This window comes from Erinaceus europaeus, chromosome 3, assembly GCF_950295315.1.
Source record: "Erinaceus europaeus chromosome 3, mEriEur2.1, whole genome shotgun sequence".
In the NCBI taxonomy this organism is placed as follows: domain Eukaryota; kingdom Metazoa; phylum Chordata; class Mammalia; order Eulipotyphla; family Erinaceidae; genus Erinaceus; species Erinaceus europaeus.
In genome coordinates, this window is record NC_080164.1 from 182,804,285 (window position 1) to 182,875,203 (window position 70,919).

At 53.1% G+C, this 70,919-nt stretch overlaps 1 protein-coding gene across 1 annotated transcript; it reads left to right on the forward strand.

Annotated features, from left to right (window-relative positions):
* Nucleotides 1–32,532: 32,532 nt before the first annotated feature.
* Nucleotides 32,533–57,105, forward strand: WDR1 (WD repeat domain 1). The gene is made up of 15 exons (XM_060188335.1): nucleotides 32,533–32,688; nucleotides 33,618–33,739; nucleotides 38,610–38,700; nucleotides 40,669–40,816; nucleotides 42,138–42,318; nucleotides 45,747–45,824; nucleotides 46,397–46,477; nucleotides 46,701–46,934; nucleotides 48,108–48,200; nucleotides 48,788–48,939; nucleotides 50,717–50,804; nucleotides 52,578–52,688; nucleotides 53,365–53,538; nucleotides 54,155–54,299; nucleotides 56,125–57,105. Exons 1-15 carry the CDS (start codon nucleotides 32,673–32,675, stop codon nucleotides 56,229–56,231), a joined length of 1,821 nt encoding a protein of 606 aa, XP_060044318.1. The 5' UTR covers nucleotides 32,533–32,672; the 3' UTR covers nucleotides 56,232–57,105.
* Nucleotides 57,106–70,919: the final 13,814 nt, after the last annotated feature.

Sequence of the window (70,919 nt, forward strand, 5' to 3'; positions counted from 1 at the left end):
GTGTTTCCCTTCAAACTTCCAGGGTTTGGAGGTGTTTTTGGGGGGAGGCAGGCACTTCAGGAGATATACAAAGCAGACAGGCAGCCATGAAAAAGATCTCTCAACGGCAGCTGACCATTATGGCCTTTTTTTTTTTTTTTTTTTTACATAATGGCCAGGAAAATGGCTGGCCATGAAGTAGAGCCCTTGATGTCTTTCCTCACCACCATACTGTTTAATAAAAACAGGTCCCTGGATATTGCCCCACTCATTTTCTGTGCACAGAATGCAAGTTTATGTCCACTGTATGGCTTTCCCTGAAAACATGCATGTTTTCCCTGAGAGACCAAGTGTGTATAGATTGCTGAGTCGCCCAAACTCTGCAAAGCTCCCCCAATGTCTCCCCCACCCTCCCAATGCTTATTACACATCTAGTGCCATCCAGACTAGCTTCCCATCTTTTCCTCCAAGAAAGTTCCTTTCTACTCACAGGGTTTTGACACTTCAGGGGTCGACCCAATTCCTGATGTCTTGGTGACAATGAGGCAGTAGCCTTGATGGACTTTCCTGATCAACATGGACAAAGATCCCTACACTCAGAGGCAGAGACACCACCCTCCCACCATGAATTGAGTATTAGTCAAACTAAATGCTCTTTTCATGTCTGACAAGGTCAGAGATATGTTTATGTGTCCTGGAGCTTAAAATGTTTTCACAGCTTCCAACCTTTCCTTAACTATAAAGCAACTATTAACATTAAAGAATAAAAGGGAAAAAAGTCTAACTTTTAACACTAAAAGACTTAGGACATGAGGCAAGATTCTGAAACACTGTCTTGTTCCTTGAGAACCGCTATGATGTGTTTAGAACGCCTTTAGATTGTGTTTTATAGAGCTCCCATGCAAAATGCCAGAATAAGGGTCCTAAGAAAATGGAGGATATAAACAAGTCATCTAAGGAAAGCCTGGCCTGATTAGGAACCAGAAATAGGCTCAGTCTTTCAAGAACAAACACCTTCTGACCCAGCATAAAGACAATAGGGTGGGGGTGGGGGATCCACACGTTATATTCAACCCTTCTACATTAGGTCATTAGCTATACCTTCTAAGGATGACTTGGACATGTCCAATACACAGCTAGGACCACAAGGAACTATTTGAGCAAATGCCACCATATAACCCCAGCAAACATGCTGGTTGACTGAGCACAACAGTGGGTCTAGAACTCATACTTGGATATAAGTCCAGGGTGCTTGTGAGCATCAGAGCAGAGAATCCACAGTACCAGTCACTTTTACAACACGTTAGGAGCATCTAGATTTAGGGACTCATCAACAATTGGTGAATTTAAGGGCCTAGGGATGGGTAAATGCACATTTGTTTTCCATAAAAAACCAACCCCCCCTACATTCTGGACACAACCTCATCATCATCAACACCAGGCTTATCTGTGGGTAGCTAATCTCCTCCACACTACCCCCCCTACCATCAGAGCCATCTAGACCAGCCCCCAGATGACGGTAAACCTTCCAGACATCAGCCCTTGGGAAAAGGCACCCAATGTTTCCAAGGTATGACACACATCACTACGAAGACTCCAGAAGTGGCTTCAATTATTTAGCACCCTTCAAATGATTTAGAAAGCAGAGTGGTTGTGATGGAAGCCATTCTGGGACGTCCCCCACCTTCTTCCCCATGACGTGTTAGTGGACTGCCAGACTCCACTGGAGCAATTTTCTCCTGCATGTCCCCTATTCAGCTCAGTCAGAGCACTGACCCAGTGACACACTTGTCTGCACACATCCTGGCCTTCTGCCAACAAAGATGACCCTCCAAGGTGCCCCTCTTCCTAAGAGCCCTGCACTCAAGCTCTGACCTACTGTGCTCAGCTTTGCCCAATCTCCACATTGTCATTGGGCCTAGACAATCCCAGGATACTAAGCACACAGGTCAACATGCTGGACTACTGAAAACCAGTGGCCAGCTGTCCCAGAAACTCAACCATCCAGGACAAAGAGCACCTTTCCATCCATTTTGCATCAGAGCCCTCCCAAAGGCCTCCTTTCCTCTAGAGGAGTCTGCTGCTATCATGGCTTTTCATCCAAATCTCTATCAGTATCAAAGTGGAGGGATGTTTCATAGCTCCTGCTGGCGTATGAAGACAGCCATTGCCACCATCTGAACCAGAGACCACCTTGATGCAGCCACCGTCCCACAGATTAGAGATAAACAGCATCACGGCAAACAAGAACCTAACCCAAAGGGGAGTTCAGAAAAGCACTCTGTGGCCTGGCATTCATGGCATTAAATGTCAAGGTCAAGTCAACTGTATCCCCTTCAAGGTTACCTGAGGGGGCTCTTCCATCATCCCACTAGCACATCTGTTTCTCTGAAGCTCAAAGTCCCCTCAGAACATGCTGCGGTGTCCTAAGCCTTCCAGGCACAGACCCTTGGGAACCCCTTCATTGCACAAGGCTGGAAATTCTACTCAGATGCTGAGTCATTGGCTGGGGAGCATTCTTTGGGCAGTAAACAGAGATTGCTACTCTCTGGTGAAGCGAAGGCTTACAACACAGGTGAATTCACTGGAGCACATCTCGCTACATCCACTTTCCATGTCTAAAGTTAGTGCATATGTCAGTGCCTGGGTGGCAAATGTCACCAAGAGTTCAAATTATCCAGTGACAATTTGGATTACCCACCAAACAAACAAACCCATTTCAGTGTTGGTGCCATCTATGTGGCCATACCACCCTGAATACGCCCGATCTTGTCTCACATCTCAGTGTTGACCCCAAGCGTTAGGGACCCTGGAACTGAGGGTAGAAAGTCTCCATTCCATTTAACCAATGCCCTCAGACTGGTTGCAGTCACTGCTGAAGATTGGGGGAAGTTGTAGCTGCCCATCCCTAGCAGAAAAGGAAAGGTGCCCTCGGTGCCCCTACAGTCCATCTGTGAGGAGCAGGGCCGTAGCCTCCAGCTGTTGACTCCTGAGACAAACTTGGCATCCAAAGGGAAAGCTTCACAGTGGTCCTAACTCCAGAGCTTCCTGTCAAAGCAGGTAGAGACCAGATGCCCTTTGCTTCTGTGGGCTCCTCTCTGCAGACTCCAGCTTCTTTTCCCTGTTCACAGGCATTTGCACTCCTATTCTCAGCTCCACATACTTGCCAAAGAACTCAGCACATAGGCACCAGAAAGCCATCTGTGACTGCAGACTCCAGCTGGCCTGAGGGGTGGACCAGTCAGATCTGTGGCCTCCGGTAGCCCACCAGAGATAATGACCAGACTCCAGCAAGCCCACCTCTGAGGCCTTTCCCCCAGCACCAGCCTGCTCAGCCAACTACACATGGTGGAAAGTTCACACAGATGAGGGAAGAGCCAAGCTCAGTCAAGATTCCAAGTTCTCTGCAATCCAGAAGGTGTCCCTCTCCCCACCACCACCCCCCTCACACACACATGCTTACTGCTCCAGTTCCTTTCCCTTACCCAGTCACAGAGGGATTAAGGAGTGCTTTCACTAATAAGTATTATCCCTGAAGGCATTCTTAGGCACAAGGTAGGTTCCGGGCAGTCTTGACCAAGGGCTCTCTACCAGCTGACAACCCCAGGAAGACTCATTTACAAGACTCCTGTACCCTTCCCTCCTGGTGTACCCTCCTCATGCATACACACATTCCCATCCCTCTAAGAAGCCCCTCTGCCTTACAACTAGGGAAAGACAATAATTTCAGAATTTTGACAACCAGTTCTCCAAAACAGGTATCTCCCTGAATTCTCTTCCTTCAGTGGAGAGCACTCAAATTGTGAGTTTCTGTACTACTGACAAACCCATTTCTACCCTATCGATACAAACAACCCCTGACCCCCAACAAAAGTGGGGTAAACCCACTCAGAATTGTATCAGGACTGAAGCAGCTGTTCATAAGGTCAGTCCAATTCCTGACTTCCCCCACAGTCCTACTTTTATCCCTGGCTCCCTTTGAAGGAGCCGTGAATTGTCAAGATCAGGCCGAGACCATCGTTATTGGTTATCTGGAGCCATTCATCAGGACTCCATGGGTCTTGGTTCCCTGAAGAGGCTGAACGCCAATGCCTAACTGACAGCAGAGCCCCAGGGACCCACACAAGATCTTAGTCATCATGTACACAGCCAGGCAGGACACCCCATACTAGGCTTCCATTAGTAAGACTAACATGGCAGATACGAAGACAGCTAGCCTTGGTTGGGCTGCCTCAGCTTAGAAAATCAGCAGGACAGAAATCAAATCTGATTCACTGCTTTTTAGAATTCCTAGTCGTGCGAAGATAATAGCAGTTTTGAAACCAAAGAAAGACCCAACACTGGCCGCCAGCTATAGACCAATTTCTCTCCTCTCCGTGTGTTACAAACTCCTTGAGAGGCTGCTTCTGTCACGAATTTCTCCTCTTACAGAGAAATTCCTATCACCCACCCAAGCTGGTTTCTGCCCAGGAAGATCTACCTGCAAACAAGTCCTGGCCCTCTCAACTTACACTGAAAATGGATTCCAGAAGAATTTAAAGATGGGTGCTGTCAGTGTTGATCTCACAGCAGCCTATGACATGGTCTGGCACCGTAGTCTCCTAGTCAAGATCTCAAGATGCCTGCCTCCATGGGTGGCCAACACTATATCGTTTCTTCTCCAAAACAGAAGATTCCAGGTGCATCTGGGTGACAAGTCTAGCAGATGGAGACTTGTCTCAAGTGGTCTCCCCCAGGGCTCTGTTCTGGCTCCTACGCTATTTAATATTTACATCAATGACCTCCCAGAAACTTCAAGGAAGTTCATCTACGCCGATGACATCTGCTGTACAACTCAGGCATCCAAGTTCGACATCCTCGAGGAAACACTCACGAAAGACATGTCTCTGATATCTGATTACTGTAAAAAATGTTGACTAATCCCTAGCACTGCAAAAACGGTATCATCTGTTTTCCATCTACACCATACCTCGGCCTCGCGTGAGTTTAATGTGCAGCTTGGCGATACGAGAATCCAGCATGAAGCCCAGCCAGTCTATCTTGGCGTTACTCTCGATCGCACCCTGTCATTTCACGAACATCTCATAAAAACTGCAGCAAAGGTGGGCGCGAGGAATAACATCATTGCAAGACTGTCCAGCTCCTCATGGGGCGTGAGCGCTTCTTCCACACTACAATCATCATCTCTGGCATTATGCTATTCCACTACAGAATACTGTGCCCCAGTATGGTTCCGTAGCCCCCATGTCCACTTGGTCGATTCCAAATTATATTCCTCCATGAGGATAATTTCTGGAACCATCCGTTCCACCCCAGTTCCATGGCTGCCAGTTCTTAGCAACATCGCCCCGCCAGATATTTATCGGGATGTGGCATCCTCTAAGTTCATTTCCCACGTCTACGCTCGACTGGACCTGCCAATATACGCGGATATCTTCGCCCACCCTGTCCAACACTTGATGTCTCGTCATCCAATCTGGTCTCCTATGCCTACACTGAACTTCTCTGTTCCAGACTCTTGGAAACAGAGTTGGCAGCCAGCTGAGGTCAAGAACAAACACCTCATCACAGACCCCTGCAAGCGTCAACCCGGCTTTGACCTGGCACGTTATGATTGGGCCCTCCTCAATGGCTATCGAACAGGCCATGGCCGGTGCGCCGCTATGTTCCATCGCTGGGGAGCCAGAGACGACCCGAACTGCCCCTGCGGCTACAGACAGACTATGACCCACATAGTCAACGACTGCCACCTCTCCAGATTCAAAGGAGGTCTTGAAACTTTACATCAGGCTCAACCTGACGCTGTTGACTGGCTACGGAAGAAGGGCAAATGCTAGAAGAAGAAGAATTCCTAGTTGGAGAGACCACCTGGGACCCAAAACAAGACAGGACTAGAACCTTCAGGAACCCACCAAATCACCAGTGAGTGCAAACACATGTGGCTGGTGGACAGAGGAGTCTAGGGAGAGATTAAGTGGCTGGTAACAATCCGGTAATTTACCAGTCAAGATACCACCTCCGGTCTGTTTCACCAACAAGGGGACGGCTGAAAGGAGGAGAGGACTCCCCTGAGACTCACCAAGTGCAGCTCTGACTCTCCATTATTCCTGCCCTCAGAATCTGGAGCAGTGGCAGGGAGTCCCTGCGCTGACACCAGGGGACAGAACTAGCCAGGAAACTCAGGAAATCTTATCTCGGTGGCATAGTGGTGGGTGGCCTAGTGGTGGGGCCGTGAAAGTCTCTGCATAACCACTGAACTATCTGTCCCACTCTGCTTTATCTCTTGCTCAGGAGTCAGTGATTAAGCTAAGAAGCCTACTTATAGTTTAGAAGTCCTCAGGTTCCCATAACCTACAGGGAAGAAAAAGCACAAGAGGCTTTTAAGCCACTGAGCTCTAAATCAGGGATTAAAATACTATTAAAACAACTGTTGTTAACTTCCACAACTGTGAACCCTTTAATTACCTTACTTAGATACAGGTCAACCCAGGCAATAGTGATCAGTAATTTGAAAAGTACTGAGAGTGACCTCATAACAATATATAAAATGATTAAACCAACAAGAAATATTGGGAGAAATGAACCAGGACAAGAGTCCAGCTAAAAGCCCCTCAAAGAGTGAAGCACAAAATAATGAGGTCAACATCAAAACACTAGTTAAGGAAATAATCACAGGAGTGAGTGAAGAGTTTGAAAGAATTGTCATCAGAAATGAAGAAACAAATGAGACTGGAAGAAAACACTATCTTCAAGGTTACTAGAGAGCTGGAAGCTGAAACAGCTGAGCTAAGGACACAACTAGCTAAATCAGCTAAAACAGTATCAAAACAGGGTAACAAAGTAGATGAACTCCACAATTCCTAGTTGCTGGGAAAACAGAACCAGGTTGAGCCTGGTGAGGTTTTTCCCATTGAAAAATGGGAAACTGAGGAAAGGAATCTCCCTGTCAGACTCTTTCTGAGGTTGAGCTTGGGAGAGGAAAGGACCTGTTTTCTGCCTCCCTGTTAGCATTTTTCTGTCTCCAAGGATTCAGCATTCCTTAAAACATTAAGCCATCTCCCCTGCCTTACCCTGCACTCCTTGACACAATGGCCCATGCTCTCTTATCTACATATCAATGTTCTGCTTTGCCTAACAAATGACTTAAGGACTCCTTCCCTGTTTCCCCACCCATGCTGCTCATTTGATAGATTCTTTCTCTACCCTCAAGACCCTCCCCCTGCCTGTAGGGTATCAATCCTACCAGTTAAATCCCTCACAACAGTTGCTAAGAAGTTCCTACCTTTCCCTGCTCCCTTTTACGTTTCTCTGCCCCTTTCCTAACCACGTACGGTATTGTCAAGCCACTTCTGTTTCCGACTTGCCACTTCCATTTTCCAGCCTTTAAGTGCTTGGGCAGAGGAATGAATAAAGCGTTTGAACTGCCTCGCCATCACCAGCTCGGTTCCTGGGTCCTCTCTCAAAAAACGCTGAGTGAGCAGCAGGCCCCGGCTGCCTCTGATCACGTTCCCTCCAACCCAGAGAAGCACGTGCCCAAGTGGAGACACCCCCACACTAGCCCAGCACCCAGTATTTCCCGTGGCCACACCTCACAGGTAGTCTAAACACACCTAAAAGCAGGAGCCAGTTCTGAGATGTGAGGTGCTAGGCCCCCAACACTCTCCTGGTGTGGAAAACACCATTTCAAAAGGGAAAGCGGGTCTTGTGGAGGTTAGAGAAAAGCCCTGAATATAGAGAACAGCCGTTAACCTGAAACCAACTGTTCCTTGTTTCACGGTCAGTATTTCCACCTGTACCAATCCTGTGATAACTGAAAAATGATCAGGGTCACAGACTCTCCCCTTGCATGGAAGGGTGTCAGTGGCCCAGGCTTAAGCTTGCTAATAAAGGTTCTTGCTCTTGCATGAGATTCTGGTCTTTGTGAGAGATCGGGACTTGAACCTCTGAGCATAACAGGTCTTAATGTGCACAGAATGCAGACTTATCTGAAATGGAACTAAAGGGCAAAGAGGCCCAGGAACAGCCCCTAAGCCCACCCCCACCCCCAGAAGCCAGCTGAGGAGACTTGTCACCACCTGGTGGCCTGGTGTCCACTGTAGGCTGACAGTCCCACACACTGAGATCAGACCAAGTTTTCCTCAAGTGAGCCATCATCTGTCCTAAGTGGTAAAAAACTCAAGCTGAAAGGTGCTGTGGTTATGAAGAGGGCAGATCTGGCCTGGGGGTGTTGGGGCAAAGCAACCAGCCCCAACACCCCCAGTCTCCAGGCAGAGAGAAGGGCTCTTAAAATAATTCACAGGACACCCCCCAGGTCAAAGATCTTCTGAAAAATTAGAATGCAGGTCAGTGACCCCTCAGAGTCTAGAGATCTGCTGAACTTCCTGCTGAAGCCGGGTCAATGACCAACTAACAGGAGCATGTCAATTCCAATGTGGAATCTGCACCCAGCAGAGATGGGCCTGTGAAGGGAGACACACGCACGCACACGCACACACACTTGCTCTTGGAGTTCTAGCTCCTCAGCCCCACCCCCACATGGGCTGATAGCTCTTTTGAGAGGTTTTAACACCTCCTGGAAACCTTTTGCAATTTAACATTACATTTGTGGGAGAAACAACTGTTTCAGGATTGGTATTGCCCCCTGGTCAGACTATTCAACACCCTGTCACCCACCCCTCTCTTCCTCTCCCCTGAGGTCAGATTACCTTTCAACTAGGGAGAATTTCTTTTGAGTGTTTAAATATTTCAATTTTTTTTAATTTTTGTTTATAAAATCAAAACACTGACAAAAACCATAGGATAAGAGGAGTAACATCTCCACACAATTCCCACAACCAGAACTCGGTATCCCATGCCCTCCCATGATGGCTTTCCTATTCTTTATCCCTCTGGGAGTATGGACCCAGGGTCATTCCCATATTTGGGAGCTACTCTCTTCCCTGACCCAGCTTTCTGTTCCTTTTTCCAACCAAGACATCATCTCCCCAGACAGTAACTTAGATCCACCTGCATATCAGATGTCAGGCTTAGGGAGGGGAAAAAAACTCAATTTTGAGAAAGATCAGAGCCCTGGGATCAGCTCTGGCCGATGGTGCTAGGAATTGAACCTGGGACCTAGCAGCCTCAGGCAAAGACAATCTCCTGCATGGACGCTATGTGCTGTCTCCCCCACTTTATGAGCCCCCTTTCTAGTTTACCCCTTTCACCCACTGGGACTGGAGAAAGGCCTGGCCCTGTCTCTCCTCTGGCTACTGAGGCAGCCTCAAGGGCTCGACCAGCTCTAGCTTGGCTGGCACTAGTTCAATCCCAGTCACCACCAACCTCAGCTCAGAAAACACTGGAATGACTGACCCTACCCCCAAAGGGGTCCCGAACACCACACCTCAGGCAAGCATGCCCTATTATCACTCACAGCAAGGTATGCTGAAACAAGACCCTCCCTTCCCCCTATTTCTCGAGAGTCCAGGGGGTTCCAACTGAGTGTGGCAAGGCTGGACCTTAGTCCCCGACCCTGTCAGTTTAAGTAGCACTTGAAAGTACACTCCTGGGCCCGAGCTGCAGGTGGGGCATCTGGTATCCAGGCTGGAACCAATCTGAGACCAGCACAGTTCTCGGTAGTCGGCACCAGACCTCAACTGAGAGGCCTGCTGACATCATCTGCTTTGCTCACAGCCACCTGGACTGTTTTCCAGATGCACTTCCTGCTGGACTAGCAATATAGGATCATGTGTGTTCCTATACTTCATTTCTAAGAGGAAGAAATCCAAGTCAGAAGTGTGTGTGTAGGTATGGGGACAGCAAGGTGTTCAAGGTGGACAGACAGACCTCAAATCCCTGCTAGAATGAAGTGTTCCCAAAAACGGCCTATATACACAGCAAGTTCCGTGAACCTGGTGCCTGAAAACCCACCAATAGGTAGGCTGCCCCTTACACACACACACACACACACACACACACACACACACACACACACACACACACACACACACACACGGCCCCCCAAGGCTTCTAGAATCACAGCCGCTTTTAACTGCAGGGGCACTCCCAGGGGACCTTCAAGATAAGCTCTCCAGTGTTGGCCAAGATGGCCCCCGCCCTTCCCCTGTGGGTGAGGGTGAGCAGGGGACTCTATCTTCTCCGCATTCCCAAAGGCCACTCCAAGAGGCGCGGGGAAACTATGCTGAGGAGTCCTGACCGGCTCCCACCCTGTAGACCTTCCTCTTTGCACGGCGTTTTCCCAGTGTGGTGGTCCAGAGAGCTCAAATCTTGCATCCTCATGCATGGTTAAAGTGTGTGTACTCTACTGGGTGAGCCATCTCCTGGGCTTCTCCCCGAGCCTGTGTTTACTGAAGAGCTAGAAGAAAAAGCACTTGTGGCTGAAATGCAGCGTCCATAGGCAAAAGAATGAGAAAATGACTCCCGGTGGATTCTCACTTGCCCATTTGCAGTCTCCTGAGTGGCGGATTCTGAATTGCAGCCAACCTGCTCTCATCTTTATGATCAGCACACCCTGATGGACTAACCATCAGCATGAAAACAGGCTGGGTGCTGCGGCACTAAGCTGTTCTGTTGGGCCGGGTAGGAACTGCCTGTAACCTGTTAAGAGGGAATAAACCCAACTTCCTGCCCTCTGTGCGGCCTCAGTCTCCCTCCCCCCCCCCCCGCCCCCCAAACATGACTATGGAAAGATCTTTCCTGTCCCAACATCTGCCCATCTGCCTCACCGAGCTAACCAAAAAGAGTGTACACACACATACCACACACTTGGAGGCAGAGGCCTCACCTTGGAAAGCTGTACTTAATTTGTTTTTTATTGAGTTCCTGGTACATGTATAAAGTTTGTTTTCTACAAAACACTCACTGCCCCCAGGCCTAGGTCCTCCCTCCACCATCATATGCACCAGAGTCTAAAGTCTCCCTCACCCTTAGCAATACACCAAACCCAGTCCAAGTTTCTGCTTTGTGCCACCCCCCCCCCCCCGCATCTGTTCTCAACTTCAGTGCATGAGTGAGATCATCCTGTATTCATCCTTCTCTGACGTATCTCTTGACAAGATTCTTTCAAGCTCCGGCCAAGATGAGGGGAAGGTGAATTCCTCACAGCTGAGTGGTATTCCATTGTGAATATAGACCACAACTTTCTCAGCCACTCATCTGTGGTTGGACACCTGGCTTTCTCCCAGGCTTTGGCTCTGACACGTGGCGCTGCTGTGAGGAGCTGCACTGTTGTAAGGGGTCTCTAAGTGCATGTGCCTAGAGCCAGGGCAGTGGGTCATCAAGAAATGTGCATGTCAGGAGCCAGGCAGTGGCACAGAGGGTTAAGCGCACATGGCGGAAAATGCAGGGACTGGGAACAGGATTCCCAGTTCAAGCTTCCGATTCCCCACAGCTGCAGGGGGTTCGATTCACAAGCAGTGAAGCAGGTCTGCAGGTGTCTTTCTCTCCCCGTCTTCTCTCCATTTCTCTGTCCTACCCAATAACGACAATTAACAATAAACAACGGCAACAAAAGGTAAAAAAATTATAAAGAAATGTTTATGTTTTATGTTTATGTTTTTGGTCACTGCTTGGACTTCACTGATCTAGGATTTTAGAGTCAAGGAAAAGAAAAAGTCCATCTACTGAGTCATGTGCCCACAGATTAGAGACATTTTTTTTTACTTCTAGGGTCCAGGTTGAGTAACAGGCAGCACAAGCCATTCTTCGGGGCCAGTTTACACAGCTACACCACCCACATATCTTTGTGTGACCTTTAGAAAAGACACCTGGGAGTCCAGCATTGGCATAGCAGGCTAAGCACAGGTGGTGCACAAAGCGCCTAGGACCAGCGTAAGGACCCCGGTTCGAGGCTCTGGCTCCCCACCTCCAGGGAAGTCACTTCACAAGTGGTGAAGCAGGTCTGCAGGTGTCTTTCTCTCCCCGTCTTCCCCTCCTCTCTCCATTTCTGTCCTATCCAACAACAACATCGACATCCATCATACAACCAGGGCAACAAAAAGGACTAATATGGGAGTCGGGCTGTAACGCAGCGGGTTAAGCGCAGGTGGCGCAAAGCACAAGGACCGGCATAAGGATCCCGGTTCGAACCCCGGCTCCCCACCTGCAGGGGAGTCGCTTCACAGGCGGTGAAGCAGGTCTGCAGGTGTCTGTCTTTCTCTCCCCCTCTATCTTCCCCTCCTCTCTCCATTTCTCTCTGTCCTATCCAACAACAACGACAACAACAATAATAACTACAATAAAACAACAAGGACAACAAAAAGGGAATAAATAAAAATAAATATTTTTAAAAAATTTTTAAAAAAAGGACTAATTTTAAAATAAAGAGAAACCTACTCTGAAGACACCCAAGATGTCATGAAGGTTAACAACACTAGCAAAGGAAATATGTGAAGGGGAAGCAGAGGGAAGTGCGGTAGGAACAGAGGTCTAACATGCATAGTCAGGCACGCCTGCTTGTTCTACCTAGACTTACAAAGCCAGGCCACGGACTAGCAGAGTGCTAACATAGCAGTGCTGTCTGCTGCAGCGACTCCTCAGCTAGGTAAGTAAGACCTGCAGATTTGTAGCCAACAGTCAGAAGGGTAACAAACATCTTCACCACCAGAAGAGTACCCTGTGAGCCATGCACAAACTCATTCACTTTAGTGGGGACGGACTTGCACATACACTCTTGCCATCAAGCTGTGGGAACATTCAAGCAAAATAAGAAATGCACAGTACAAAACTGTCCCTTTCTGTGCTTAAAGCAAGACAAAGCTTTCCTCCCGAGTGATAAAGCCTTGTGGTGCATAATGTCAGCTTAAAGAGCCTGTCTGAATTCTCCCAGGACATGGGGGTGGCTACAGGTTTGAGGATCCAGATAACCTCTACCGTTTGAAATGTTCCTCTTCCCATCCAGGAAGGTGTGTCACATTCTCCTGCCACCCCCACCCCCAGGAGTACTTGAGTTCCTAGGAAATGCAGTCCCTCAAGTCTTCAGTTTCAGAAAGGACAGGATATTGTCTTACTGATACAGACCGGAGACAAGCTAGGGAGGTTTCCCAGTTCACTTTTTAGCTCCTTTGTGAAGTCAGACATCCCAGTAGGAGACAATCCAAGAGTTGAGAGTAGCAGCATGAATGAACCCAAGTCATCCAGAGGGCTCAGATGGCAGGGAGAAAAAAAAAAAAAAAATGACAGTTGGGGCCTGAACACACATTTAGAAATGCTTCCCATGCCTAACCTCTACGTCTCAATAGAATCACCAGGCAGTGGATGTCCACCCAGTGGCTAGAGAATGGAGACTATCAAGAGAAATGCCCCTTGTAGATTTAAGAGAATTTCTGACAGGCTACAAAGCCAAAAGCCGTGTAGGGCCTATGGAGAGTCCCGTGCAGCCAGGGACCAATGAGAATGCAAGCTCCCCCATCTCACCCACACCCTTCAAGAAAGTTAGGTTCACCAATGTGTATCGGGGAGGCAGGGGGGGGGGGGGAGAAGGGGTTGAAAACAAGCCTCACTCTTCCATGTCACCCATGTCTGGCTCAGAATGAGATGAGCATAAAAAGTCAACTGAATCCCAACGGCCCATGAACAGAACATAAAATCCTTTTCATACCAAGCCCTACCCACCTCCCCTCCCCTTTCTGGCAAGGGAGCCCTTCATCCCCGGACATGTAAGGCCTAAAATCGAGGTGGCAATCAGACCCATCCCATAGACACCAGGTCCAGATCAAGGCCACAGCCAACGGCCCAGCCCCAAGGACCACGCTTAAGTCTTAACAGAGGAGGTGCTACCACCCAGCCTTTGCCTGCGCTGACTCCAGCAGGAGGATAACTGGATAGGGACACACTCTGGACCAGGGACACTGAACAAGGGTCACATTCAGGCCTAAAATTGAAGTCAAGGGAAAACATGCACAGAATGAAAGCAAAGCCAAGGACTGGCAGGCAGCTAGCAGAGACAGTCTATCCCGATACCTGTCCTCTAGGCAGACAAGTCACCGCAAAGCCTTTGGTGACAGCCGTTATTGGAAAACACAGAGCTACCAAGAAAAGGCATCCAGCCGCTCAGATCAGCTCTTGGAAGCAGTTTAATTAAGGACAGGGGGCCCGGTGAACCTGAGTCCCCCATTGCATCAAGGGTTATCACTCAACACCAGCTACCAGGAGTCCACTGAGTTATTTGGTACTTCTGAGCACCAGGATCAGTGGCCCAACTCCCACCACCCTTTGTCCCCTCTTCCTAGTCAAAGGACAGAACAGAAGGGGACAGGTAGGTGTCAAAAAAACTGCAAACCACAAGCAGCTGCCTCAGGAGATTCCAGTTCAGTCTTCACCCAGAGTACATGCCCTGGTTGAGCAACTCAAGGTAATTTTTTTTAATTTATTAGTGATTTAATAATGATTAACAAGCTTGAAAGGTAACAGGGGTACAAATCCCTACAGTTTACACCACAAGAGCTCTGTGTGTCATCCTTTCCATTGGAAGCTTCCCTATTCTTTATTCCTCTGGGACTATGGACCAAAATTCTTTATGGTATGTGGAAGGTGGAAGGTCTCAGCTTTAATAATTGCTTCTATGCTGAACATGGGCATTGGCAGGTGGGGGGGATCCATACCCCCAAATCTGTTTATCTTTCTCTAGGTAAAGTAGGGCTCTGGAGAGGTATTTTTTCCAGCCCCATCTTTTGCTTAGAGGCCTCTCCCTGTCTTCTACACACTTCCAAGTCATTTCATTGGGTTAATAATCTTCAGTACAGTTGACACAGGAGTACAATTTATCCCCCTATGACAATTATCTGCATAACCCTCATCCCCCACACTTCAGCCTTTTTCCACCATCATGCACCAACAGTTGTCTTGAACAAGGTAAGTCAGAAATGGGACTGTCCCATAAGTGGTGTGCCCCTCAAGCTTTTAGACTCTTGGGAGAATCCAGGGCTTCCAAGGTGGCTATGGAACAGGGTAGGAGACAGTACACACAAGCATTCAACACCCCTGGCAAACGAACTTTCCTCAGCCATCACCACCCCCAAACCAAGAGGGGAAGGAGGCAGTTAAGAGCCTGGGTTCCCAAGTGGGAATAACAGAAAACCTTATTTCGGAAGCACAGCCTGATAACCTGGGGGGACAGACATCTGGGGCTCAATCCTGGTGATGAATCATGGACAGTGCACAGCCTCAACTCCAGCCTCAGCCCTCTCTCCGCCGCCTCTGTCCCTAGGCCAGACACCTGTTCTATTCCCACCCCCATATCATTGAAACTCAACTAATGCAGTGTCCTACAGCACCCAAAACCAAGGTGACCTCGAAGGAAGATGAGCTTCTCAATGGTAACCCCCGTAGATACTCCGAACCTTGGCTCCCAAGGCTTCTGGCTGCAGCCAACAAGTTGGGTTCAAGGTAGACAAAAGGGTTGGAAGTTGTGGAAACTATTCCTTTCATTCAGCTGAACCTGTCTTTGAAGCCAGCACAAACTGGTAGGGTCCGAGTTTCAGAAGCTGCTTTACTCCCCAAATGCCTTCACCACACCTACACCTGGGATTCAGGAAGTCATGGAAGCCAAGTCCCACCGGGGGAGGATACCCGCTGCCAACCTGTTATCTTTCCAGGTCTCGATTCAAAATCTACCTTGTCAAATATCTAAAAACTCAGCTCAAAATACAGCCCAATGGCCTAGTGGGCAGAATATATGAATAGAAAGTTTTCTAAAGAGATACGCGCTGCCCACAGACATAAGCGGAAATGCTCCAAATTCAATCAGAAATGTCCATCAAAACCATGCCAAGATCCCACCTCACACATGTGAGCATGTTGGAGAGGAACTCCACCACCCCCGCTGGTGGGAATGCCAGCTGGTGCAGCTGCTCTGGAGAATCCTTGAGCTCCTTAAAATAATGGAAATCCCTTCACAATCTAAGTGACTCCACTCCTAGGCATATACTCGAAGCTGTAGAACAGATTCGAAGGGACATATGCACACCCCCCCTTGTCCACTGTAGCAGCTATATTCACAATAGCAAATGCCTGGCAACCACCAAAACACCCCTCAACAGGTGACTGGACAAAACTGTTACGGAACATATACTCCATTATTCAGCATAAAAAGGAAATGATATTGTGTTTGGGACAAAGTAGATGGAATTGAAGATACTGCTTAGTGAAGCCAGTCAGGAGGTGAAGGACAACTACAGAATGGTTTCACTCATCTGCAGAATACAGTTACACATATTTTTGAAAAAAAAATATGTAACCTATTTCTAACACTGGGAGAACTATAGTGGTTAGCTATGGGGTAAAAAAAAAAGTTAACCATTAATAAAGCTCGAAAGTTTAAAAAAAACGAAACAAGGATAGGGCGGTAGTGCTGCGGGTTAAGCACAGGTAGCACACCAAGGACCGGCGTTAAGGATCCCGGTTCAAGCCCTGGCTCCCCACCTGCAAGGGAGTCACTTCACAAGCGGTGAAGCAGGTCTGCAGGTGTCTTATCTTTCTCTCCCGTCTTTCCCCTCTCCATTTCTCTTATCCAACAACGACAACAATTACAACAAAACAAGGGCAACAAAAGGGAATAAATAAAGTATTAAAAACACACACCAAAAACTCACCCAGAAGAGAAGGGTTCTACCTTCTATCCTAGCGAGCAAAGGCAGCAGAATGTCTGCAGAGACTGGCAAAGGCTATTCAGAGTTGGCCCTCATATCAAGATGCTATCCCCCAAAGTAGTCAGCCTACACCTACACCCCCCCCAAGTTCTCAGGGTCTATGGTTCCATCTTCAACTCAATGCTGAGTGGCATGCTAGCTGTTGACACAAGTTGTTGAAGTCACAGCTTATATTGATATAAAACACCCTTCCTCCCAGGGCTTCAGGGAACAGACTTGTCTTCGTGGCAGTCACAGGACATGTAAAAAAAAAAAAAAAAAAAAACAGCTGAGACTTTAAAAGGCAGGCAACTTTCCCTAGTCTGACAAGACAACTCTACCTTGAATCTGATCAATTCTCAACTCATGCAGTCAAAGCAGGGAAGGGCATCATGCTAAATCCCAGACTGAGGACACCACCCATGGAGCTCGCTCTCCAGCCGTATGCCAATGAAACATTCAACACCAATCAGAAAGAACTCATCTAACAGATGATCATGTTTTTACATTTTATTTTGAAGACAGATCAGAGAGGGGGAGAAGGTGAGCGACCTGCCAACACTGCTTTCACCCCGGGACATGAACCCAGGTCCTTGTTCCCTCAAGCAGGTGTTCTACCACCTGGATCCCCACAGGTAAAGCTTTCTTTCCTCCAGCTGAGCTTGAATATTTCTCCACCCCTGAAGACCAAAAGAAAAAATGGAAAGCTTTCCCTTGCTGGTATACACAGGGCTTGACTCCCAAGGTGCACAAGTCAGGCACCACACCTGGATTGACCGATTTGCTCTCTCCTACAACCCTGGCACTTCATAAGTTCTCTGGAGCCTCCCCCGTTTCAGCGTTTCTTTCAAAGCATATATATTAGATATAGACAAATCAAAGAGGAGAAACTAAGATACCTGCCAACCCACTTCACCACTCGTGAAGCTTCCCCCCCCTCCATGGGTGAGGACCCAGGGCTTGAACTTAATTTTCTTGGCACACTGTAATAGGTGTACCACTGCCCAGCCCCCTCAGGGATGTCTTCTATGGGAGAAGGGAGAAGGTGCTGCATTATTTCAGGTCGACATGGACCCAAGGGGATTCAAGGTTGGTCTGCCTCAGTGATCCATCCCCCCCACAGCACCCCCCCAAGGTCTCTAAGCTCTTCTCTCTGTATGAAGGGGTTCTTTGAGGCCTACAGCTATACCGTCATCTGATTCCCATCTCTGCAATCCCCCCCACCCCAACCCCCGGACGGATTCTACACAACAGTTATGCTGGAGCACAAGAAACCTGCTGGGACGACCCAAGTTCAGAACCAACGTGGGTCAGATGCTCTTAGTCACTCACCATGCAGGGTAGGAACACCGCCCATCCACCCACCCACCGCAGGCCATGAGAGGCACCCTAGTTCATGGTCAGGCCCAGAGATCTGAGTTAAGCATTTGAGGCACTTGTTCCCACAGGGCACTGTCTAAACTTGTTAGACCGACCTCTCTTCCCCCCCCTCACCCCTCCCCACAGCCCGCCACAGCACAAGCCTGCATCCCAGCAGGAAAGATGCCCAGATGTCATGGAGCCCTGAGCCCCTGCTGCATGAGACAGCCAAGCTCCTCTCGGGAGCCAAGTCATGCTTCTGTGTCCTGCCTTCTTGTCCTACCTTCCTCCAACCATCTTCGGATCCAGCTGAAGCCTTGTGTCCAAGGACTCCAGGCAAAACTGTTTGAAGCTTCCAGTTGAGCCTGGAGTTTTGCGAGAGTGGCTTTGGTGCCAAGAACAAGCAGAAAAGCAATGGCTCTCCACAAGCACATCAGGAAACCTGCCTCCTTCCCACCCCAGCTTCACACTGTATTTAATCAAGCGGGCTCAAGTCCCCAATCTCAAGTGGATCGACTCCTTGCTGCTGGGACTCATCCAGCCCCATTTGGTGCCTGAGGGAGCCATCTTCTCAGAGCCTGAGTTCAAGGGGCAGAGGTTGGACCTGGGCAGAGAACACTAAACGCAAGTCTGGGTAGCAAGGATTTGTGTGTTTATATGAGAACACAGCCAAAAAAAAGTCTCAAATCACCAAAGAACCCCGCCCCCTTTCCTTTGAGAAAGTTGCTTTCTCAAAGCCGACACATCAAGACACGAGGAAACCAGCTGTCAATGGCCGAACAGGAAAAACATCAGTATGAAACAATATCGAGACATCCAAGTCAAACACTAGGTTATTCAAGTCCACAGTGCTTCCTGGTGTGGTCAGGACGGGAAACTATAGTTAGCACAGAAAGGCCATGTCCCTCCAGCCATCTTCCAGCCATCCCTAAGATTCCCCCAGTGCAGAAACCAAAAGGAACACCCTTCAAGCCATCAAAATGATTTCCAAGTGAAACCACAAGCAATCCCATGGGTCTGCAGGGACCCACCTAGATGCGGTCACTGTCAGACAGGAACATGAGAGGTGGACTCTAAGGACAGGAAGCCGGTGATGCCCACACCCAGCAAAGGATCCACCCTCATCTTCAAAGGCCAAGCAGTACAAGAAAAATAGTACACACCTCGTACTTTCAAAACTAACCATGGAGTCATTACTAAGTTCCTCAACAAGGTTCAAAGTGCAGAACTTCATCTTCAGTGACTGGCCATTTCCCAGGAAGATTCTGCCTGTCCCCACATGCGGCTAGCCCTCCAGCCCCAAAGTGGGACACAGGATGGCAGTGATGAAGACTGATGGGGACTTGTGCTCTCTCTTCTCCTCCATCTGTCAGGGTACCCATGTACCTGTGATGCAGAAGCTTCGTGCGCAAAACCCTGAGCTCTGCCAGCTGAATTCTTTCCCCTGGCAAATACACTTGGCTTTTCACTTTGTATTCATCTGTGCTGTAAGATGACCACCCCCCCCTCCCTTGCCGTGGTAAAAATCCCAGAGGCTGGGTAGGTTCTCTGTCCGAATCCAAAGGTACACACTGCCATGCTTAACCAGCTCTATTCTCTCACCAGCACCCTGGCTTCTTGCAATAAAGTCTCTTCCCCACTCCATTTTTGAAACATTGTCACACAGGGTACATATAAAGCTCCTTTCTCTGAAATACTCAAATCTGAGCATCACAGTGAGCCTTTATAAGTACAATTCACCATAGAAATGAAATTAAACCCTTATTTAATGCCAAGAAAAAAAATTCCTTGTCTGGAACTGCGGGTGCAGACTGGGCAGCCCTTTCCACGCACCATCAATGAGCGCTGGTCCCAGCCGCGCTCAGACCTCTCTCCACGGGCCACGAGTTTTGAGGGCAGCCTTAGAACAAACTGTTCTGACGACAACAGAGGGTGCCCTAGAAGCAGTTTGGCTCAGTGTGTCTTTTCCTCATCTGGGCTATCTTCACAGGCACAGAAAAGTGACCGCAGTGACATCCTGGTGGTTCTTGCCAGAGACGACCCAAACTGCCCCTGCGGCTACAGACAGACTATGTCCCACATAGTCAACGACTGCCACCTCTCCAGATTCAAAGGAGGTCTCGAACCTTTACATCAGGCTCAACCTGACGCTGTTGACTGGCTACGGAATAAGGGCAAACGCTAGAAGAAGCAGAAAATAGTGGAATGCCCTAGGTTCTGGCCATTGCAGGTGGTTCTGGCCATCTCTGGTGCTTTTCAGGGGGAACCCTCCTAGCTCTGCTGGAGTCCCAGGATCCCTTTTCTAAGCCTCATGGAAAGCTTCCCTGGGGCAGAAATGACCATTTTCTCTTTTGCTCTGGACACTTTACCTGGGGGCGCTCGGTTTAGAGAGGTGAGCTCAGCCCTCACCTTAGTTCACAGCTACCTGTCCAAGGAGAGATGCCTCCACACCAGGCTATTCAACTGTACACGTGTCTTGGTTTAAAGTTGGACACAAAATATGTTATAAAAAATTAAGGTTATGAGCAGCCACAGCACTGCTCAACTCTGGGAGATGGTGGTGCCAAGACTGAACCGGTAGCCACTAGGGCTTCAGGCATAAAAGCTAACAGGCTGAGTGCCATCTCCCCACAGCCAACAAGAGAGTCCTCTCAATTCTGACCCGCCCCGCCACTTCATGAATTTATTCATTGGTATGTGGTGAGGGCATGGAGGCAGAGTTTTCTGAGGCCCAAGAGGACATGGTTGCCTTAGAGAAGGATTATGAGACTGGAGCAGATAGTGTTGATGAGAGATGAGGGTGAAGAGTATTCACATTTTTTACTCCTGTCTTGAAATCGTCTTTGTGTTTTCTGAAGCAGTCTATTGTGGCATTAACTGTTGGTGTGCTTCTAAATTCTGCTTCTAAGACCCCTTCTGTTGCATTGCTTGACACTGTGGTCTATTTACATAATCATTGTTCGCACTGGTTTAATCCCCACTGGTTCCTGCTTTTTCTCCACTCCACCCCCCTCTCTCCTAGTCACATCCTGTTTTCCATTATTTTAATCCCCACTGGTTCAAGCTTCCTTCTCCCCACCCCCGTCCTACGTACATCCTCTTCCGACCTGACACTTCTGCATCAGGAGATATAAAAAAAGACCCAACACTGGCCGCCAGCTATAGACCAATTTCTCTCCTGTGTTACAAACTCCTTGAGAGGCTGCTTCTGTCACGTATTTCTCATCTTACAGAGAAATTTCTATCACCCACCCAAGCTGGTTTCCGCCCAGGAAGATCTACCTGCGAACAAGCCCTGGCCCTCTCAACTTACATTGAAAATGGATTCCAGAAGAATTTAAAGACGGGTGCTGTCTTTGTTGATCTCACAGCAGCCTACGACACGGTCTGGCACCGTGGTCTCCTAGTCAAGATCTCAAGATGCCTGCCTCCATGGGTGGCCAACACTATCGTTTCTTCTCCAAAACAGAAGATTCCGGGTGCATCTGGGTGACAAGTCTAGCAGATGGAGACTTGTCTCAAGTGGCCTCCCCCTGGGCTCTGTTCTAGCTCCTACGCTATTTAATATTTACATCAATGACCTCCCAGAAACTTCTTCAAGGAAGTTCATCTATGCCGATGACATCTGCTGTGCAACTCAGGCATCAAAGTTCGACATCCTCGAGGAAACACTCACAAAAGACATGTCTCTGATATCTGATTACTGTAAAAAATGGTGACTAATCCCTAGCACTGCAAAAACGGTATCATCTGTTTTCCATCTACACCATGCCTCGGCCTCACGTGAGCTTAATGTGCAGCTTGGCGATACGAGAATCCAGCATGAAGCCCAGCCAGTCTATCTTGGCGTTACTCTCGATCACACCCTGTCATTTCACGAACATCTCATAAAAACTGCAGCAAAGGTGGGCGCGAGGAATAACATCATTGCAAGACTGGCCAGGTCCTCATGGGGCGCGAGCACTTCCACACTACGATCATCATCTCTGGCATTATGCTATTCCACTGCAGAATACTGTGCCCCAGTATGGTTCCATAGCCCCCATATGTCCACTTGGTCGATTCCAAATTATATTCCTCCATGAGGATAATTTCTGGAACCATCCGTTCCACCCCGGTTCCATGGCTGCCAGTTCTTAGCAACATCGCCCCGCCAGATATTCGTCGGGATGCGGCATCATCTAAGTTCATTTCCCACGTCTACGCTTGACCAGACCTGCCAATATACGTGGATATCTTCGCCCACCCTGTCCAACGCTTGACGTCTCGTCATCCAATCTGGTCCCCTATGCCTACACTGAACTTCTCTGTTCCAGACTCTTGGAAACAGAGTTGGCAGTCAGCTGAGGTCAAGAACAAACACCTCATCACAGACCCCTGCAAGCGTCGACCCGGCTTTGACCTAGCACGTTATGATCGGGCCCTCCTCAATCGCTATCGAACAGGCCATGGCCGGTGTGCTGCTATGTTCCATCGCTGGGGAGCCAGAGACGACCCGAACTGCCCCTGCGGCTACAGACAGACTATGACCCACATAGTCAACGACTGCCACCTCTCCAGATTCAAAGGAGGTCTCAAAACTTTACATCAGGCTCAACCTGACGCTGCTGACTGGCTATGGAAGAAGGGCAAACGCTAGAAGGAGATATAAAGGACAGGGCTTTCTAATGAAGAGATTAGATTAGCTAGCTTGCACTGCATTCCTCAATGAAGATTGAACTGCGTCCCGTCCCAGCTCAGCCATGAGTCTCTGGGTCATCTCCCGCCCGTGAAGCTAGCGGACAATTAACCTGTCAAATCATTTGCATGTGAAAAATAAACTTCCCCAGTCTCTTAATCAAGCCCTGTCTTTGGGTCTCTTAGGGTCTTCCCTCTCTGACCCCCTAGCCAATGTTATCACTGGAGCTTGGTACACAATTCCACCACCCATGGTTGACTTGATGAGAAAGGACATCTGCAGCACGCACGACATCAGCCACTCTGAAGCTTCTCCCTGCAGGTGGGGAGCCCAGGGCTTGAACTACCAACTCTGGTGTCAAGGGTTTTGTTTTTTATAGAGGTTAGTGGTATACAGCCCAGTTGGCACAAGGGTACAATTTCTTACACTAAGTGTCTGCAAACACTCCCAAATCGGGCCCATCATGTACCAGGACCTAGAAATAACTCCCTAGCTCCCTTTTCTGCCCTCCTTTCCCAGAGTCCTTTGCTTTGGAGCAATACACCAAGTCAGTCCAAGTTTTGTTTCCGCCTTTCTGGTCTTGCTCTGTAAGTTCTACCCATGAGTGATAACATCCAGAATTCATCCAGAATTCATCCAGAATTCCTCTGCCTGGCTTATTGACAGGACAAATTGAGAAGGGAGATGAGAGAAAATCACCTGTAGCCCCTTCACTGCCTATGAAACTTGTCCCCTGCAGTTGGGGATCGAGGACCTGAACTCAGGACCTTGTGCTTAGTATAGCATGTGTGCTCAATCAAATGCACCATACCACATGGCCCCTGGGCTTTTCTTCTTACAGACCAACCCCCCCCCCCTTGCTTTTTTCCTTGGGTGTCCTTTGATTCTCAAGAGTCACTAAGGGATGCCCTTACTCCTGCAGAGTGTGCCTGTCCAAGTCAAGCAGACGATGTCCATGGCCCCTCAACTAATTTCCATGCTCAGACACTGCGCCAGGAACTTCCATGAGCTGGAGTTGATCCTGTAAACCCCCCCCCTTCATTCCCACTCCCCTCAGCAACTGGACCTGAGTGAGCCTGTCTCTTCACTTGCTGTGGGGGTCTCAGCTGTCAGGCTGACACCTGACCCAGAGCTGTGAAGACACTGATAACCTCCAACATTCCCCCCAACTTCCAGTCTAGACTAAAGATTTTCATGAACCTCAGAGGAACTTCCACAGCCTCTCCAGAGCTCCCACTCCAAGCTGGGACTTCAACACCTGACTTTCCTGAGACTCAGTCCACATGTGCTTTTTCAGACTCTTCAAGCAGCAAAACTTTAGTCCTCAAGGTTATCCCCACCCCCACCTTCCTGTGAAGGTAATTGGAAAGTGAACAGAACAAATGCCTGGCCAAGCATGAACACCCTGGGGTGAGGGGGTTCCATCCCCAGCACCCAAGCTTCCAACAGTCTGTATCTGAGGTAACAGCTGGGACAGCTGGGCTCATGACGTCCCCACCTCCAGCCCACAGAAGGGACAGGTTCTTTAAAGGCAGGTGTTTCCAGTACACCTGTCATGGCAAGCTGGAACTCTCGGCATGTGCTCTAGTAATATTCTCACACCTGTCTTTCACAGGTCAGCCAGCCACAGCTGCTCTACAAGGAGCAGCAATCCCAAATGGGGCTCAACCAGGTCTGTACCCTACACAACACTTCCTAGATGGCTTTGCATCTCCCTCTGGTTGTCTTCCCCTGTGGCAGTGCCTGTGGACCACACCATGATGAGTTCCAGGATCATGTCCTAGCAGGAAAGACAAAGACCCTCTCTCCTCCAACGGGAGCAACGGTTCAGCACTGGACCCCTCAAGGACACTCCCTGCCAAGCCAGCAAACTATCTGCCAGCCCCAGGACTAGTTGCCCAGTGAGCTTTTTTCCTCCTCCTGCTGCACCCATGCATATTCCCTTTACTTCTGGTGTCACCAGGTGTGCCTGATCCCATCCCTGCAGACAACAGGCAGGCTCCCCAGCCCTTCCCGACATGTCCCCAACACCACATCTACTTCGATCCACTTCAATGGCATTGCTGCCTAGACAACTTTCTATTCTGTTCTTACTCCAGCTTGACTCTACCCAGCCTGCTGTCCATGGTGAGGCCAGCTGTGTTTCCAACCTATACCTCCCCCCAGCAACCTCCTCTCCAAGTCCAGACTTGAGGACTTTTCATGGACTTGGACTTCATGTCCAAACAGGGAAGAGCTAGTTCGAAGGAATGAAGACCCTCTCCTCCTCCAATGGGAGCTAAGTCAGCAGTGCCTCGAAAGACGTCTGCAAAGCCAGCCAACTACCTGCCAGCCCAAGGACTAGGAGAGTCCCCAGGGCCCCCACACCTCAGGACTGGTTCTCTGGTTGCTCAGACTCGTGCAGACTGCTTTTCAGAACGTGGAGATGAACTAAGATGACAGCCCAGTGGGAAGCACCCCGGGATGGGTGGTGTCACACGTGGAGAAGGTTTAAGCTTCATTGCCTCCACGGGCTTGAAGATAACTGACCATCAGGTGTCGCTGCCATTTTAAAAGCAGTAGAATTAAAGATGCGAGGGGGAACTGAAGCCCTCCACCGAGAGCCCACTATCACTCAGCGGGGCGGGGACCCAATCCTTCCTGGGAGCCCAGCTTCCTAACTGCCGACCCAAGACCAACAGTGAGCAAAAGCGGCTGACTGGATGTGTGGCCCTGAGTGAGTGACCGGACCCGCCCAGCAGATGAGGGAGCCAGGACTCAGCCAGACTAAGCGAGCTCTTTTTCCTCGCCTCCCCCCCACCACCACAGTTCAGTTCCATCCACTTCACAGCATGGCTGTCTAAGACAACCGTTTGCGTCTCCAGCCTGGTTGCACCCAACGTGCTCTTCCACATGAGGCCAGGACAGTGGTTCCCCACAGCCTACACCTGGCATCGCTCTCAACACCTCCAATGCACCCCCCCCCCCCACCGCCCCAGTGTAGACAAGGCTTTCATGGACCTCAGGAACCTCAGCCTCTCCAGAGCTCCCACTCTAAGCTGGGACTTCAACACCTAACTTTCCTGACAAACTCAGTCCACCTGTGCTTTCAGACTTTTCAAAAGTACCCACACTTCAGTCCTCAAGATTATCCCTACCCCCACACCTTCCTGTGAAGGGAATTGGAAAGTTTAACAAATGCCTGGCCAAGCGTGGACACCCTGAGGTGGGGGAGGAGTTTCCATCCCCAGCACCCAAGCTGCAACAGTCCATATCTGAGGTGACAGCTGGGCTCTGGGCTCATGACATCCCCCCTCCGAGCCCACAGAAGGGACGGGCTCTTTTAAAACCAGTTTCCGGTACACCTGTCATGGCAAGCTTACGCTCTGCATCCACTCCAAAGAACATCATGAGAGGACTAGCCAGCACCAAGTCCCAAAATATTGTTTCTCTTTCTATTCCTTTCGGCATCAGAGGTCAGTGCCATGAACAAAGTCTTTCTTCTAAGCAGGCGTCTCAATCAAGTGTCCAGGTCACGTTTTGCCTATCCAATTCCTCCATGATGATCCAAGTGATACAAAGCCTGGGGTGTGCAAGGGACACCAAGGAGGGTGGAATTAAGACCCATTAATTTGCGAGTCAACAAGGGACACCCCAAGGAGGTGGAGTTAAGACCCATTGATTTGCGAGTCAACAAGGGAGGGGGCAAAACACAGCCACAGCCAGCCCACACCCCCCTCTCAACAGCTCTGCCTCATATTAACACTTGCAGCTTCCATGCTCCAGACCCTGTAGGAACCCCTTAGTGACGATTAGAGCTTTCCTCTAGATGCTATTGCTCAGATTAAAAATCACTCGCTTTCTGGCCACACAAGAAGCCAGAATTCTCTACAGATCTACAATACAGTGACAGTGTGACCCTGTCTCCTCACCCTCCCAAGCCCAGCCTCTGAGGACAACAGCTTATTCTTCTGTGAAGGAATCCCAAGCTGGCCAGCACCACAATCATTTCCGTTATCTTGATCTCCCAGGAGGAGGCACAAAAGCACCAGTGTCCTGAGAAACAGTTGCAGCCCCAGTGCGTTTAGAAGCTCAAGGACAGCCACGGCCCAAGACAGACAACACTGGCTTGCTTCTCAAAAACAGACTCAAAGTACAAAGTTCCTTCTACCTAAGGTCCCACAAGAGTCATTCAACAAAAACAGTCCTTATAAAACAAGGACCTGGGCCACCTCCCGGCTCAGACTCCTGCCCTCCAAGGTGCTCTCAGAACCCAGAGGGGTCCAAGGCCCCATACATACATCAAGGTCACAGAAAGGCTAAGGAATCCCCCCCACACACAGGCAACTTTGGCTACTAAAGTGCTCTAGTAATCACCTAGCAGGCTGAATGCAGTTGGTTCAAAGTGAGTTCACACACAGGAGCAGGGCAGCCTGAGCACAACATGACCGATGCCCTTCTGTGGGTAGAGGGGGCAGCTGAGAAAGAACAGACCATGAGGAACATTGAGCAGCTAGGGATTCATTTACTGATGCCGAGAAAGGCATGGAACGAGATTGCTTCTCACTCAGACCCACTGACACTTTATAAGCAAGACTTCCACCTTCCAGAACTACAGCCACAGACCCAACTTAATCACTTGCAAACCAATGTGGGCTTCCCAGCTGGGACAGTTGGAAGATAAGATGCTCCTGCTTCAAGAGGCGTGAAACTCCCTATAGACAACTGATCGGCCTTGGAGAACAGCTGTTGTCAATGACAGTTCTTGCTCCCAGAGAGACTTGGGAGGATACAAACAGTGCCCACTTAATATTCCATTCCAAGGAAACAGGCCTAAACAGCTTCAATACTGGTTTTGTCAAGGGCCAACACTCACAGGAAAACCTGGAGTGTTCTACAGCATGAACAGCTTCCATTCAGAATGGCTTGAAGTCGGACAGTCAGTTCTGCAGGACTGAGGCTGAACCCTTGAGCTCTCCTTTACCCCGCCCCGGGGTTTCCCCATACCTGGGGGAGCACTAGAGCGCAGGAGAGCCCAGGCCAGAGGGTGTCCTTGTTACAGATAGTGAAGCCCCCTTGTCCCAAGTTTCCACATTTTCAATATGGGGCACTGTTAGGGGACAAAGGATTGACTGAATTAAGCTGGGTGGCTGAAAACTTCTCACCAGCTCCAAGCATGGGAAGGCTTTTAGCCCGGAACACACGAATCAACCCAATGGTTCTAAAGCTAGAGAGATGCAGAGAGCTGCTGTGGACATGGTCTTGGGGCGGCAATCACTACATCCCTCCCCGCCCCCCCCCCCACCTTTTCCTTCACTCAAGCAGGGGCTGGTTTCAGACAAGTAGGCTGTGACCCTCAGGCCAGGTAAAGCCACAGCCCTTGGTGAGTCAAGCAGGACAGATGTCAGGACTTAGCACCCAATAGAATCTGGCTGATCAGAGCACCAGCCAGAGAGAATGCCATCACCACCACCCCACCCCCCAGGACAGTAACAGGCAGAATATATTCTGAATTCCGAGTATTTCTCCAGAAGGAAAACTAGGAGACCAGCATCCTCGAAGCTGGTAGAAATTCAGCTAGCAGACTCAGAAATCTTGGTCTGAGAACCTTGTCTCATGTGCTCAGATACAAACGTCTCATGCAGACCCCACCCTGGGCCTGGGTCCTAGCTGCTGCTCTCCCTACTTCCAACTCCGAACAGTCTTGAGACAGGAGAACTTCATGAGACTGGCTCATGAAGGCAAAAGGTAAAGGCAGGAATGTCATGGGGTGGGGGAGGCAGAGGACCCCTTCCCTTCCAGCCCATGGTATTTTTTTCCGAAGGAAAGGTGAATTCACTCTAGCTTGGGGAAGCTTGAGCAACCCCCCACCCGCCTAGTAGAACAGAAGTTCAAGTTCAAAGCTTTTCTGAATATTTGAGGCAATAACTGCCCAGCAGTTCTGGCCTGTCACAGTGCCCTGGATTCAACCTGGAACTTGTGATTCAAGCCTTAGATGTAGTGAGGAACCTGAGCCCCAGACCACAGACAGTGTCTTTGGGGGTTTCTATTTGAAAAAGCTGAAGTGAACAGACTACCTTTTATCTACAGCTGCTGCTTGGGGATGTTGGGAGGCTCTTTTGGAGCCCCTGACCCTGCCAGAGTGGACACCTGACAAGGTACCAGAGTAAGGACTGTCCAACAGCAGATGGGCCACCTGCAAGTCTGAGGTGATTAGTCGCCTATAAAACTGCCACTGAAGGATTCAGTGAGGTTCTTAATTCAAGCAGACGGGACGCATCATTCATGACCTGCCACTGCTGGTCCTAAGGCAACACTGACACGGTCCTTCTCATTTCTGCTCATTTTCAGCATGTTAGGAAGTGCACAGATGCTGAGCTGCAGATTCAGAGATTTGGGGGGTCCTGGCTACAGGTGTTGGCCACATCAATTCTGCCAGATATTCCCACTGCCCAGCGCATTTCCCGTCAAGCAGCCCCAAAAGAAACAAACCTACACAGCACCATCTGCAGCGTGAGGGTTAGAACAAAGCTCACCGGCCTTCGGGAGTTTGCACACCTCAGACTGACCCATGTAAAGGTCTACAGGGACAGGCTGGGACTGAGACACCAGAGTTTAACCCCTACCAGCAATGCCATTTGCAGGCAAGTTGGAGGTGGTGGCTACTTTGTAGCTGGGTTTTGCCTTGTGCAATTGCTTGCCCAACTGGAGTCAATATTATCACAGAGGGAGCCCTCCAAAGAATCATCCTGACAAGACACGACTAGGGCAACACGCCCATCCTCCAATTGCAGGTGACATCCCTTCCAAGAGAGGGAACCTGACCACCAGGAGCGGTGCAGCTGTCACCCTTGCCAACACTCAGCAAGGTCTGCAACAAGGGGCCCCAGACTGAATCCACAGGCAGAAGGTTCTCCTTCAGACAGGGGAACATGAGGTTTAGCGTGAGGAAGTGGCTCACAGATCTCGAAAAGAAAAGTGAGCCTGTTCCTAGAACTTCCTAGAAAACGAGTCTTGTACGCAACTACATGCCCAGAGCCTTAATCTGCTGGGGACAGAAGTCTCACCTCCAGAGCCTTTCCTTTCAGAAACTAGTTCTCCTGCAGAACTAACCTGAACTCCGCTTCTCTGCTGCCAGGGGAAGTGGCTATTAAGACGCTCACACCGCCATGGAGATGCGGCTGTGGGTAGGGACCCAGACAGTCAGTTGTCTTTTCTGCTACCCCCAGGGAAGGGCCAGGAAGTATTAGAGGCTTTCTGTCAAGGAGAGCAGTGGTGGGAGTCACTGAGTACCGAATCCTAGGGGAGCCCCCGCACCCCAGAGCTAATGTAAGGTTTCCTGGAAGGTTGCCCAGTTCAAGTAACTGGGCTAAGTGGTTCGTACCCAGGACCAGCCAAGGTCTGGTCAAAGCATTGTTTAGAGTCGCCATTAGCATGAACTAATTTGCAGGCTAGAACCTCACGCCCCACCGGCAGGTGATGCCTGTAACGCTGATTGGCAAGAAGGCTGGCACGTGGAAGCAGGGAAGCCCATCAGCTTAACATACCAAGAAGCAGGTGTGCAGTGCACACACCCGAGACTCACTGGAGACCTTAGCTTTAGGGCCTCTAGTCACCAAAGTCAAAAGCCACTTGGAAAACCAACTCTGAGTGCCCTAGGATCAAGTCCTGTGGCAGAAGCAGGTCTGTTTTGGGGGGCCTACGTGAGTTTTTGTGGTAGTAAGGCTCCTACCCTCTTGGCGGGGAAAAGGGGTGTGCCTTAGCTTTGTTGCATTGCTTCTTCCAATGAGTCAAACCCCGCTCTTCCCATAAAGAACCTGCAGGAGCCCCAAGCTGCATTTACTCTCAATACCGACAGTTTCCTACACTCATGAAGCCAGGGGTTGAGCCGTAACTAAGGCTGTCACACCTACTCTGAACAACCCAAGTCCTCGTTTCCCCCAACCCCCCTAGCAGACTTGTATTAGAGGGGCTTTCACCATTTTGCACAAACCCACACAATCCTGCGAGTCCTATTCGCAAGGCCACTTAGCCCCCCACGTGTGAGGCGTAAAGAGGGTACAACAGCAGAGGCATTTTGGGGGACATCCAGCACACGTTTCAGGAAGCATCTAGACCCGACACAGAAGGGAGCAGATGTTAGAAGCACATTTGCCAGGGCTGTAAGGCTGCAGTTCAACAAGGTGAATAAAGTGACTTTCACTTGAGAAAGCAGCACTGCAAGCCTTGAGAAAGTATTTTGAGTATCAGCCCCCCAACATGGGGACACCGAGACCAAGTACAACAGCCTTGCTGTTCAAGACTCATCAGTCAGGATTTGCTCATTTTCAAGACTTGCGCTCTGAGACTAGTAAGCTCTCAACTGAGGCTTTTCAAGCCCTAGATTTGATTTATAGCTAAAACACCTGAGTAGTGATCTAGAGACCACTGCTGAGATGATGGCGGGGCATAAACCAGGTGGTCAGACACCACCCCCCCTCGGCCAAACCGCCTTCAGGGTTCACTTCTGCAGAAACCGCATCCAACTGTATTTTTGTTTGTATTCGTTTTACCAGAGCCGCGCTGAGCTCTGGCTGATGGTGGTACTGGGGATTGAACCTGGGACCTCTGGTACTTCAGAAATGAAGGTCTTTCTGCATAACCGTTACTGCTGTCTTCCTCAGCCCTCAACAGTATTTTAATAGCCAGCAGGCTTTCCATTTAATGCGTTACAAGGCCGAGAATTTTTGGGGTTTTTTAACTTGGTTAAAACCCAGAAATATGAAGACGAAAAACAGTAGCCAGTTTTCCTCAACGTGCTGGGGGGGGGGGGGGGGAGGAGCAGGTTTGAACCTGAGTCACTGTGCACTGCAAACTTGCACGTGAAGCAGGTGAACTATTTTTTGTCGGTCTGGGTGGTATTTAGGCATTTTAAGTACCCGCAGCTGTCCTTAGCAGCTCCCCCCCCCCTTCCGTGCATGCAACCCCAGATACTGTAGCTGCAGACTTTTGTAAAGGCGTGCCATTTCAGAGACCCCTTTCGTACCCAGCAAAGCTTTCAGTGCAGACTTTTGCGAAACCAGAGCGAGCGAGAAACAGCCCCTAAGGCTCCCCCCACTGCAGCCCTGCGCCGGGGTCTCCTGGCCAAACCAGCATCCGGTGACTTTCCTCACTAGCCTGTTTTTTCCCTAAGCAACTGCTACCACAACTTCTCAAATCCAAATTCCCTTTCATCCCCTTGGCTTAAAAACCCTTTTTCCCTAAAATCCCTTTTGGTTTTCTATTTTTATTTGTTTTTTAAAGAAAGTGTAAGACAGCCCAGCAATTCTAAACCCTTTCCCAAGTTCAGAGAGCCCAGCAATTCTAAACCTTTCCCTCCCCCTGGCTCTTTCAAGTCTCCTGCTGCCAGCAGCTTGTTTCCCAGCAACAACAACTCCCATAAAAACTTTTTTGTTTTTTGAGAGCGCATAAGCAGCACCCTTGAAACTGCAAAATTCGAGTCCGGGGCTCGGCAGCTTCAAAGCCAACCGCTTGCGACTCACACCATGAAACCACGGAACTCTCATTCCCCCAAAAGCGTTCAGAAAAAATTCCCCCCCCTCCAAGCCCCCTACACCGCAGCCAAAGCTCCCGCCTCCCAGGAAAAACCCTTGAAGAGCAAACCCGCGCTGACCCCGACCACCCTCGACCGAGCGCTCCCAGAAAGACTGACGCTCGTCCCGGCCGGGGCACCGCCTTTTCAAGGGGCTCCTGTGTGACGTCACTTCCGGAGGCGTGTCCCCCCAGCTGCGTGCGGAGGGGGCGTGTCCCACGCCGGAGGGGTAGGCGTGGCCAGTCCGCGCATGCTCGCCGGGACGGCCGCCGCCGAGCCGAGCGCTTGACTATATATGGTCAAAGCTGGGGGCGAGCCGCGCGCGGGGCCGCGCTTCCGGGTTCGGCGGCGGCGCGCAGGGCAGGGCGCGAGCCGGCCTGGGAGCCCCGGTCTCGGACCGCCCCTCCGCGCCCGGCACGCCCGGCGCCGCTCGGCCAGCTCAGCTTCGCGGTGAGCGCGGCGCGCTGACCCGTGGGCGAGGATGCCGTACGAGATCAGTGAGTCTGGGGGCGCGGGGACCCCCGGGGTGGGCGCCCCTACTGCGCTCGGACCCCGGACCACCCACCCCTCCCGGGTTTGCAGGCTGGGGAGGCTGGGCGAGCAGCTCAGCGTGCGGGGCGGACTGGGACCTCCGGGGCGCCACCCCCAACTCGGAGGAGGACCCCCAACTTCTTGGGGGACCTTGGGGGCCCCCTGCCCCCTCCCCGGGGATTCCGGGTTCGGGCACCGCCGTGGGTGCGGGAGGAAGGGGGGGAGAGGCGGGGACACCCCCACCCCGCCTGCCTGCCACCCCCCCACCCTGGGGCGCCACCCCGTGATGTTGAGCCCCGACGGGGAGGGAGGGAGACTCCTCCCCTCCTCCAACTACCTGGAGGCCTTTGGGGGGGACCCCCTGCCCCCCCCCCCGGGGTTCCGGGTTCGGGCACCGCCGTGGGTGCGGGGCAGAGGCTGAGCCCCCCCTCCCCGCAGCATGCTCCGCGGCCTGCAGGACCCTCCCCCCGATTACCTGGGGGGGGGGCTTTTCACCCTCAACGTGCCCCCACCCGCACCCCGGGGTCCCTTAGCCCTTGGGGTGCTGGAGAGCTCAACAGGCGCAGGCCGGGAACCCTGGGGACACCGCCACCCCCACGACGACCCCCGGCTGGGGGAAGGGGGCGCCCCAAAGTCGGCACTGCGGGTGAGGGGAGGGTCCCTCAAGTCCCCCCCCTTAACGTCCACCCACCCCCGCCCCGGGAGCGCGCTCTAGGAAGTGGCGCCGGGGCCGTGCGCGCGCCTGGCTCTTGGGGTGCCCGGCAACAGGTGCCACCCATGCCCGGGGGTCCCCCTCGGCCCCCTTCCCCCCCACACACACACACACTCCGGGCAAGAGGGGAAGCTTTCCCCGCGACTCCATCGACTCCATTGTGCCCCCCCCTCCTCCCTGCAGAGAAGGTGTTCGCCAGCCTCCCCCAGGTGGAGAGGGGAGTCTCCAAAATCCTGGGCGGGGACCCCAAGGGCAGCAACTTCCTCTACACCAATGGGAAGTGCGTCATCCTCAGGAACATCGATGTGAGTGACTGACACCCCCCCACAACACCCCGCAGGTCGCCCTCCTCCGGGACCACCCAGGGGCAGCCTGGCGCCATGCTCCCTCTTCCGGGAAGCAAAGGGGGGAGGTTCAAGTTCAGCCCCAGGGGTGGATTTGGGAAGTGGGGGGGTGGGGTGGGCAGGCTTTTTGTTGCTTCCTGGACCAAGGGAGACTCTCTGGGTTAGCCCGGCCCCTAAGAGGGAGGCCATCAGGGCTAGCTGTTTGGCCTCGGGGTGCTGGGGGTGGGGAGCCCCTTTTCCTGCTCTGTCAAGTGGATATCCCATCGCGGCCACCCAGCTGCTCCCAGCACCCAGGGCCCTGACCCTCCCCCTGCCCCCCTGCCATCTTCCCCAAGAGGGGTGGATACAGGATCTGGGAGCTGTGTGAACCCCCCTGGGTTGTTCCCAGGCTTCCTGAACCTTCTGCAGGAGCCACGTGATGGGAAAGCCTGGTCCCCAGTGGAAGCCCATGGGCCTGTGCCCTGCCCTGCCCTGCCCTACCCTGCCCTACCCTGCCCTGCCTGGCCCTGGGGCAGCAGGGGGGCTCTGGAGGTGCAGCTGGGCAGGCCTTTTCCCAGGTTTGCAGGGTGTATTTTGGGCGTGGTGATGTTCCCAGTCATGTTGGCTTCACGTCTGGGCCTTTCGCAGTGATTTGGGGTTAACTCTTGGGCCTCTAGGGACCTCACAGCCAGCTGAGGGTGGAGGGGTCTGGGGGGCCTTTTTCCTCGCCTGTAAAAGCAGGGCTCTCTGGTGTTGCGGGGGGGCCTCTGGCTCAGCTGCCAGTTCCTGTTGTTGCTCCCTTTTTTTGGGGGGGGGGGGGAGGCTGGTCTGTCCTGCTCAGCTTGCAGGGTGCCCCCGTGAGGGGGTGGCGTGTGTGAGTGGTTTGAGGCTGCTAGCTGCTGGGTTCCTAGAAAGTGGGCTGTCACCCCTGAGAAGTGAAACAGGTTCTGGCTCCTAGAGAGCCTGAGGCCCCCAGAACCAAGCTCGCAGTTGGGGGACACGGAGCGGGGGTGTCTAGCAGTTTGTGGAATCGAAGTCTCTGGGGTGCTCTCCGGTGTACAGAGCAGAAGGAAGCTGGAGGGGCCCCGGGCTGCAAACTGGAATGTGACCCTGCTGAGACAGCCAGGCCTCTGGGGAAATGCCTGCCTGGTGCTGGGTCCCGCCCCGGGGTGGGGGGGAGGTGGTTCACGGCCAGCTGTTTCCACCTGAAGCTATTCACAGCCTAGGGCAGGGCACCCCCTGTCCCCGAGACCCCTTCTGAGGGCATTAAAACTATTTGTTTATTTACTTATTTCGGATAGAGACAGATGGAGAGAGATGCCTGCAGCCCTGGGTCCTTGCGCTTTGCAAGAAAAGCACAACTGTAGATGAGCAACCACCTGCCCCCCTTCTACTCGAGGCTATTTCTTAAAAGATACAGTTTTCACTTGTTTGTTTTGGATATAGACAAAGGAATTGAGAGAGGAAAGCGGGAAGATACTTGCAACACTGTTGAATAGCTCATGAAGCGTCTCCCAGGGAAGATACTTGCAACACTGTTGAATAGCTCATGAAGCGTCTCCCATTGTGGGTGGTGACCAGGGCTTTGAACCCCTGTCCTTGAGCACTGTAAGGTGTGCGCTCACTGCAGTGAGCTACCGCCTGCCCCCTCCCCCCAAGGCCATTTTTCAGGGCCCCCCCCCCCCCCGAGGCAGCCTGGGAGACGGCAGAGTGGGTCCCTCCTGCCTGCCGGCCTCAAGTCCGCTGGGTGGGCTGCCGGCACCCAGGAAAGGTAGGGCCGGGTGTGTGGTCTGGACGGGGCCCAGCTGGGGCCAAGTGAGCCGGGCATCTTCCTGCAGGTTCAGGGCACTAGGAGAGGGAGGGGGTCCAGTTAGAGTCTGGCTCTCATGGTGACACGCATGAATATTAAAGCCTGATGGAGGTGAACAAGGGAGGGAGGTCAGGCCAGAGCACCTTTGGGTGCCACCGCCCCCCCCCCCCACCCTCCCTGCGCCTACAGCTGTATGGGGGCTTGGACTCAGTCCCCCTTCCCCTTCTGCACTGCCATTGATCCGCCCTGTCACGGAGGTTCAGAACTCACCGAGCCTGATGATTCTGCAGGTGGCCTCCTATAGCCAGAGTAGATTCTCACTGCTTCTCTGGGGCGACGTGCAAATCACCCCAGGCCACAGCCCTGTCCTCCCGCATCTGGAAAAGTAACCAGCCCCCAGCTCATCTGCCCGGCTCTGCCTTCTGCCAGGCCTTTCCTGGCCGGCCCCCCTCCCCCCAACACCACCATTCTGTCCCTGAGACTGAGCTGCCCTGCCCTGCCCCCAGCCTTGCTCCCTGGGCCTCCCCATGAGCCCTCCTGGCACTCAGCTCCAGAACCTTGTCCCCCCTGCTCCTTCCAGAGCGTCCCAGTTCCCAGGAGAAACTATCACATTTGGATCTGAGACAGGCTTCCAGGAGGGATGCCTTGATGCGGCAGTGGGGTGTGTGTGTGTGTGTCATGGTCACCATGGCCGCCTGGCCTCAAGCCAGTGTGGCCAGGCTGGGGGCACTGATGTTGAGTGTCACCTGGAGGACTCTGTTGCCCGTCGTGTGCAGAAGGGCTCCCTGGCAGGCAGGTGCGGAGAGACAGGTGGCTGGAGACTGACCTTGCCAGTCCCTGCTGTGTGCCCAGCACCACCTGCCCTGTGGAAATGCAGCTCACTGACCAAGAGGGCAAGGGGCAGGACAGACCAGGGGTCCTGCACTCATGCTCCCCCTTTTTTTGTTATTAGGGTTACCCGTGGAGCCCGGTGCCAGCCCTACAAATTCACAACAGCAAGCATTTTTTCTTTTTTTTTTTTTTTTTTTTGGTCTTTCAGTTTTATTTAATAGAACAGGGAAATTGAAAGGTGGGGGGAAGACAGGCAGAGAGAAAGAGAGAGGCCTGCAGCCCTGCTCCACCACTCGTGAAGCTTCCCCCCTGCGGGTGGGGAGCAGGGGCTTGAGTCTGGGTTCCTGTGCCTGGTGATGTGTGCCCTCAACTGGGTGCACCACTGCCCACCCCCACCCCCACTGGAGCCCTTTAAAGGAGTGGGAGACAGGCTCCGAGCAGACTCGGCACAGGGCCAGCTGCCGGTGCTACACCTGGTGTCCCTCTGCCCACTCCCCTGTTTGCCGACAGGCTGGGCTTCGGCCAGTTTGGCGTCCCTGCGTCCCCACCCCCTCCTGCGTTTTTATTATTATTATTATTATTATTATTATTATTATTATCTTTATTTATTGGATAGAGACAGCCAGAAATCGAGAGGGTAGGGGAGATAGGGAGAGAGAAAGAGAGTCACCTATAGCCCTGCTTTACCACTTGAAAAAGCTTTCCCCCTACAGGTGGGGACCGGGGCCTCAAACCCTCCTAGAGCACTGTGACATGTGCGCTCAACCAGGTGTGCCACCACCTGGTCCCTCCTGCATTTTCATGCATCTGCTTGGTAACTCTGCCTGTGGCAGGCCCTGTGTGCTGCCCACGGAGCCCCCAGCAGGCGGCCCCCTCCCCGCACAGAGAAAGTTCATTCCACAGCTGACTCTGAGCCCAAGACTCTGCAAGAGAGCTCAAGGCTGGGCGGTGGGGGGGGAGGGGGGGTGTAGGGATTAAGGGGTTCAGGGAGCCTGGGGAGAGGGATGCCAGTGACTGGTGGACGGTGGCTGTGTGGTGAGCCAGCTCTGACCCCCCACCCTGGAGGCCAGGGGACATGAAGCTCGCAGACAAGCACCCTGCAGGTAGAGATTGGCACCCACCCACCAGCAGCGCCGGCTCCTCAGGGACTCGGGGTCTCCCGACACCGTGCCCATCAGTGCTTCTCAAACCACTGGCGCTGGCCTCCCGGGCAGTGCTGAACGAGACCTGGGCAGTGGCCAAACACCCCACACTCCCTGGGCTGGCCGGCCCCCCAGCAGAGAACTGCCTGGCTCGAGGAGCAGGAACACCAAGGACTCCAGCAAATGGTGCCCCAAGGCTCCTGGTTAAGCACTTTCAGAGAAGAGAGACCAGAACGTGGAGCAGGGAGGGCTCCGGGAGGAAGGGCACCTTGGAGGGTGCCGGAGATGAGGAAGAGCTGTCCAGGGACGGGCTGAGACAGTGCCAGCAGGGGTGAGGAGGGAACTTGGACAGGTGACCCCTGTGGGCAGTTTAAGCCCTGGATAGGACGGTCCTTCCCGATTCTCTTCCTCCTGTGGGGACTTGGTGGCAAGTAAGAAAAGGTTGCAGGGGCGGGTGGTGGCGTAGCTAGATGAGTACACGTCACCATGCACAAGGGCCTGAGTTCGAACCCCCTGCCCCCCTCCCACCTGCTTGGGGGGATGCTTTGTGATTTGTGAAGCGGGTCTCTCTGTCTCCTTTTTTAAAAAATATATTTTATTTTTATTTTATTTGTTCCTTTCTGTTGCCCTTGTTTTATTATTGTTGCCGTTGTTGTTAGATAGGACAGAGAGAAATGGAGAGAGGAGGGGAAGACGGGGAGAGAAAGACAGACACCTGCAGACCTGCTTCACCGCCTGTGAAGCGACTCCCCTGCAGGTGGGGAGTCAGGGCTCAAACCGGGATCCTTATGCCGGTCCTTGCGCTTAGCACCACCTGCGCTTAACCCGCTGCGCTACCGCCCGACTCCCCTCTCTCCTTTTCTATCTCCTACCTTCTCAATTTCTTTCTGTCCTGTGAAACAAAATAGGAAAAAAAAAAATGGCTGTCGGGAGTGGTGGATTCATAGTGCCGGCACCAAGCCCCAGCGACAGCTCTGATGGCAGTGAAAAAGGGGGAGGTGGACCTAGGAGTTGGGTGTGTATGTGGGGGATCGCCCAACCCGCCCTGTGCTCACCCGCCCACCCACAGAACCCGGCGGTGGCTGACATCTACACAGAGCACGCGCACCAGGTGGTGGTGGCCAAGTACGCACCCAGCGGCTTCTACGTGGCGTCTGGAGGTACTGGCCCCGTGTGTGTGTGTGTGTGTGTGTGTGTGTGTGTGTGTGTGTGTGTGTGTGTGTGTGTCTGGGTCTGGGGGGGGTGAGAGTGCGTGAACGATGGTGGGCAGGACGGGTGTGGGTGCTTCAGTCGACACTGACTTGGGATGGGAGCCCCCGGAGTCCCCCTTCCCAGGGATCTAGTGCCAGCTCAGGCCAGCGGTGTGCTGGGATTGGCCAGAGGCCTTTGCTGGCAGCTCTGTGACGCCCCGGAGGGTGTGTCGGGGGAGACGGCCCCTGCTTGCCTCCGTGCTGTCTTGTGTGTGTGTCTGTCTGTCTCTCTCTCGCCTCAGACCCTCTCCTAGCCCAGTCCCAGGGTCCAGGGAGCAGACTGGAGGGTCCGGGGAGCGGGCTGGAGGAAGGTCTGCTTCACAGCCGCACACGCTCCCTCAAGCCTCAGCACTTGTCAGTGGGGCAGGGCTTCCATCTGCAGAGGGCCCCTGCTCACAGCGGACGCCCGCGGGCCCCTGACTCAGAATCCCACGAGGACTCCCCCAAGCAGAGCGAGTCTCTGCGGGGACCAGCCCGCCAGGAGGGAAGGGTCAGGACTCACATAGACTGCGGGGGAAGCTTAGGACTCACGTGGTAGGTGAGGGTCAGGACTCACATACACTCTGGGGGGGATCAGGACTCACATACACTCTGAGGAGGGGATCAGGACGCACACTCAGTAGGAGAGGATCAGGACTCACATACACTCTGGGGGGGATCAGGATGCACACTCTGGGGGGGATCAGGACGCACATTCTGTAGGAGAGGATCAGGACTCACATACACTGGGGGGATCAGGACGCACACTCAGTAGGAGAGGATCAGGACTCATACACTGGGGGATCAGGACTCACATACACTGGGGGATCAGGACTCACATACACTGGGGGGATCAGGACGCACATTCAGTAGGAGAGGATCAGGACTCATACACTGGGGGGATCAGGACGCACACTCAGTAGGAGAGGATCAGGACTCACATACACTCTGGGGGGAGATCAGGATACACACTCTGTAGGAGAGGATCAGAACTCACATGCGTAGTAGGGGCAGGTCAGGACTCACATACACAGTGGGGGAGGGTCAGGACGCAGGATCAGAACTCGCAAGCATAGTAGGGCATGACTCACCTTGGAGGGGAGTCAGAACTCACATACACAAGGCTAAGTGGGGTAATGATTCATACACACAGTGGAGCAGGGTCTGAACTCATATGCCACAGGAGGGAATCGACTCACACAAGGAGAGTAGCAGGGACATGACTGTCAGTGGGGGAGCGTCAGGATGCACTCTGCAGCCAGTGAGCAAGACAGGCAGTGAAGGTCCCACCCCGGACCCCCACCCCCAGTCAGGCGCCCACCTTCCATGCCTTCACCCCTCCCCCAACTGTGTGTACCTCCAGACGGTGGGGGAGGCTCATGGGGTCAGTTCCTGTAAAATACCCCCGTGCACCAGTGTGCCCACCACCACCGAGGGGCTGATCCCTCCTGTTCAAGTGAGGAGCTGTTTTACCCATTAACCTGGGAAGAGCGTTCTCTCACAGAAGGGCGTGTGGGGACTCCAGAGGACTGGGTGATGGAATCAGGGCTGGGTCGGTGGTGGCCCCCATGTGACCTCGCCGACCCTCCCCCTGCATGCTCAGCCCCCCTAACGTGCCTCCCCTGCCCCACATCCACCCCACGCCCGCTGTGGCATTCCAGCCCTCACCCTGCCTGCCGGCACATGGGCTGAGTAGGTGGGGGGGCTCCTTAGTTGAGGGAACAGAGAGGTGGGCCATAAACACCGGTCCCCCCAGTGGTGTTGGGAAGTGGGCACTGAGCTTCCCCCTGCTAGAGGACAGAGTAACAAAAAAGGAAGCTGCTTCTGGGGGCGTGGGGTTCCCGACGTCAGCCTGGGGGGTGACCCTCTGCCACCCCTCCCCCTTCCTGCCTGCCACAGATGTGACCGGGAAGCTGCGGATCTGGGACACGACTCAGAAGGAGCACCTGCTGAAGTTCGAGTACCAGCCCTTCGCCGGCAAGATCAAAGACATCGCGTGGACGGAGGACAGCAAGAGGATCGCGGTGGTGGGCGAAGGACGGGAGAAGTGAGTCCCCCTCCCCACCCTGCAGAGAGGCGTGGGACGGGTCCTCAGGTGGCAGTGCGGCTGAGAACTCTGGGGATCCTTCCTGCCGCACCTGCACCCCCCAAGCAAGCCTGCTTCACTGCTCGTGAATCGTCCCCCTCCCCACCTGAAGGGGAGGGCTGCAGGTGTCTGTCTCCCCCTCTCCTCCCAGTTTCTGTCTGTCCCTCTAAGGTTTGGCCCCCAAGGCTGCCACACCAGTCTGGGGCCAGTGGTCCTCTGCGAGGCTGGGATCTCACTCCCTTCCCCTCCTCGCTGGAGTAGAGCAGACAGCCACCTGTATCCCTCTCGCCTCTTCCGCCCTCTGTGCCAGGCCACTCCCATCTGGTCTTTGGAATTCCTTTCTGGGGGCCCGGTGGTGGCAGTCCCAGTTAAGCACAGGTTAAAAGCTGTATACAAGGTCCTAGGTTCGAGCCCCCACTTCCCACCTGCAGGGAAAAGCTTCACAAGCAGGGTTGCAGGTGTCTCCTGCTCTCTTTGTGTCTCTCCCCGCCTCATTTCTCTTTTTTTGTCAAATGAACACCAAAGAGAGAGAGAAAAATGGCTACCAGGAGTGATAGATTCATAGTGCAGGCACCTGGCAAAATAAATTAATTCCTGAGGGGGTCGGGTGGTAGCTCATCCAGTTGAGCACATGCGTCATCATACACACAAGGACCCAGGTTCAAGTCCCCAGTTCCCACTTGCACAGGGGAAGCTTCACGAGCAGTAAAGCAGGGCTGCTGGTGTCTCTATTTCTCCTTTTGTTTCCAAGTCCTCTCCATTTTTCTCTGTCCTATCCAATAAGATAGAAAGGAAAAATGGCTGCTGGGAGCGGCGGATTTGTAATGCTGCACCAAGCCCCAGTGATAACCCTGGAGGGAGGAAGGGAGAGAGAGAGAGAGAGACAGAGACAGACAGACACCTGCAACCCTGTTTCACTGCTCGTAAAGCTTCCCCCCTGCAGGTGGGGGCCGGGGCCTTGAACCTGGGGCCCTGTGCAGGGTACTGTGTGCTGCAGAGGTGAGCCTCCCACTAGCCCCCAACTTCCCCGTCATTAATTCTTATTTGTTGGGTAATTTATAGGAAATCACGAGGGAAGTGGGAGACAGAGAAACAGGCACCTGCTGCCCTGCTCCACCACTCATGGAGCTTCCCCCTGCAGCTGGGGGTCCGGGGGCCTGAACCCTGGTTCTCGAGCATGGGAAAGTGCGCTCTACCAACTGTCCATCCTCTCCCCCCCACAACGCCCACACCTGGGTCCCTCCCTGCCCTGACCCTGGCGCTGCCTCCTCTCGTTGCCCAGGTTCGGGGCCGTCTTCCTGTGGGACAGCGGCTCCTCCGTGGGCGAGATCACGGGCCACAACAAGGTCATCAACAGCGTGGACATCAGACAGAGCCGGCCATACCGGCTGGCCACAGGCAGCGATGACAACTGTGCTGCCTTCTTTGAGGGGCCCCCATTCAAGTTCAAGTTCACCATCGGCGTGAGTGGGCGTCTCCTCGGGCACTTTGAGCAGGGGTGGGGGTGGGGAGTCTGCACCCAGGGGTGCCTGGGATGGAGAGAGTGAGCGGGGGCAGGGGGCACGGTGGACCGCATACAGGGCGGGGCTTCCCCTAGGAGTGTCCTGGCCTGTAGCTGCCTTGCCCGCAGCCATTGGCACCAGGCCACCCAGGAGGGGCAGGCGAGTGTCCAGAAAGCCAGCCGTGGACGTTGCTGGAGGGGAGACATGGAGGAGGAGGGTGGGGGCTTTGCTGCCCCTGGCGGCTGGTGTCCTCTAGGGGTGCTGGGCCGGCTCGGGCGGGGAGAACAGGAGGAGGCAGTGTCCTGGCTTGGCTCTAGGCGACTCCTGTCTCTGCAGTGGCCAAGTGACCGAGCAGTGACTCACATCACAAGTGACTGGCAGGGCGGAGGCTGACCGCGGGTACCTGGGGGGCAGGGCGCCACGGGCAGTTGGTCCGGACAGATGTGGGATCTGGGCCTTGGAAGGAAGGGCTCTCCCCCTCCCTGGGTGATGGGTCCCCAGGGGGCTGAGCAGGGCCTGGCTTGATGGCCCCATGGGCTGCCGCCAGATGGTGGGGGGAGACGGGCTCAAAATCAGCGCCTGTGGAGTCGGCTGAGTCATGCCAAGCCAGGGGCTGCCCAGGAAGGAAGTAGCAGGCGCTAGCCCTGCCCCTCCCCAGGCCCCCGCCGCCTCCCCCCACTGCTGTAGTTGGCCCTGAATTTGGGCAGTGGGTGGGCACCCCATGCCCCCTGGCAGACATGGGTTGAGCCTGGAGCCCTGGGTTGCATGTAACGAGCTCAGGGAGACCAGAAGTTGGGGGAGGGTGGTAATGGCCCTGGAATCGGGGTGTTGGTGACTCCCGCATGGCTGTGGGGGTGAACTGAGTGCCCAGGTCCACAGCTGACTACTGTCGCCCGAGAGGGAGGACTTGGGGCGGGCGGGGGCGGGGGGAGGATAGTAGGTTAGTCCAACTCTCCACCACAGGACCCCCAGGATCCTCCAGCTCCTGGTCCCCTTCCCTCTGCATCCCATGGAAGGCCCCAGAATGAACAGTTGAGTTCAGGTGGGCGCTGGATCCTCAGTGGGTGCAGTCTGGCTGCCCCTTAAGCCCAGTGCACGCGAAGGCAGAGTCTCGGGGGCAGGCCGAGCCTCGGGTCTCCTGGCCACGAGTGACCATTCTTCCATCCCTCATCCTGGCCCAAGTGTGTAGGCCGCACTGCCAGCCCGGCCTGCCAGCAGCTTTGTAATTGTCGGCCTGACTCTCAGGCTGAGCCTTGGCCCCCCGCCCCCCGCCCCTGCCAGACCTGCACCCAGCTCCACCCTCGTTGGCAGGAACACAGGGCAGGGACCTCTTTCACCTACTCCGGGTCCAGCCTGCCTGCAGTGGGGCACGCAGCGGTGACTTCAAGGGCACAGGAGGGCAGGTGGGGGACTAGTCCCCACCTTGGCCTTCCAGGGACAGGTGCAGGCTGACTGGGTGTTCCCAGACACCGTGGGTGGGGCCCTCTCTGTCCACTCGTGCCTCTGCCCCAGGCTGCTGCCCAGGCCTCTGGAAGGGAGCCACCAGCCTCCTCTCTGCCCTCTACCCCCCCCACACACACTGTCACGTGAGGGTGTCAGTTGGAACACCCCCAAATCCTGTCCCCCCACAACTGGGTCCACCCCTGGCTTCCATCCCAACTGCCGTGAATGGCTCAGGGATCATGAAATGATGGCCTGGGGGGGGGGGGGGGGCTGCACCGCCGCCCTGTGTGAGTCTCGCTCGCCCGCTCTGCACGGCGTGGGGGTGGGGGTTCCCTTCTCGAGCAGAGCAGGAGATCCCCGCCGAGCTATTCTTGGAGGTGTCGTTTTCCGCGACGACAGGGACTGTGCTGGGTACAAGGGCTCCTGTTGCCCCTCCCGGAGGGTGGCTGGCGGCCTGGCTCTGGGCAGCTGCAGGTGGCCAGCCCCTGGGTCCCCACTTCTGCTGCCTGTGCCTTAGTGGGGAGGGGACGTCCACTCAGCCTCTGCCACCCCACTGCGGGCCGGGCCCAGCCGCGTCCCATGTGGCCATGGCCCAGAGAGGATTGGAACAAGGCTTGGGGTCCTCTCTGCCTAGGGCAGCAGTGATGGGGTGGATCTGAACCGGGTGACCCCTTTGTGCTGGGCAGCCAAGCTGAGGGCCGTTGTGTGTGTGTGTGGTGATGGGGGGTGTGTCTGAGTGCAGTGCCCCCAGCTCTGCAGGGAGGGCGGCTGATGGAGTCAGGAGGCACCTGGAGGTAGGGTGTCTGCATTTTCAGGAGGCCAGCCTGCACACACATGGCTTCCCAGAGGAGACATGAGTCTCCCCGACGGGGACCAGCTGAGGCTCAGCGGTCATCTGTGCAGGGGACAGTGGAGGCTGGCGGGGACTCGGGCCCCAAGAGTGACAGTGGGGGACAGCGACTGGTGGGAGGTGAGGGGTTGGGGTGGAACCCACAGAGGGCCCTCCACCCGTGTTCCCGTGAGGCAGGTGGCGCAAGCAGGACTCTGCAGCCCAGGGGCACCTGAGGGCACGGGCGACAGCCGGCTCGGGCAGCCATGAGAGCCCCCGCCTGTCCCCACCCACCCTGGCTACTCCGAGCCCTCATTCCGTGAGCGGCTGAGTTGTTCTCTCAATGGGCTATTTCGGGAGACCCGGCCATTGGCTCGAGTTCCCGGAAAAGCTGACAGGCACTTGCTCCCTTCCAAAACCACCCAGGCCGTCCCTCGGCACACCTGTCCCCATGCCCCTCCTGTGTCCTCTCAGGACCTGGGGACCTGCCTCTGACACTGCGGACAGCTGGTGCAGTGACCCAGGAGCCCGGGGCCAGTGCCCAGGGAAGGAGGCCGCGCTCAGCCACTGCGGGGTAGGGAGGTGGCCCTGTGCGGCGACCTCAGTGGCGTCCTGAGCCAGTGAGTCTGGGGGGGCCAGTCTGTGGGTGCTGATGCCTTGCGGCAGTGTGTCCCCGCAGCCCAGCCAGGAGACCACACTCTGCTTGGTCACCCTACCTCTTTGGGGTCTCCGGCTGCCCTAGGCTGCGGGGCACCTAGGCCCCCTCTTCCCCAGGACCCCAGAGCAGCAGGGACAGGCCTGGGGAGGCAGGGAGGTGATCAGAGGGTGTGCTGGAAGGGGTCAGGCTCCCCGCTTGGCACTGGCAAGGCCCAACCCTTCTGTGATGGGGTTTAGGACTTGGGGTTCAGGGGGCCAGCCCACACCGGCCCCGGGTCACGGAGCTTGAGGGCTCAGGCTTGAGCTGGGCCTGGAGAGAAGCCTCAGCCTGTGTTCCCACCAGGAAGGGCAGCCTGGCAGGGAGGGATGGGGCTGGGCGAGCCGGAAGGCAGGGCCCGGAGCTGGGAACCCACCGTGCCTCCCCCCACACACCCCCTCACACCCCTCTGCTTCCCCTTAGGACCACAGCCGCTTCGTCAATTGCGTGCGGTTCTCTCCGGACGGGAACAGATTCGCCACGGCCAGTGCCGACGGCCAGGTGAGAGCCAGGCAGGGCTGTCACCTCCTGGGCTCCTGCCAGTCAGAACAGACATGAGTGTGCCTGAAAGCCCAGCGGCGCCAGGTTCAAATCCCCAGCGGTGCTCTGTGCAAGAGCCAAGCTGGGCAGTGCTGGGCTCGTCCTCCTCACCCTGTTGAATGCACATGTCACCATGCTCAGGACCCTGGTTCAGTCCCCCACTCATCTCTTTCGGGGGAAGCATCATGAGCAGTGGACCCCCTTCTTCTCAGTTGCTCACTTTCTATTAATAGTGGAAACAAATAGAACACACATCTCGTGAAACCCGTCTCTCCCGACTGAGAGAAGCTCAGAGACCTCCCTCCCCCCCAGCGCGGCCGACACAGCTCCCTCCCTAAAGGGAATTGTGAGCCCAGTCTATCAGCACTTTTCTTGTAGATTCTTCTCAGAGTCTCACAGCTGCAAAGCCCTGGATGCCTGAGCAGTGCTATAAATAAGAGCGGGCTCCTCCGTCAGCCACGCACAAGGGGAGAGAGGCGGGGCGGGGGAGAGGGAGAGTCCCGTTGACACAGCGTGTTTCTGTCTCTTGAAAGATCTTCATCTACGACGGGAAGACGGGCGAGAAGGTGTGCGCCCTGGGCGGCAGCAAGGCCCACGATGGAGGCATCTACGCGGTGAGCGGGGAGGGGGCCTCGCGCGGTCTTCCCTGTAGCCGCAGGTGTCAGCACCGCACCTGAAGGAGTCCCGGCCCGGAAGCGAGTTCAGTGGTGGGGGTGGGGGGTGGACAGGCCCCTGGGGCAGGGGGAATGGGCCATGTGGATGGGCTGGGGGAAGTCTGGGCATCCCCCCACCCCCCACATGCGGGTTCTGACCCACACCCCCTCCTCCTCCCCACAGATCAGCTGGAGCCCCGACAGCACCCAGTTGCTCTCGGCCTCGGGAGACAAGACCTCCAAGATCTGGGACGTGAACGCCAACTCGGTGGTCACCACATTCCCCATGGGCACCACCATCCTAGACCAGCAGCTGGGCTGCCTCTGGCAGAAGGACCACCTCCTCAGCGTCTCCCTGTCCGGCTACATCAACTACCTGGACAGGAACAACCCTAACAAGCCCCTGCGGGTCATCAAGGTGAGGCGGGAGGCCAGGGAGACGCGGGAAGAGGCAGAGCGGCCAGCCGGGAGGAGGGGGCTGAGCCAGGCACTCCCGAGAGCAGAAGGCTGTGGGTTCTGCTGTGTGTGGGCCCAGGGGCAGCGGGCCCCCAGAGCAGACAGCAGAGGCTGGGCAGCACGTCCCCCTCTGTGGCGGGACCTGTGTCAAGTGCCGGAGCCCTGAGATGTATCCAGTCTGGGAGCTCAGAGGGGTTAACTTGAGATGGTGAATGAAGAGGTCTGGAGAGACTCGCAGGACATCCCAACATGGGACAGTGACAGGTGTGCGACCCAGACCTGAGCTCCAGCACAGTTTCCTGGCAAAGCGATGTATGGCCCCCAGGATGAGGAAGGCGGGAAGTGTTTTTCAAGGAACTTAACCTTCAGGGAATAAATGTCAAATATACGCAGCAGGTGGTTAGACGGCACACAGGTAAAGGTCAAGAGGCGTTTCTGGGTGTGGGGGAGCATCGGAGAACAGGTTAGGGTGTCTGACACCTGACTGCAGGTGCGCCTGTCTGGCGTTGGCTTTGTTTTTGCCTCCAGCCGCTGAGGCTCAGCGCTGGCTCTGCAGATCTGCTGCTGTTTCTGGTAGCTTTTTTGTTGTTTTGTTTTCATTTGATAGGACAGCTGGAAATTGAAAGGGATGGGGAGAGAGGGAAAGAGGAAGATAGACACTCGCAGATCTGTTTTACCGCCCGTGAAGTGCCCTCCCCCTGCAGGTGGGGGGGGGGACTTGAGCCTGGATCCTCGCGCGTGATACTGTGTGCACTTAGCCGGGGGACCACCGTTCTGTCTGAGTGGCACTGTGGCAGGTACGCTCCCTTGAGGCCAGAAGAAATAGTTTAATCTCGGACCGGACCTCGTACAAGTCTACACTCTGGAGGGGCGGGGGCCTCCAGCGTTCCCGGATGAAGCCCGTGGCCCCTACCGGTCTACGGACTCAGCCAGCCGTCAGCTCACACCCCCTCACCCCCACCCCCCAGACCTCTGGCCGCCCCGGGGCACAGAGATCCTACTAAGAGAGCAGCCTGGGGCCGGCCCTGCCGTGAGCAGGCCTCATGGTCTTTAGTGAAGCTGCAGGCCCAGCGGGTCTCTGAGACCAGGAGACGCTTCAGCAGCCCCTCCCCACTGTGTGTCCCCCACCCCGCAGGGCCACAGCAAGTCCATCCAGTGTCTGACGGTGCACAGGAACGACGGCAGGTCCTTCATCTACTCGGGGAGCCACGACGGGCACATCAATATCCTCAGACTCGCGGAGCCCGGAGCCGGGGTGGGGCTTCTTGTCCAGTGGGCCTTCGCAAACAGGGCCCCTGAGTCATGTGCAGAGAGCTCCCGTTAAACCTTAGTACCACACGGTGGTGCCAGGGCTCCAGGGGATGCTCGTGTCTGCTGCTCCGTGGCTGTCTCTAAATAGAGACAATGGGGCCAGGGTGGGAATCCATGAATGTGAGGCCCAGGGCTGCCAAGCAAAAAGGGGTATGGAGGGCTTAGAATTTTTTCCTCCAGTCCCCTTGCTTTAAAAAATGGGAGGGGAGCCGGATTCAGGGCTAGCACAGCAGGACTTGCATATGCGAAGTTCAGGCGGGGGCTCTGGTCACAGGACAGGGAGGAAGCCAGCTCAGACCCGAAGGGGCCTGTTCAGGGCCGTCTCTCAGATAATCAGGGAGGCCGGTGACCCCCATCCCCCAAGACCGGCCTCACAGTGCAGCCGGCCCTGCTCTGGATGGTCCCCAGCAGGATGCCTGCCGCCTGCCCCCCACACGGGGTCCCGCAGCCCCGGCCTTCACCCAGACCCCAGGCCGGGCTCTTCCTTAACCCCTCCCACATTACTGGGACTCCGAGACGGGGGAGAACGACAGCTTCGCCGGCAAGGGCCACACGAACCAGGTGTCGAGGATGACGGTGGACGAGGCCGGGCAGCTGGTGAGCTGCAGCATGGACGACACTGTGCGCTACACCAGCCTCGGGCTGCGTGACTACAGGTGAGGCGGGCGGCCTGCGGCGCTCTGCTCCCCCCCCCAGCCCCCTCGGCCAAGACGGGACGGTCCCCGCACACGCCACGGCCGGGCTGCTGAGGAAGTCCGGCCACGGGGCCTGCTTACGGGACCCCCAGAGGCGGGTGCCAGGACCCTCGGGCACGGGCCGCCGTGTGCAGCCTGGTTCAGGTTGGCAGTCACCTGAGGGTGGGGCCTGGGAGGGGAAGGCCCCCTGCACTGTGCAGGCCCAGGGACCTTTCTCTGCGCGCATATCTCCCGTCCTACTGTCTGGGGGTGTAGACACCCTCTCCTGGGCCCCTGGAGGACAGCTCGCAGCCCCCCACCCCACGCACATGGGCGGTGAACGTGCCTGCTGTGCCTGGGCCTCCTTGTCACGGCCGGTCCTGAGGTGGTCTGGGGAGGACCCCAGTGTCCAGCCCCGCTGAGTCTGAGCCTCAGTCTGTCCTCTGAGCCGTGGGCTTGCCGTGCTGCAGACTTGTCTTTTTTATTGTTTTTTTATTGGGGGATTAGTGGTTTATAATAATATAGCTTTAGGTACCTGTGTGACATGGCTGGTAGACACTCTCCCCCCAGACTAGCTCCTTGTCCACCATGTGCACCAGACAGGGCATGGAAGCCCCCCAGCCCAGCCCATACCTCCCCTGCCCTGCCCTGCCCTGCCCTGCCTAGCTCTGCTCTGCTCTGCCCTGCCCTGCCCTGCCTTGCCCTTCCTAGACCTGCCTTGCCCTGCCCAGCCCTGCCCTGACCTGACCTGACCTGACCTGACCTGACCTGCCCTGCCCTGGCCAGCCCTGCCCTGCTCTTGCCTTGCCTAGCCATGCGCAGCCCTGCCCTGCCCTGCCCTGACCCGCCCTGACATGACCTGACCTGCCCAGCCCTGCCCTGCCCTGACCCGCACTGACCTGCCCAGCCCAGCCCAGCCCTGCCCAGCCCTGCCCTGACCTGCCCTGACCTGATCTGACCTGCCCTGCCCAGCCCTGCCCAGCCCTGCCCTGCCCAGCCCTGCCTAGCCCTGCCCTGCCTAGCCCTGCCCTGCCCTGCCCTGCCCTGCCCTGCCCTGCCCTGCCCTGCCCTGCCCTGCCCTGCCCTGCCCTGCCCAGCCCTGCCTAGCCCTGCCCTGCCCTGCCCTGCCCTACCCTACCCTACCCTACCCTACTCTACCCTGCCCTGCCCGAGTCCTTTACTTTGGTGCAGTACACCACCTCCAGTCCACATTCTGCTTTGTTTCTCCTTCTGTCCTTACTTCTCAGCTTCTGTCCGTGAGCGAGGTACGAGGTAATATTCACCCTTCTCTTTCTCACTTTTTGGCGCAGCTGACCTCACTTCACAGGGGAAGTGAGATCAAGCTCCAGGGGAAGAAGGTGGCTTCCTCACTTTTGATAGCTGTGTGTCTAGACCTCGACTTCCTCAGCCACTCACCTGTTGTTGGACGCCTAGGTTGCTTCCAGGTTTTGGCTGTTAGGAACTGTGCTGCTGGGCAGGCTTTTCTAAAGTATACCTCCAGAGCCTTTGCCAGAGGTGGAGATGGGGGGATACCCTGGCTGTCAGCCACTGGCAGGGTGGCCATCACCTTGGGGGTGGGTTGGGGTGGCAACAGCCAGGCTCCTGCCACACCCAGGAAGCCCAGGGTCTGGGGACAGAGCAGTGACAGTGCAGGGGAGTGGGCGACAGCCAGGCTCCCAAGAACCACCCTCCCCTCCCCGCCCCGGACCCTGCTGTCCACAGAGCCGGCTCCTGACGCCTCCCTCCTTCTCTCCGACAGTGGGCAGGGGGTTGTGAAGCTGGACGTCCAGCCCAAGTGTGTGGCCGTGGGCCCAGGAGGCTACGCGGTGGTCGTGTGCATTGGGCAGGTACGGCGGGACCTGGGTCGGAGGAGCCTAGGCGGCGGGGGGGGGGGGGGGGCATGATAGGGAACAGACAAGGGCCTCTGGGCACTGCTGTTGGTCCCCAAGCCCTCACCCACTCTGGACAGGAGGCAGAACCCAGAGCTCCCTGCTGCTGCTCAGGGCCACAGCTGGGTTTGGGTCCCCAACAGCCGTCTCCTGGCCACTCAGCCCAGACACCCACTCCTGCAACATCAGCCTCCCAGAGCCCGTGGCTGGCACTGCAGACCCCGCCCGCCCACACACCCATCCCTGCAGGCTGTGGCCTTGGGACTTCAGGCGTTTCTGTGCCCTCTCTCAGCTCTGCGTTTCCACTCGCAAGCAGGGAGGACTGGGCAGACCCCCAGCCTGACTTAGCTTCCCCTGGGGCCCAGGGCAGCTTAGCTGGGCATAGGGCCAGCCCGTGTCTTTGCCCGAGGCCGCCCGCCTGTGCCAGCAGGAGGCTTAGGGTTCCTGCTCCCACCCCACCCCCAGACCAGGGTTCTTATTCTGGACAGTTGAGCCCCTCCACACCCTCCGTCTGGGGTCCCTAAGGCCCAGAGCCAGGCCTGACCCACCCACTTTGGGCAGAGCCCCCCTAGACACTCACTGTCACAGCTGGGCTCCCCATGGACAGATGGACAAGTGGGGGTGGGGTGACAGACTGTGCCAGAGCGGTCCCCTTGCCCCAGGCTCAGCCGCTGTAGCGAGAACAGTTTCCTGCTCTAGATAGGGGGAGCCAGCCAACGGGAGCCCAGCACCGCCATGAGCAATTACCCAGCGGCCTGGCACGGGCAGGGGTTGGCCCTCGGCCGAATCTCCCACGAGCAGGCTCGGTGTCCACTCTGCAGTGGGTATCACGACAGGAGAGCTGACCCGTGGGGGCGGGGTCTGCACCGTGGGGCCCAGCCAGCTTATGAGAGCTGTGGAGCCTGGAGGGGTCCTCTCTGCCCCCCATCCTCTCCTATGCATTGGGAAGTAGCCCCATCTCTTGGCCCTGGGGTGCACACGGTGCTACCAGCCAGTGCAGGGCATAGACTTGGGGTACGGGGGGATACATCCGGTGCCGGTTTGTTCACGGGAGCTCTGAATTCCAGGTCCCGGCAATGACGCCTTGTCCCCCTGAGGCACTGGGCCAGGACAGTTCAGGGACTTTCCCCACAGGCAGGGGTGGCCTGAGCCTGCTTGTTAGAGTTGGGGTGCAGGGAAGGGGCATGGGGGAAAGTGTAGCTGGCCCCCAGGGACCAGACCCACCATGCTGGGTGTCCCCACTCTGCCCTGAGCCCTCCCCCCTCAAAGAAAAGGTGCTGGCTGGGTGGTGGGGCTGCCCCCCCCCCCAGACCCCCTTCTGCCTCCCACACTGGGCGGTAAAAGTCAGAAGGAGGAACCCAGCACAGGAGGGACGAGGACAGGCTGCCCTCTGTGTCTGTCCTGGCCCCTTGACCCTCCTGGCCTCTGTGTCTGTCCCGTTGTCCTTCCTGTCCCATGTCTGTCCTGACCCCTGTCCTTCCTGTCTCCGGGGTCAGATGACAGTCCCGTGGCTGACAAGCACTCCTGACCTAGAGCCTCCTTCAGTTAGCGTGTCCTCCCCCGGGGGGTGGAAGTCACTGCAGGTGGCGCTGCCCGTGAGGGTGACAAAGGGCAGCTTTCGAGCAGGAGCTGCCACGGTCCCCTGAGCCCGAGGGGCAGGACACAGCCCCCGCCAGGCTGGGGACGTGGTGTCAGTGGCCCTGACCCTGAGCTGCCCGGCGTGTCCCCTAGATCGTGCTGCTCAAGGACCAGAGGAAGTGCTTCAGCATCGACAGCCCTGGCTACGAGCCTGAGGTGGTGGCCGTACACCCAGGAGGGGACACGGTGGCCGTCGGGGGCGCGGTAAGCCACGCCCCAACCCCTATCTCTGCCCCAGGGCCTCTGGGTGCTGGGGGGGTGGGGTCCTGAGGTGTAAGTGCGAGGACAGCCAGAAGGTGACCCAGCCTGGGTGGCACCTCCTGGCTCCTGACCCCGCCCCCAATACTGACTCCGTCTGTGGAGCTGAGATGGGGGGGTGGACACAGGACCAGACCACGGGGCCCCTGCTGGCTGGGGGCTAGCAGGGGCAGCTGTGTCAGAGCCTGGCCTGTGGGCACCTTCTAGAATAAGGTCACGCTGGCGGGAATGCTTGCTGCATCCGCACACGGTCACCAGCGGAAACCCCGGCCCTCCCCGCCTCGAGCAGCTTTGAAATAAAAAGTGTACAGGCCAGGGAGACAGCATAGCGGTGAGGCAAAGGACTCTCCTGCCTGAGGCTCTGAGGCCCTGGTGTGTCTGTCTCTTTCTCCCTGCATCTCTCTCAGTAAAATAAAACAAGTGGGGCCGGGGAGCCTCGGGCAGGAGAGTCTCTGCAGAACCGTTTGCTCCCCCGGCCACTCTAATGCCACCTCACGGGGTTCTGCCCGCTGAGCCCGGCCATGCCTGGGAGCCGGGAGGGGCAGGGAAGGGGGTGTCTGTCTTCTCTGTCCGTCCATCAGTCCGTGTGCACACACAGTGACCTGGGCCTCTCCCCCTGCAGGACGGGAACGTCCACCTCTACTCCATCCTGGGCTCCACGCTGAAGGACGAGGGCCATGTCCTGGAGGCCAAGGGCCCCGTGACCGACCTGGCCTACTCCCACGATGGCGCCTTCCTCGCCGTGTGTGACGCCAGCAAGGTGGTCACGGTGTTCAGCGTGGCCGACAACTATGCAGTGAGTGTCCCCGTCTGTGTCTGTCCTGTCCCCCATGTCTAGTATCTGGCCCCTTTGTCCCCACTGTCTGTCCTGGCCCTGTCCTGTCTATCGCCTTGTGTCTGTCTGTCCCATCCCTCCTGTCTCCCTGTGTGTCCATCCCTAGCCCCCCGTCTGTCTGACTGTCCTCTGGTGCTCTTGTCTCTCTGTGTCTGCCTGGCCCTATCCCTTCTGTCCCCAGTGTCTGTCCTGGCCCCTGTCCTTTCTGTCTTCTGTGCATGTCTGTCCCCTTGTGTCTACAAGTTCGCCCCCCACACTGACTCTCCAGCCCCTAACCTCACCTGTGCTTTCCAAGCTTGTCATAGCCATCTCTGTGCATGAGTGCAGTATCCACGCTCACACCGGCAGCTCACGTTCCGGGGGTGTGGGTCAGGCTGCCAGCCTCCCGGCTCCTCCCACTCCCCCGTCCCCTCCCTGTCCTCCGTGGCGTCCCCGCTCACCCATGGGTGGCTGTGGAGGGGGGGAGAGGCCATGACTGCTGCCCAGATGGGGCCTGCCCTGGGCTCCTGGGAACCTGAAGGGCGACCCAGGCCAGGAGACAGCAGCCGCACATGCCGACCTGTCCCCCCGTCCTTAGGAGAAGAACGTGTTCTACGGCCACCATGCCAAGATCGTCTGCCTGGCCTGGTCCCCAGACAACGAGCACTTCGCCTCAGGCGGCATGGACATGATGGTCTACGTCTGGACGCTGAGCGACCCCGAGACCAGGGTCAAGATCCAAGGTGACCTCCACAGGCGGCCGGAGGGGGAGCGGTGGGGGGCCGCTCCATGGCCTGTTCACAGGGCGACCTCTTTTTATTTTATTTAACTTTCTTATTATCTATTTATTTATTGGACAGAGACAGTTAGAAATTGAGAGGGGACGGGGAAGTTAGGCAGAGAGAGACCGAGAGACACCTGCAGCACTGCTTCACCACTCGCAAAGCCTCCCCCCCGCAGATGGGTACCTGGAGCTTAACCTGGGCCCTTACGCTTTGTAACGTGCGCTCAACCAGGTGCGCCAGCACCTGGCCCCATCCTCTCTTTATTTATATTTTTATGAGAAGCCAGAGCACCGCCCAGCGCTGGGGGTTGAGCCCGGGGCCTCCAGCATACACACCTGCGCCGTCTCGGGCTGAGCTCTGCCTGGGCCTGATTCTCAGATTTCTATGTCTCTGAGCACCGCCAGGCTGATTGTTGACTTTACACGGGAAAGCACTGGGCTTCTCTGGTTTTGTGTCAGCTCTGGCTGCCATGGTGCTAGGGATGGAACCCTCCCATTGTCTTTGGAGCCTCAGGCAGGAGAGTCTTTGGGCAGACCCAGTACTCTGTCTCCTCAGCCCTTAAGAAATTTATTTATTTATTTATTTATTTATTTATTTATTTACATGATAGGGGAGAGGGAGAGAACGAGCAGCCCTGCTGCACCCCTCGGGAAGCTTCCCCCCTGCAGGTGGGGCCCGGGGGCTTGAAGCAGGTCCTTGCGCACTGTGACGTGTGCACTCGACGGGTGGGGCTGGGGGTAGCTGTCCTCCTTGTCCCTGCTTTATGCCACAGACTCGAGACATGGGCTCTGTGTGTGAGTGTGGCTTTGCACACACAGCTCTCCGGGGCCAGCTGACCCTTAAGGCCTGTCCTGTGCCTTTCCCAAGCACCAGGCATGAGTTTGACTCCCAGTACCACCAGGGGGAGCTCTGGTGCTGAGCTGGCCTCCCCTCTTGTCACTCAGCTGAAATAGAAACAAGGGACCAAGCCCCCCTCCCCTGTCCCCTGTCCCCTGTCCCCAGCTGCAGAGGGGAAGCTACACAAGTAAAGTAGGGCTACAGGTCCCCCCCCCCCTTTCCCTTTCAATTTCTCTCTGCCTCTATCCAAAACAAACAAATAGATCATTTAAAAATCAGGGCCGGGCAGTGGAGTCCTGGTAGAATGCACTCGTTACAGTGCACAAGGACATGGGTTCATGTCCCTGCTCAGGGTCCTCTTCTCCCTATCTCCCTCTTCCCTCTCATTTTTTTTTTCTTTGTCCCCACCCCAAAAAATACAATATTGAAACACGATGGGAAGGATGTCTGCAAGGCCTTGCTAGCCACTAGAGGGAGGGAGAGGGCTGGGGAAACAGCATCGTGGTTCTGCAAAGGACTTTGATGACTCGGGCTCTGAGGTCCCAGGTTCAACCCCCAGCACTGCCATAAGCCAGAACTGAGTAAGGCTGTAGTCTGCCTGCCTGCCTATCTCCCCCGCCACCCCACTCCCCACACACACGCACCTCAAAATAAAAGACTTTCCTGGCTGAGCCTCCGAGGTCCAGGTTCAGTCTCCAGTCCCACCATCAGGCAGGGCTGAGCTGGATGCTGGTCTCTCGTTCAAATAAAATATTTTAAGAGAGAGAGCAAGAGAGAGGTTTCTGAGCCACTGTGGGGGAGGAAGGGACTTGGGCTTCTTAGGAACCCCTTGTCTAGTGACCGGCCCTGTCCACTCCATCCCCACTGCTGCCCTGGAGGGAGGGGTTCGAGGCTTGGAAGCTGGTCCCGCACCCCTCCCCCCCACTAACTCTGAGTCCCCCCACAGACGCTCACCGGCTGCACCACGTCAGCAGCCTAGCCTGGCTGGACGCACACACACTGGTCACCACCTCCCACGACGCCTCTGTCAGAGAGTGGACAATCACCTACTGAGCGAGCGCCCCGGCGGCTGGAAGGGACGCCTCAGGGACTAGAGCCGCCGGCCCCCCCCCCCCGCCCCAGCCTCTCCCCTGCCCTGCCCCTCGCCTCTCACAGGGCGACCTCTCACCCATCCTTTGGAAAGCTTTAGAGAGTGACCGTTTGCACATGACGAATAAAGGAGCCCTTGGCCCTTGTGTCCGGCGCCCATCGCCTGCCCAGGCCGGGGCGGAACATTCCAGAGGCAAAGCCTCAAAAGCACACAGGCCTGGCCCCCAGGCAGGCAGCACCCCACTCATCTATAGCTGGGCATGGCGGGGGGGGGGGGGTGGGGGGGAGGCGGGACATGCACCGGCTCACACACGGGGGTGAAGCAGGTGGGGCTCTTCTGGTGGACACTGCCTCCAGGAAGGCCTCCAGGTGGGCGGGCAGTGGGGTGCACACACCAGCCTTGTCTCCATCAGTTTGCGTGCTTGGTTTTTAAGACCTGAGAGTTTTTTTGTTTTTTTTCCCCCCTTTTGAACGTCCACTCACCATCACCCTTCGGTGCTGGCAAGCTGTCCGGGGTGAGAGGCCGAGGGGTTTCTCTTCCTGACACGGTTTCTCTTCCCTGCTTTGCTGTTTTCACGTGTTGCGCCCCGCTCCTCCCCCCCCCCCCAGCAGAGATTAATTTAAAGGCAGTCGCCCTTGGGCGGCCTGTCACGTCTCCCCCCACCCCCACCTTCCTTGGTGCAGAAATTTAAAAGTCCGTGTGAAGCTCAGTGACTGGGAGTCTCTGAGATGCCCGGACCCCCCCACCCCGCGGTCAGCACCCCTGCCTTGCACTGGTGGCCGCACTCAGCGCTTTAAGAGATGAGATGGAGAAATGATTAAACCTCTCTTCTGTGTACTGGGGTCTCTGCGTCTATGTTGCTGGTACACATGGTGGCCTCAGGGAAGGACTCCACCCCCTCGTGAGTCCACACCACAGGGTCTGGAAGGGGTGACGGGGCTGTGAGCAGGGCTCAGCACTGCCCCTCCTACCCCCAGCCCCAGTGGTCATAATTATTCTGCCCCCTTCCCTGCCTGTCTCTGCACCAAGTTCACGGCCCACTGAGTCTCCGGTCCTCTGGCAGGCGCGGCCCACAGTTGTGGCATTTGCCATAGGCGGTTAGATGCTGCCACACAGGCTGGCTTCCCAGGCGTCCGAGCCCATAACACAATCGTGACCATTGGCCAGAGCGCTACACATCTGAACCTTGAGCCCCGGTGAAAACTCCACCCTTCTGGTTAAGTCACCCCGACGCTACCATTCATAAGAAACAAGTGGCGTCCTGTGGAACACGGAGAGGAAGGTGCCCTGCCCCCCATGCCAGGCTGGGCTGTGCAGAACTGAGTTCAGAAGCGGGGCTTTGCGACAAAGATTCCAGAAGAACACCTTGACAAAACACCTTGGGAGAATTCAGAAACCTGTCTGTCTAGCAGATGACTTCACCGGTACATGCAAGCCTTAGGGTTCCTTTCAAAGCCTTGTATCGCTGTCCTGGAGTCTCATCTGATTTCCTGGAAGTTGTGAGCTCCCTCGTGGTGCTGGGGGACAGGCCTAGGGCCCCCTGCACTTGGAGCAGGCTATACCTACTGGGCCAGCTCCCAAGATTTTTTGAGTTTGAAGCAAAAATCAAGAGTGTTAGGGGGAAAACAAACACACTTTTTTTCCAAGGGTGAGAAAAATTACAGGATAAACATTGGATTAATTGGGGCCAGGTGGTGGCACACCCAATTGAATGCTCATGTTACCATGCTCAAGTACCTGGTTTCAAGCCTGCAGTCCCTACCTGCAGGCAGAAGCCTCAAGTGGTGAAGCAGGTCTGTAGGTATCTTTTCCCTAGCTACCCCACCCCTCTCCATCTGTCCTAGCAAACGGGAGGAAGGCAGACTTAGATTACTTTTACAATCTGCGTTGAAGCAGGAAAACCCACCACAAAATGTGTGGATTTGGGAATGGTGGCCGTGTTCTGAGCACACGCTGGATCAGAGCCTGTGCATGTCATACACTTGGTCTCATCTGAGGGTTTTTTTTTTTTTTTTCAGAAGGGCCTTGTGCCTTCCCATTCAGAGTGATTAAAAACTGACCCACTGAGGGATCATGTTGATAAGCTGGGACCACTGGCTTTCTGGCTTTGAAATGAGGCCGAGGGGAGACCCTTGCTGACCCTGAGCTGTACTCCCTCAGACCTAGAGGATTTTCAGCATCAGAAGCTGAGGATTACTGATGTGCCCAGATGTTCCAGCTGTGCAGAGGGGGAGGTCTGTGCTGGCTCACCCCAGCTTCAGGAGAGGAGGCAATTAGTTCACCTGTGATTGCTTCAGACACTGCTTGTCACAACTCTCTCCCCCTTAAGGCAGGAGTATCTCAGAATGGCAGCCCACCGACTTCAAGATTATGCAAAGTGCATTCGTTACCTGTAGCTGATCTCTGGCTCCTTCCCTGAAGGGGTTTGGGGTTTGCACAATATGGTGACCTAAAGTTTTTTATTATTATCTTTAATTATTGGATCGAGACAGCCAGAAATCAAGAGAGAAGTAGTGATAGGGAGTAAAACAGACACCTGCAACACTGCTTCACCACTGGCAAAGCTTTCTCCCTGCAGTGGGGACTGGGGGCCTCTAACCCGGGTCCTTGCGCATTGTGAATGTGCGCTCAACCAGGTGCACCGCCACCGGACTCCAAACATAAATATTTCTCGAGACATCAGAATATTACCTGGGTGCTGTGGATTTTCAGAAGCCCCGGTGACAACCTTGGTGGCCATAAAAATAAGTGTATAAAAAGAATAGAAAAATTCAGAGGAGGTAGGTGTAGATAACAGTGAAAAGAAGGGAATCCGGCGGCGGTAGCTCAGGTTCTGAATTCTTAGATGTGCAACATAAAGGGAAACGGCTCAAGGGATAAATTTCCCAAGGGTCTTCGGGCCTAAAAACCCAGGGTAGAAACCCAAGGTCAATGACCAAGGCCCAAGAGCCCCCTTTGTCCGAGAACTTCCCCTTTCTAGCTCGTCTCACTCCACACCTGGGCTCACTGATGGAGTCAACTCTCCCTTCTTAAAGCGCAGAAAGGGAGACAAGTGAAGCTCTGTCCACATGTGCAAACTCAGTGAAAACAGCTCGTGCCCTCCAGGACCCTCTGCGTCTCGAGTGCACCTTCAGCATTCTGTCACTCAGTCACCTTTTTTTTTTTTTTGGACTCCAGCCAGCACCCATCTAAATCCTCCTCCATACCCAACACAGGAAGGCACTGGTGCAGGTGGGGTGAGGGAGGGGGCAGGGCCACCACATTTTCTACTTTTGAGACACCTCCCTCAAAAGTGCCGGAGGTCACAGGTGACTGGAGTCAGACTGCCGGCTGGTGAAGCCCCAGAGAGGAGGAGGTGGAGACTGGGATGGTGTCATCAGAAAGGTCAGACCTCTGCAGTAAAAGCAAACAGCAGCCTCTAATCTATCTGTTCTCCCTGCTTCCAGTGTACCACAAAGCTCGAGATCTGGCTAAAGAAACAGAGTATTTTATAGAAAACTTAAGTTTTGCACAGGTATCAACAAATGTATTCACTGTTGACTGAAAATCATTGATCCCCTCCAATAAAAAAATTAAAGGAGAAGAAGGAGGTGGAAGGAGGAGGAGGACTAGTGCTATAAGGTGTAAACCAGAGAAAGCTTTTTTGTAAATTATTTGTTTTTATTTTTTTTTAAAAATATCTTTATATATTTAATATATGTTTATATATTTAGTAAATATTTATTTTCTGGATAGAGACAGTCAGAAATCGAGAGGGGAAGGGGTGATAGAGAGGGAGAGAAACAGATACCTGCAGTCCTGCTTCACCACTTGTGAAGCTTTCCCCCTGCAGGTGGGGACCAGGTCCTTGAACCCAGGTTCTTGTGCATTATTGCTGCAGTCCAGCTGCGGCAGGTCAGGAGTCCCTGAAGGTGTATCAGAGTAGCAGTGGAGAGAGGAATGAGACAAGACACCGAGGTCTGATGTCCGTCTGATTTATTCAAGCAAGCAAGCCTTTTTTACACTTTGCAATACGGCTGTTTGCAGCAAGAGTTACAGTAAAGTGAAAGTAGCATTTTAAAAGTTTCCTATAATTTCCTTTTAAAAGGTGATAAGCAGATTATACTGTGACAGAGCATGTTTTCTATATTGCCGGGCTAGCTTTGCAGGCGGGAGACAAGACCACCAGAGACTCATGGCTGAGTGGTACGCAGTTCAGTCTCTATTCATGTGGAACGCAGCGCAATCTAAGCTATCTCTAATCACAATTCTGTCCTTATGTATATACTCGCCAAGTAGGGTGGAAACAGGATGTGACATAGAGAGGGTGGAGAGAAAAAAGAGTGGTGGAAATCAGGGTGTACTAGGAGAGGGGGCGGAGCAAAAAGACATCATGAACCAGTGGGGATTAAACCAATGCCCTGCAGGCAGGGCGGTGCTTAGTTAACAGTGGCTATGTAAACAGACTACAGTGTTAAGCAGGGGGGATTAAACCAATGAAACAGAAGGGGTTTTAGAAGCAGAATTAGAAGCAGACTAACACTATATCCTTACTGCATACCCATTCTGGGCAACATTTTTTGTAATACTGGTTTAACTGCTTAATTATAGCTTTTGTTCCTTAGTGCATATGCACCAAGGTGGACCTTGTCTAGCCAATCTTTCCATGAATCCTAGTTGAGAATACATTGTTCTTACTCTGTTAATATTTATCCAACTAATGCCTTCCTCATCATATGCTCCTGTATAGGGCAATGGAGGGTCGAGGATCGGGAACTTTCTGTAACCCTTTAGACCTAGGTGGATACCAGAGTTTCCCATTAAACTTGTAAACTATTCATGGGGGTCCCTGTGCTGTGGGAACTATCTTTCTGTTATCAGTTTTCTTATTCTTGTAAGGTTGGGGTTTAGGTGCTTGGTAGGCCAAGGAGCTAACAGCTCAGCCCTTTGTAATGCTATCATCAAATCTCCATTGGGTTTGTTTGGGAAATATTGTCTGGCAATTTTTGACAAGAGGGATTGTTTACTATTTGCACAGGGTGGTTTCTGGGGTTGTTTTTCACAGATCATCCTCTCAGTCATTTCTATCAAGAATATTATTCCCCTTATTATGCCACATCCTATTCCAGGAAGCTTCCTTCTCTGAAGTGGGCTTCTCCCAGATGTGACTCTGTCAGCCAGCTGGGGTGGAAGGGGGTGTGGTACATTATGACATGTGCGCTAAACCAGGTGTGCCACCACTCAGCACCGTAAATTATTTTTTATTGGAGGGAGTAATGTTTTATAATGTAACCATTGACATATGCATACAATACATTATGTACCAGGCCCCCAAAGATTTCATCCTGCCCTCCCTCCACAGAATCCTTTGCTTTGGTGTTTTACACCATGTCCATTCCATGGTTTTCACTCTATGCTATCACTCCCCATCCATGCTTTATTAAGCCCTGCTAATAAGTGAGATCATTTGACATTCATTCTTCTCTTTTTGGCTTATCTCACTCAACATGATGACATCAAGTTTCATCCAAGAGGATGCAAAGGAAACAACTTCAACCTAACAGCTGAGTAGAATTCCATTGTGTGTAATTTTTTTAAATATTTATTTATTCCCTTTTTTGCCCTTGTTGTTTTATTGTTGTTGTTGTTATTGATGTCGTTGTTGTTGGATAGGACAGAGAGAAATGGAGAGCAGATGGGAAGATAGAGAGGGGGAGAGAAAGACAGACACCTGCAGACCTGCTTCACCACTTGTAAAGCGACTCCTCTGCAGATGGGGATCCAGGGGCTCAAACCGGGATCCTTATGCTGGTCCTTGCGCTTTGCATCACATGCACCCGATGTGCTACCGCCCGACTCTGAATATCATCCTTTTTAAATTGCAGAGTAATATTTCATGGAATATATATCCCATAACTTCTTTAGCCAGTCATCTATGGATGGGCACTTAGGATGCTCCTAACTCTTTGGCTATTGTGACTAATGCAGCTATGAATGTAAGGGGACATATGTCCATTTCAATTAGTGTTTGCATGTCCTTTGGATAAATGCCTAGGACCATAAGGTAATTTCATTTTTATTTGTTTGAGGATTCTCCGTACCGTCTTCCAAAGGGGCTGCACCAACAAAGCCCACCCATTCCATTCCTTTGATCTATCTTCTTTCTACCCTCAGGACCCTCCCTGCCTGCAGGGTATTATTAATCTTACTAAGGAAATTCCTACCTTTCCAGCCCCTTTTGCCTTTCTCCACCCCTTTCCTAGACATTTCCATTTCTTTCTCTTTTTTTTCCTTATTGGGGAATTAATGTTTTACATTCAACAGTAAGTACAATAGTTTGTACATGCATAACATTCCCCAGTTTCCCATATAACAATACACCCTCACTAGGTCCTCTGACATTTCCATTTCTGACTTGCAACTTCTGGGTCTGCCCTTTAAAAGCCTTGGCTCTCTGATCAATAAAGATATTGCATTGCCTCGCCACCACAAGTCTGTTCCTGAGTCATCTCCCTTGCGTCGCTGAATGAGTAGCATCCCAGGCTGGCTCTAGTTGATTTCTCTCCAACTCAGAGAGTACGCACCCGGGAAGAGGCACCCCCATGCTAACCCGGCAGCCATTAAGACTTTTTTTTTTTTGGTGGTTTATTTCAAGTATCATCATGATGACCTGAAAAGCACTTTTTATTATTTCAATCTTCATATAATTATGTTTACATTTTATTTATTTCATGAGAGAGAAGGAGAAAAATAGAACATAAATTCTGTATGAGATTTGCTATGGGTTTGCATGTGACAGAAAAGGAAGTAACAGTAGTGACACCAGGACTTGTGAGCTGAGCTACTAGGAGAATGAACAGCCCTTTAAGGAGAAGAGAAAGACCATGATGAAGCATGCTGAGGATAGAATAAGCAGGGTTTTTTGTTGTTCACATTTTTTTTTAATTTTACATATTAGTTTCATAGTCAAATATATATTTAAGGGAAGCTGGTCTGTGTAAGTTTGGGGGTGCTGGATAAGATCTCACTTAAATACATAAAGACTTGTTGTAAACAACACATGGATCCATTTAAGGTTAAACAAAGAGGTTTATTCATAAAAATCACTGTGACTGTGAGGGCACAAGTCTAGCTAAGAAAATGTGCAAAAGTCCAAAGTCCACAACTCAACTATCCAAGACCACCACGTGAAGAGTTCAGGAACAATCCAGGGCTACACCAACAGGAGAGTGCTGTGATGAAGGTGATCCCATCAAGAGAGGGAGCTATTGCCAAGTCCTTGCTTACATAATCCCTGCAACCACATTTCCTTGTGAGTGTGTCCTGCCTCAGGCTGACATCATTCGTATGCTAATTGTCCCAAATTCCTGTTGGGGGCACAACAATTCCCCACTTCTTACTACTGACATGGATAAGATACCCAGTCTATATAAGTATAGGAGAAATAAGCAAATCTTCACTGTTTCAAGGGTTTCCACTGCCCACCCTGACTTTATTCCCAAGAGAGTGTGTAATAGCATACCACAATCAACAATGGTTTCTAGGATAAATTTGAGTCAATACATACATACATATCTCATATTGAAATAAATCACTCCCCCATAGAGAGACTAGAAGGTTAAAGACATAAGTGACACAGTGAGGCAATCCGTTAAGATTCATACCTGTAGTAAGTGGCTACCCTTCGAAGCCATCCAATAGTCCTTATTGCTTTTCGGGCTGGAGAGCCAGGGCCCCACTTTTTGTTTCCTGGCAGAGAATTATATTCTGTCTAAGTTCTGGATGGACAGTGGATTGCCCAGTAAAAGCCTCTTTCACAGAGTAGGCATTTGGTTAAGGGAGGTTATGAATATCTGTCATCTCTAGATACCATATAATCAAATCGTTCAAGATTTACTTTGCAATTCTTTTGTAAATGGCCTTCATTATTACACTTAAACCTTGTTTTGCATAGACTGTTGTAGTGAACATGTAACCATAGTAACCAGAGTGCACCTACATAGTGTGATAAGACAGAAACATATGTATAAGTAGGATAAGAAATACTATGATGTCAACCCGAACCTGATTGGCCAATGGTGATGTAATCTTAAATACCAAGGCAAGTTAGTATAAAAAGAGGCTCAGAAACCAGCTGAATGAAGCACCGTCACTGCTACTAACTGGGATGCTGCCGGTGGTGCTAAAAGACTTAATTAAGCGCATGCAACTAGGCTAAGTAGCTGCTTCCCCAGCTTCCAGAGACCCTCATTCATCCAGTCGGTCAGCGAATGGAGGATCTCCAGTTTGGCAGCACGGCGGCTGGTGGCCACATCGTGAGCCTTACTTGTGAATGTCTACTGAGTAAGGAGAGGTATCGGGTTGACTGTGTGTTGCGTGAATTGTGTGACCCATCTCTGGCATCTAAATAAGTAAAGAATTATTGCTTAACCCCAACACACTCTCCGAGTGAATCCTTACTCTTTTTTATTATTTTTTTATATTTTATTTATTTTCCCTTTTGTTGTCCTTGCTGTTTTATATATATATATATATATATATATATATTTAAATTTCTTTATTGGGGAATTAATGTTTTACATTCAACAGTAAATATAATAGTTTGTACATGCATAACATATCTCAGTTTTCCATATAACAATACAACCCCCATTATGTCCTTTCTCATCCTTTTTTGGGCCTGGATTCTCCCCATCCACCCACTCTAGTCTTTTACTGTGGTGCAATATGCCAATTCAAGTTCAGGCTCTACTTATGTTTTCTCTTCCAAACTTGTTTTTCAACTCCTGCCTGAGAGTGAGATCATCCCATATTCATCCTTCTGTTTCTGACTTATTTCACTTAACATGAATTTTGCAAGGTCCATCCAAGATCAGCTAAAAATGGTGAAGTCATCATTTTTTGTAGCTGAGTAGTATTCCATTGTGTATATATACCACCACTTGCTCAGCCACTCATCTGTTGTTGGACACCTGAGTTGCTTCCAGGTTTTGGCTATTATAATTTGTGCTGCTAAGAACATATGTGTACACAGATCTTTTTGGATGGGTATGTTGGGTTCCTTAGGATATATCCCCAGGAGAGGAATTGCAGGATCATAGGGTAGGTCCATTTCTAGCCTTCTGAGAGTTCTCTAGACTGTTCTCCACAGAGGTTGGACCAATTGACATTCCCACTAGCAGTGCAGGAGGGTTCCTTTGACCCCACAAGCTCTCCAGCATTTGCTGATGTTATCTTTTTTGATGTATGACATTTTCACAGGAGTAAAGTGGTGTCTCATAGTTGTCTTTATTTGCATTTCTCTGACAATCAAAGACTTGGAGCATTTTTTCATGTGTTTCTCAGCCTTTTGGATCTCTTCTTGGTGAATATTCTGTCCATGTCCTCTCCCCATTTTTGGATGGGGTTATTTGTTTACTCGTTGTTGAGTTTGGCAAGCTCTGTATATATTTTGGTTATTAGCCTCTTGTCTGATGTATGGCATGTAAAGATCTTCTCCCATTCTGTGAGGGGTGTCTTCATTTGGGTAGTGGTTTCTTTTGCTGTGCAGAAGCTTTTAATGTAATCTCATACGTTTATGCTTGCCTTAGTCTTCTTTGTAATTGGATTTGTTTGATTGAAGATATCTTTAAACTTTATGCAGAAAAGAGAAGACCACTTTTTAAAAAAATGTTAATTTGATGGACCATGAAGCCCAGATCTTTAGCTGACCATTATCTGGGTATATCTGTGAAGATGTTTTTGGATGAGATTGACATTTGAAAATGTGGACTATGAGTAAAGAATATTTCCCTCATGGTCTGGGAGGTGGTACAGTGCAAAAAGTGTTAGATTTTCAAGCATGAGGTCCTGAGTTCAATCCCAGACAGCACATGTACTGGAGTGATACTCTGGTTCTCTCTCTCTCTCTTTCCCCTACTGTATTTTCCATAAATAAAATCTTTAAAAACAGAACAAGAAGGGGGCAGGGTGGCAGTGCAACTGGTTGAGTGCACCTTTAACAATGCACAAGGACCCAGGTTTGAGCCTCTGGTTCCCACCTGCAGGGGGAAAGCTTTGTGATGGTGAAGCAAGGCTGCAGGTGTCTCTCTGTCTTTCTCCCTCTCTATCACCCTCTTGATTTCTGGCTGTCTCTATCAAATAAATAAAGATAATAAAACATTTAAAAGCTGGGTCCCTAATCGGGGAGTCCTGTATTCCCAAATAGACATGATGGGCCTAGACCTCAAATAAATCCCTCTCCATTGTTACTGGTCACTTCTATCAAGAACAACACAACAGACCCCACTGTGGGCCCCCATAGGACCTTGCCCTCAACTTGGATGAACAATGGAAGAGAATGTTCCATCCTCCAAAGGGAAGCTGGACAACATACTCTATGCTACACCTGAGGAAGATGGGTCGATATTGGGGCAGCTTGGAATGTTCCTCCTCATGACCACAGAATGTGAGCTCAGATCTACAGGGATGCAGAGGTCACATAGGCTACTAAGCTGAATATGGGCCCAGGTCACATCAAATCAATGGGGTTTACAGTCAACAATATTTATACCCCTTTCCCATATTTGGGAGCTACTCTTTTCACTGATCAAGCTTTCTGGTCCTTCTTCCAGCCATGACATCTCTCCAGACAATAATTAGGATCTACCTGCATATCAGATTTCAGGCTCAGGCAACCCCCCCAAAAAAAACCCACTAGTATAGTCACAGGCCCTTTGGAATATAACTAAAATATGCCTACTAGCTATCTACAAAACTAAGATTCCCCCCTGATCCCCTCAACCCCCGCAACTCTTCATCAGCACTATTCCAGCCTTTAAGTTCATGATTCATCAACAATTTGTTTGGCTTTGTATGTTAACTCTCTTTTTAGCCACCAGGTTCCAGATGCTAGCAGGATGCCGACCAGACTTCCCTGGACAGATGACCCCACCAGTGTGTCCTGGAGCTCCGCTTACCCAGAGACCCATCCTACTAGGGAAAGAGAGAGGCAGACTGGGAGTATGGATCCACCTGTCAATGCCCATGTTCAGCGGGGAAGCAATTACAGAAGCCAGACCTTCCACCTTCTGCATCCCACAATGACCCTGGGTCCATGCTCCCAGAGGGTTAGAGAATGGGAAAGCTATCAGGGGAGGGGGTGGGATATGGAGTTCTGGTGGTGGGAATTGTGTGGACTTTTACCCCTTTTATCCTATGTTTAATCAATGTTTCCTTTTTATGAAAAAAAAATTTTTTTAAAAACCAGAACAAGAATAGGAGGAGGAGAAAAGAGGAAGATAAGCAGAAGGAGGAGGAGGAGGAAGAAGAAGAAGGAGGAGGAGGAGATTGCCCTCCAGAGCATGGTAGATTTCATCCAATCAGTTGAGGGTCTTCAAGGAAACATGTCTTCCTCCCCTGAAGATGTCACTGAGGGGAAGATCCCATGGAGTGAGAGCCTGACACTACAGGAGAATGAATTCTGACCCTCACCAAAGTGAAAGAAACCAGAAGCCTTTAGTTTGCTCCAAGTTTGGGCCAGAAAAGCATCAATGTGGTTCCGCCCCACCCCCAGGAGGAACGGCCTGGTGACAGGTCTGCACTGCTCAGGGTCCTTCCAATTTAAGCCGGGGAGGGGTGCCCAGGCTGCTGCAGGCGGGAAAGCATGAACACTTCCAAGAAGGTGGGACCCTCTCTCCCTTTTGGTGCGTGAGCAGGTCTGGGGTCCCCATGGCATTCATTGGCAAGTGACAGAGATGCAGGTGGCTTACACAGTGAGCACACCGTGAGCTCCGTGGCTTCACGAAGCTGCTCTGTGGTGTATTCTGGCTCTCTCTCACGGTCCTTGCTTCCTCTGCCTCGTGTGTCCTCATCTGCAGCGCAGTGTGGAGACCCTCTGCCCCTTCCTGCCCACCCCCACCCTCATCTCAGGATTGCAGCGAGGGTAGTTCTCTGACCCTGGTGGGGCCATGCATGATACGCTTCACTTTGAGTCCTTTTTTTTTTTTTTTACTTTTTAAAAATATTCATTTACTTATTTGTTGGATAGGAACAGACAGTAATCTAGAGAGGAAGAGGAGAAAGACAGAGAGACACCTGCAGCCCTGCCTCACCACCTGCAAAGTTTCCCCCTTGCAGGTGGGGACACAGCTCCCACTAAATTCAGGCATGTTTTCCTCCGCCCAGACGAGATGTTTGAACTGTAATTCTTCTGTTTTGTTTTTGCTTCATAGCTTAAAAACATGAGACGGGGGCAGGCGGTGGCGCACCTAGTTGAGCACTCATATTACAGTGCTCAAGGACCCAGGTTCAAGTCCCTGGCCTCCACCTGCAGGGGGAAAGCTTCATGAGTGGTGAAGCAGGGCTGCCTGTGTCCCTTTCCCTTTCTCTCTCTCTAGGTTCTCCTCCCCTCTCAATTTCTCTGTCCTATCCTGTTGTTGAGTGCGGGCCGTGGAGAAGAGAGAGAGGAGGGGTCCGGAGCGAAGAGGAAACACAAATCTTTATTTGCGCTGGCACCTCAGAGTTGGGTGCTAGAGAAGCAGGTTGGGCCACGTGGAGGTAGCGAAAATGGCCGCCTCACGCAGTAACCTTTCCTGCGTCTGAACACTGGAGTGAAGCGCTGGCAAGAGAGCGAGGTGCGGAAGAAAGGCTTTTATAGGAGCAGCTTTCACGAGAATGGGAAGGGGGAGGAGTAACCATAGCACTCCAGGATAGGATGATAACTCTCGTGAGAATGGGAGGGGGGAGGAGTAACCGAAGCACTCCAAATATCGTGGGGATATAGACAATGTCCTGAGGGCACAACATGGCGGAACAGGCACTCCCAGAATGTCCCAACTCTCACGGGAACTAGTAGCCTGAGGGGACAACATGGCATCTGCACAATTTCCCAGCACTATCCAATAAAAATAGAGGAAAAAACAGTGTGGGGGGGGGCGGTTAGTGACACAGCCAGCTGAGCACAGACATTACAGTACACAAGGACCTGGGTTTGAGACCCCAGTCCCCACCTGCACAAGTGGTGAAGAAGGTCTGCAGGTGACTCTCTCCCTCTATATCTCCTCCCTCTCAATTTCTCTCTGTCTCTATCCAATAATACTTAAATAAAAATATATTTTTAAAAAGAGACTTCCCAAATTCGCACCCCATCATTGTGTACTGATCATGCGAATCTTCACAGTGTCCTGCCAGTCTTAGCATCAGCACCGTTGCAGGAAGCCTCTGTGTGTTGCCATATAAGACTGAAGGGGCCAGGCAGTGGTGCATCTGGTTAGAGCACACACACCAGTGCACAAGGACCCAGGTTCAAGCCCTTGGTTCCCACCTGTAGCAGGAAAGATTCCACCATTGGTGAAGCAGGGCTGTAGGTATCTCTCTGCCTCTCTCCTTATCTCCATCTCCCCCTCAATTTCTCTGTCTCTATCTCATAAATACACAAGTAAGTCAATAAAAAGAAATATAAAACTGGAAACACAAGAATTCACAAAGGAATCAAGTCAACAGCTTATAGAAAATCTGAGCATGAATATGGGGGTATTCGACATGGTTTGCAATGCTCATGTGGGGTGATACAGAAATACAGAAACTTGGCCCAAACTCTTTTTGAAAGAGTGTGTTAAACTTTTCTCTAAGACACTGTGCCAAGAAGGATTCAGAGGACCTAGTGGGGGTTGTATTGTTATATGGGATACTGGGGAATGTTATGCATGTACAAACTAGTGTACTTACTGTTGAATGTAAAACATTAATTCCCCAATTAAAAAAAAAAAAGAAAAAAAAAGACACTGTGAGAACTATGGTGGATATCTTTATGGGGCAGAGGGACACAGAACTTTGGTGGTGAGTTTGTTGTCGAACTAAACCCATGATATTTTATAATCTTGTAAATCGTGTGTGTGTGTGTGTGTGTGTTTTGTTTTAATCGCTTGTCTATACACCTTTTAAAGAATGGGCTAATGGCTGTGTAGGTAGCATAATGGTTCTGCAAACAGACTCTCATGCCTGAAGCTCCTAGGCCCCAGGTTCAATCCTCTACACCACCATAAAAAAATAATAAAATTCCAGGCTTATTGCAAGAATGGGCTAAATTTGACATAGGGGCCAGGGAGGGATTTCAGAGGTAAAGCATACACCTTCCACACATGAAGCTCCTGTTGTATTCCAGCAGTGCAAGAGAAAGTGATACTGTTTCCTTATACTGATGGGCGGGAATCTGGAAGTCCGTTGAGTAAACAGCCGACACAAGTGGTGTTGAGCATTCTTATCTCACTGTCGCACAAGGGACAAAGTTCCACCTCCCAGTCCTTATCTGAAGGACTGACCCACTCACTCTATTTTTAAATCCCAACCCAGAATGAGAGTACTGAGTCTACCATCTTGTCAACTGGTAACATTTGAATAAATGGTTTTGTTTTTATTTTTATACCAAACATTTCCAAACAGTTAATTCAAATTCTTTTGTTTTTCTTTTATTTTCATTATTATTTTTTACCAGAGCACTGCTCAGCTCTGGTTTATGGTGTGTGGGGGTTGAATCTGGGACTTTGAAGCCTCAGGACAGAGTCTGTTTGCATAACTACTATGCTATCCACACCCACCCCAAGTGTTGAATTCTTTCACCTGAAGAAGTAGCAAAGGTTGTGTCCACACCTTTCAGAACCACAGTTTTCTTTATCACAGGTGATCAGCAGGCT

Bases quoted from the DNA above. Each gene is read 5' to 3' on its own strand.
- WDR1 (XM_060188335.1), top strand. The intron at 52,689-53,364 runs GTAAGCCACGCC...CTCCCCCTGCAG, and splicing joins CGGTGGCCGTCGGGGGCGCG to GACGGGAACGTCCACCTCTA. The intron at 53,539-54,154 runs GTGAGTGTCCCC...CCCCGTCCTTAG, and splicing joins GCGTGGCCGACAACTATGCA to GAGAAGAACGTGTTCTACGG.